This window comes from Pinus tabuliformis, chromosome J, assembly GCF_031772625.1.
Source record: "Pinus tabuliformis cultivar Carrire ecotype Pingquan chromosome J, CPIR1, whole genome shotgun sequence".
Taxonomy (NCBI): Eukaryota; Viridiplantae; Streptophyta; class Pinopsida; order Pinales; family Pinaceae; genus Pinus; species Pinus tabuliformis.
Window position 1 is genome coordinate 1544431573 of NC_142295.1, and position 72089 is coordinate 1544503661.

Sequence of the window (72089 nt, forward strand, 5' to 3'; positions counted from 1 at the left end):
TTGGAGTTAACTTTATGTACCTTTTCAGACTCTCTAAAAATGAAAAGGACCGAGTTATCCTTGTCGTTAGACTCGTTAAAATCATTAAATAGCGACAAACTTGTCTTTAGACGAGAACGAGTTTCACTATCGCTAGGCTCGTTAAAACATAGCAATGGGCTTGCCCAAAGGGCAGGTTATAGAACAAGCATATGTTATCCTCCTCAAGCTTGACAAACATAAAGAGGTACTAGTCAGCAATGACTGGGGAAAAATTGGGAGAAACTAAAGAAAACTTTGACGGTAGCAAGTCGCTCTTGAACATGACACTTTTCCTCCGTACCACATTCGGGTTGGGTTGTTTCATTCACCGGTCACATCCATGGTCTCGCCATACCATCCATTTATGGGGTAATGCTACCGATCCATCGTATCAGTGTCGCCATATGTTCAAGAGAAGTCGTTCAGAAAAAGTCAACCGTGTCCCATCCACTGCCATACATTATCCTTCATCCGTTCATGACCGCCACCCTGAATCATATATCACAGATCGTTTTCACCTCCATTAAAATCATTAGCTCCGTTCCGTGTCACTGATGTGGGATTCATTAAGGCCCTCCTTTGACGGATCGCTTCTTGTCGACATCAGCTCATTATCCAAGAAGTTGATCTAGGAACAACCCCTTCAGTACTTTGAAGCTTGCATGCCACAATGGCAAGTTTCTCACTTCCGGCGACAGGTATACATCAATGACCTTCGACCGAAAGATTTTGCGTGGTGTTCGACGCCAAGTCCTTTATTCACACCACGTGAATTGTACTGCAGTACCTTGAGGGTCATTATCATTATCGGTGATTCCTCTCGCGCTTGTTCACGGTTTACATCATTGACCGGTAATCAAGCGATGTCTTTCCATGTTCGACTTCAGAACAATTCTCACATGGATCGACTTGTACTTAGAGTGAAGATCAAACGAGTTTGAAGACCCCGGATCTAGTTTCATCCATCCTAGTTGCGATATATATTAAGGAAAGATAAAGACATTGACATGTACATCATTGCAGCAGATAATCATCCTACTCAAAGGATGATAATTTCATCAAAATTATCAGTCTATCATCAGACGATTGTCTGTTCTATGTACAGAAAAATGAATTTATAAAGCTGAGCATGGGAATGCCCACCTCAGCTAGATCATGAAAGCAATATGAAAAATAATGTATTGTATTGTATTGTATTACAGGTCTCCTCCCAGCATTGGATGAACTTCGGATCCCCCTGATAAAGCATTTCGCCCGATAAACAGCCTCATACTTTAGGGGCCAACTGTTATAGACATTTTTGTGCCTTACAGCATTGAGCATGAAATGTCCATAATCTAAGGGATCCAAAGTCCCTAAACATGTTGTTCCTACCCCTAGAGGAACAAGGCTAACAAACCATAGCAATTCACAGAAGTTCTCCACCTGAAACTGCTCAAAACAAGTCAATTCAGGATCATTTCAGTGGCTACACTAACTGTTTGCGCTGAATGTCAAAGCCAACACTGGCTACCTGCGTTGAATGTCAACTGGAACAAAGGCTACCTGCGCTGAACGAGAATGGACAAGTGGCAGGCTCATTTCTCAAGGTGTCAAAACCCAGGAAGCTTCCAAAATGACACTTGCCTCAGGGAATTCGACTGGTGATGAGTAAGAGGTTCCAAATCTCCAAGTGGAAGCAAGAACCTCCAAGTGGACTCAAGAACTAACAGAGGGAGAGGACACTAGTCAGATCTCAAGCTGAATCATCCTCTCTCCAAACATCTATATATGGATCTCTCCTCCATGAGATCTAGAGGCTGGAATTTTGTTATTGCAAAGAATTGCTGTTGGTTTGAGACTGGAATCATTGGGTGCTTAATGCTTTGAAGGGGCTGAAGATAGGAATTCCATTTGTTGGGAAGGAGATGCTGGATTGGAGCCCTTTGGGTTGTATCTCTTCCTGAACCTTGTTATTCATCAATAAAGCTATCTTGGTTCCTCCTATATTCTGATGTATTCTTGATGTATGAATGTATTAGTGTATTTGGTTTATTTCTAATCCTAAACTAGTTATGAATGTGAATATCTGTCTTTGTGTAGTGTTCTTCTCTTGTCTCAAGTAGCTGTTCTCTTGTGATCTTGCAGGAAGTTGAAGGTGGATAAGCAAGAAGGCAAGTAGCTGTGAACACCCAAAGAATAGAGAGACCGGATCGAGGGACAAACGAAAGACACCGGTAAGTCTATTGATCTCTCTTCTTTCACATTTCATAAAGGAAGAAACCAGAATAGCTGTACTTGTTTGTTGCTAAGGCACTGTCACACCTTAGGTGGATAGGATCGTCCTGCATAGGCATTTTTCCCCACAACATATTCCTACAATGTTTTCTGGTACACCATCTGTTCCAGCTGTTTATCAATCACTAGCTGGAGTCCACTTAGGGGCTGCTTCGGCACCATGGTTTGATCCTATTTATTCATTCGGAGTCCCATTTGGTCCTTCTTATGTTGAAGCTTAGAAATTTGATCTTGCATGCCAGTATCAATTTTGGAAAACAAATTTTCAAAAACTGATATATCCTTTAAACACTAGACTGCCGCCATATGGAGAGCAGTATGCCTTTTCACTGTTTCATTCTGGGAAACAACCATATGAGAGTTTCCAACAATATTCAGGTCAAACTGGAATTACATCTAGTGGTTGGATACCAATACTGCCAGAAAAACCAAGGGTTATATATCCAACGCAACCGATTTGACCTGTCTCGAATATTCCCACTACACCTGCTATTACGACTGTGTCGCAAACACAAGCACAGCCTGTTGTGTCTCAACCTTAACTTGCTCCTTCTTCCTCCCAACCTCAAGTTTCTAGGTAGAAGACTCAAGTCTCTCAGGGTGTGATACAATAGCCACTTGTCTCTACGGCTCAACTGCAAGCTCAGGTTAGTGCTTCTTTATATGGAATGACTCAGGCACCAACGTGTATTGTCAATCCACAACTTCGTCAATCCTACGGTATTGGGCAACTGCAAATGGTCCAACAACCGTGGCTGACACAATACCAACAACTGCAATTCCAATAATCCCAACCTCAGTTTGGACTTGGTTTACAAGATTAGACTGGTTTTGGTCAATATGAAGCCTACCTAGGACCTAAGCAACAAGGCTTTGTAGGTTATGGATAGCTGCATTTTCAAATCGGTTATCAACAACCACACTATACTGGTTATGTCCAACAACCTTATCAAAGTTACCAGCAACAGATGCATTATGCTGGTATGCAAAGACCTACTGCTCAGGCGATTCCATCTTATCCTGGGTATGCTCCACCCAACTTGAATCAGCAATTTCCTTTTATAGCAACACTAGAATTACCAGATTTGAACCAGCTGATGAATGATCCAATTGCATATGCCCCTTGGTGGCCAGTGATTCCTCATAAACTCCCCTATGATATTCCTAAGTTCAATGGAAATTCAGGTGAAGATCCATCGAATCATGTAATGAATTTCATTTTTGGTGCTCATCTAACACTCTGAATGATGATTCGATAAGACTTCATCTTTTTCAGAGAAAGCTCACTGGTCCAACACCGAAATGGTATATTGAATTTCCTAGAGCTTCATTTGATAACTTCACCATCCTTACCACTACTTTTATAACCCATTTTCAGTTACCCATTAGGTACGAAACTAGAACAGAACTCCTTACCAATTTTAAACGAACCACATCCAATCACATATATGATCATATTCATGAGTGGCGGCGTCATTGTCGAATGGTAAAGACATACGTTCCTGATCAATTGTTATCTGAGTGGTTTATTAAGTCCTTATTGCCATCTATCACTGAGGATGTGGTGGAAGGAGGGGTTGTCACTGAAGAGAAAGTCATTGCTCTTGCCCGATATTTAGATTTGATTTATGCTCAGTTTGGCACACTATACGACAAAATTCCTGATGCTCCTAGACTAGCTTTTCCATTCCACCTCCTCCTAAATCGAGTAGTAGGGACTCTCATGCTGATGACGGTGTGATCACTGCCTCAAGTACACAAACCGCAAGAGGTCCATCTGGTCAAGCTCTTGCTGTTTCTAGTCAAAATGCAAATGAAAATTCTCATGCCTCGGAAATTAATGCCGTGTCATTTGACAAAGGAAAAAATAAAAAGAAACCAGGGGCAAGAAGAAAGGGAAAAATAATAAGAAGAAATAGGAGAATTCCACTCCTGAAAAATCATCTGAAAACCTGACTGCGGCAAGGAAACCTCCTCGTTATCCATGTTTGATATGTAACGAGGAGAATTTTACAAGAGATTGTCCACATCGGTCTGTGGTTTCAAAACTTTTGAAGGCTTAAAATACCCTAGCAATGTTGATTGATCCATTTTCAAACCCATAAACTAATCTAGTTGCTATCGATAATGCTTCTGCATCCCAAGTGCTTATGCTATCCATCGCAAACAAGAAAAATGATGTTTTGATATCGACAAGGAATAAAGATTATGGGAATCCATCGTCGTCGAACAACTAGGCTCCTGATCAACCTAGTGGTTCGACAATGACTTTGGCAGAAGTAGTTCCACCCATCATTCCTGAATTAACTATAAAGCCACCAAAGGGAGTCGTAAATAAATCAACATTTAATCCTCATGCTCGAGCTGCTCAAAATTATAATATAGTGGAGGATCTGGCTCAATTGCCATCTGCTATGTCGACACTTGAAGTATTGAAAAATTATCCCTCCCGAAAGCAGGCTTTGTTATCAGCAATAGGTGGGATTGATCCAATGGATTCCAATCTTGTGGCCTTTAATCATAAAGAGTATACACCTTAGTTACCGGCCCAATTCGCTTTCCTTATATAGGTAAAATCCCTCAATAAAAATTTTCATCGATCCATCATTGGTGAGGGGGCATCTACTTGTATTATGTCGATGTGTTGCTGGAAAACTCTTGGTTCACCACCCTTGTCACGATTACCAACAACATTAAAAGCATTCAATGGAAGAAAATACACTCCGTATAGGATTTTAAGTAGCTTGCAAGTTGAACTGGGGGCAAGATAGTAGACATTGAAGTTGAGGTCATTGATGGACTCCTTGACTACAATATTTTACTAGGAAGGCCATGGTTTTATGCTATGGCTACCGTTGTGTCTACATATTTTAGAAAGATTGCATTTCCCTTCCAAGGTGGAATCACAATCATTGACAAACTAGCCTATTTTGCTAATAATTCACAAGCTACTAGAAGCATTCCATTGATCCATGGAAGTTCACAATCTCTTCAAAGCGTTGGAGTAGGTCTCCTAAAAGACCCTTCCTTAATGGGTACGTTTTCCCTCCCATCTCCATCTAGTTTCGCAGAAGTGGCCATAGTGGAAACCTGACATATGATCTCTTCTACATCGTCTAAGTTTAAGAAGAGTTCCAACTATTTTGATAGTGAGGATAATCATGAGGAGTTGCCACCAAGCCCCATCGAATCTTTGTAGCAATCAATTTTCTGGGCTTGGGTGGCAAACCCGAATCAACACTCGACGAGTGTTTGGCTAGATAGGTCTTTAGGATATGGCACCTCTTTTGATCCTTGGTCTCACATGCATTCTACAGACGAAGGAATCATCCAATCAATGATGTTAGGAGAGACGCCATGGGAAGATTACCATCATCGTTCCCACCTTCGAGATGACAATGAAGATTATTCAAACGACCTCAATCACCCCTCAATTGTTGATTTTTTATTAAATTCTGTAAATACGGTAGATTCCAAGTGAAATATGTCCAACATTGAATAAACTATCGCTATTAATATTTTGATCAAACCTAATATTGTAGAGAATATTCACATCGATAAATCTTGTTCTCCATCAGAACTAGATAACTACTGTGCTCTTTTTCACAAATTCAGAGATGTCTTTGCATGGTCATATGAAGAAATGCCAGGCATTGACTAGAGAATTGTTGAATATGAAATCAAGATGTATCCAGATGCCAAACCAGTATGACAATGGCTTCTATCTGTTCATTCGAAGAAAGCCACTGCCATTAAAGCAAAGGTTGAAAAACTTTTGCTTGCTGGCTTCATTTACCCTGTACCTCTCACTGATTGGGTATCGAATATTATTCCTGTGATGAAAAAACAAGGAACGATAAGAGTGTGCATCGACTATAGGGATGTAAATCAAGCATGTCCGAAGGACAAGTATCCTACACCCTTTATCGACTAGATTATTGATGAATGTGTTGGATGAAAAATATTTTCATTCATTGATGGATTTTTTGGATATAATCAAATCAATATTCGCTCACAGGACCAATCAAAAACTGCATTTATATGTCTGTGGGGCACATTTGCGTATCGTAAATTACCTTTTGTTTTTAAGAACGCATGGGAAACTTTTCAGGGGGCAATGAATTACACCTTCCATGACACCAAACACATTGTTCAACCATATCTCAATGATCTGCCTGCTCATTCACGAAAAACAGACTGATCATCTACAACATTTGAGAGCCATATTTTTACGTTGCCAACACTACAAGATATGACTCAATCCACACAAATGTGTGTTTTGTGCTGGTTTTGGTCGACTGCTTGGTTTTATAGTTTCTAAGGACGAAATTCAACTCAACCCATTTAAGGTTCAGGGAATTCTTGACATGCCTCCACCTTCAAATTTACTTCAAATTCAGAGACTCCAAGGCAAATATAACTTTCTGAGGAGGCTTATTCCACATTATGCTGAGACCGTTAAAGGTTATACACATCTTTTGAGAAAGGGGGTACCCTTCCACTGGGATCAGTTTGTGCAAGACTCCTTTAATGCTTTAAAAGATTCCCTAATAAAAGCATCATTAATGTATGCTCCTGACTATCAAAAAGACTTCAACCTATATCTCGCCATTGCAGATACAACCATCGCTATGGTTTTAGTGCAACAACATGACGGAATTGAAAATACTATATATTATCTAAGTAGTTGTTGTGGGGAAAAATGCCTATGCAGGACGATCCTATCCACCTAAGGTGTGATAGTGCCTTAGCAACAAACAGAGACAGCTATTCTAGTATTCTTCCTTTATGAATTAAGAATGAAGAGAGAGATGGATGGACTAACCGGTGTCTTCCATTTGTCCCTCGATCCGGCTTCTCTTCTCTTGGAGAGTTCCCAGCTACTTGCCTTCTCGCTCGCCCAGCTTCAAGAGGTTTCTGCAAGATCACAAGAAGAGAACACTACACAAGACATGGATTCATATTCATAACTAGTTTAGGATTAGAAATAAACTAAACATACCAATGCAATCATACATAAAAAATATGTTATCACTGAAAATAGTGTAGTCAAAAAATTTTAGCCTGGCTCAAAGAGTGGGTGTTTTCGCAGCGCCAGAATTATTTTTAGCAGTTTCGCAGCGCCAGGATTCTTTTTAGCAGTTTCGCAGCGCTACCTGTTTGAGTGGTTTCGTAGTGTGCTACGAAACTGGGGATTTGTTCGAGTTTTCAGTAGAGGCCCGAATCATAGCATGCCTATTGTACACTGATTACAACTGCTGCAGATGAGGTTGATCTGCTTAAAAGGTTTGATGTCAGATTTTTCAGATGAGATTGAAGATATCAAGGTTTACTAGGTTGTTCGTGTATTATGCACAATGGCTACACCTTCAATCATCAATATGTAAAACCTAATCCTTATAAGGTGGAAAAAAGCAACATGAATGCTGATGGTTTTCAGCTGTTTTGGTCAACAATTATGTCTTTTCTTTGTAGCATTCCAGCTTAGAATAGCCCCTGTGTATATGGCCTTTTTGCGCCTTATGGGTAATGATAATGAAGGAAAATTTGGCGTGCGGGCAAATGGACAAAAGCTGTAGTCAGAGAAATGGATAAGATTGCTGGGATGCTTACACCAGAGCAGGACTAGTCAGTAAGGATCGCTGCTATGCAAAAAGTTGAAGGTCTTGTTTTTGGAGGTACTCCTAATTATGGATGCTTTCCAGCACTGTTGAAGCAGCTTGTGGGACCTTTGACTGTTCAGTTATCTGATCGTCGATCTAGTATGGTGAAACAGGCATGCCATTTATTGAGCTTGTTGTCGAAAGAGCTATTAGGCGATTTTGAGGCCTATGCTGAATTGTTTATACCAGTTCTCTTTAAACTTGTAGTCATAACAGTCCTTGTGATTGTTGGATTAGCAGATAATTGTATAAAGACGATGTTATGTAATTGTTAAGTTGCTCGCATTCTTCCTAGCATCGTGGATTGTGCCAAGAATGATCGTAATGCAATTCTCTGTGCCAAGTGTTGTGATTATGCATTGCTCGTGTTAGAATATTGAGCTGGTGCTCCTGAAATACAACGTTCAGCTGACCGATTATGAAGACTTTATAAAGTGTTGCGTGGCGTCGTGGAGATGCTACGAGTGAGGTTCTTCCTATGGCAAGAACATGTTATCGCATGTTTGTAAAAAACCTGGCCAGAGCGCTCACAACGCATATTTTCAAGTTTTGATGTTGTAATACGGAGGCTTATAAATAAGGAGGTAGGAGATATTTATAAGAGATTTGTTTCTCCATCAAATCGTGATAGAGGTACACAGCCCTTGAGGAATCCGGCATTGAGAAAGCCTTTTAGACAAGCTCCTGAAAGAAGCCATGAAAGTGTTCTTCAAACCGGCAAACAGCAAGTTAGTGTCTTTGAAAGTATGCTGAGAGGCTTAGACTCTTCGAAGAAAGGGAGTGTTTTATAGTTTCACGGCCTGTTAGCAGGGATCCGGGAAATGAAGTTGGAGGAAGTTGTCAAAGAACACAATCTTCTGTGTTTCTTGCCCGTGCCGGTGTTGATTCCCCATCTGCACATGATCCACCCTTTCCGGCATATGTTTCTGGAATAAGTCAGATTCCTGTGCGCCCTTCTCTTGATGCTAATGTATATAAAATTGGCATGCGCAGTGGTACTTTAAGTGCCGATCTTCCTGTTATGGCGTCTTTGGAGAATGCGCATTAACTGTATGACAATATCAGTATTCGAATTTTCTCTTATGCAATGCAGTGATAAAATGCCAAATGTAAAGCGGTTTTTATAAAGGTTTTGATTGCCATAGGGTTGCCATGATTAATGACACCGGGATAGATATGTGGCAAACGAAGATATTAGCTGTTCGTTCATTTGCTCTGCCACCGATGAAAGACAGAGACACCTGGTTGATATTTGTTATTCTTTGCCGGAAAAGGGGTAGTCGAGTTGTTTTTTTTTTATATGCTACAAGGCCGCCATTATTAGTGGCATAAGAGCTGGCGTCGTTAAAAGGGGTAATCGTGTTGGTTACATGCTCCAGCTGTTGGATTTGGAGGAGAGATAGAATGGCGCTTTTATAATTTGCAAGGATTAGTTCTGGGTTTTCTAGAATCCGTCTTTCGGGCAAACTGTTAATATTGATGAATATTTGATAGATAAAAGAGTATCATAAAATCGCTGCTGTCGTAGTGTTGCTCAGGTGCGCGCTATACATTTCATTCTATGGAAGATAATCAGATCAGAGGATTTTTGTTAAGATCCTTCGATCTTGTGAAACACATATGATTAGAGTTCTTTCAGATATGGTAAAATAAAGCTCGTTTTTGGGGGTTTCAATTGTGGATTGAATCGTGCAGAAGTTGTGAATTTTGATCTTGTAGATTGGCTACCACATGGTGGGTTTGCAGTGGAAATGTTTCTGATATTTACAATAAAGATTTGGATCGTTGGTCAGTAAGCAGGAACCCAAACGCTTCCAAGGGAACAGAAGGCTAGAGTTTGCATGGTTAAATTGTTGAAGCCGTGAAGCCACATTTAATTGGAATGACAGGTCTCTGGGAAATCCATTGCCGTTGTATCATTCCCCTACTTCTGCATTGAGCTGCCATATTCACTGGTATGCTTGGGAATAAGTTGGGAAGCACTGTCATGGAATGTTGCTTTCTATCCTGGGATGGGATTCAAATCGTGCTGTTAAGAAATCTCGTTTTTCAGAGGATGAAGCACGTTTATATATTGCAGAGATTGTGGATGTCCTTGAATACCTTCACAAAGTAGGACTGATACACCGAGATGTAAAGAGAATATACTTCTTCAAACCAATGGAAAACACCTCAATTTCAATTATTCCGACTACTTCAAACGAGAAGACCTGCACATTTGTTGGTACAGCTGCCTGCGTTCCGCCAGAGGTCCTTAAGCATGCACCTCCAACAATTGGAAATGATCTATGGGCACTGGGTTGCGCGTTGTATCAGATGCTGTCTGACATATTACCTTTTAAAGATGGCAGTGAGTGGCTCACATTCCAAAGGATCATGGATAGAGATTTCAAATTTCCTGAATATTTTTCTTCTGAAGCTTGGCACCTTATTGATTGTTTGCTGGATATGGACTCATCTAAAAGATTGGCTTCTGACCCTGAAGGGTATGCTTCTCTCTAGAGTCATCCTTTCTTCAAGGGAGTTGACTGGGATAATGTTAGGAGTATGCTGGCTCCAAAGTTAGCCCCACCATTAACTGTGACTCTAAATGGGAGAAATTTCTAGATCCAGGGGAGTTCATTGTGATGGTTTCATTAGTTAAGAAAATTCGGAAACTTTACAGCAAAAAGATGCAGCTGATTCTGACAGACAAGCCGAAGTTGATATAGGTAGACCCAGTCAAATTGGTACAGCAGGGTGAGATAGTTTGGTTTGATAATCCTAAGGAGCTTAATGTCCAAGTGTTGAATTCTTCCAACTTTAAGATCTGTACTTTGAAAAAGACCACCTCATTTGAAGATTTGAAGGCAGCAAGGAATACTACAGTGACTCTATGTTCCAGTTGGAATTTATGAAGCTTTTTATTGGTTTGATGCTAATCTAGTTGGCTGTGATATGTAATGACAGAAGCAAGCTTTATCTTCTTAAAACTATTTAGGTTCCTAATAGCTGTACAAATGTCTGAAGAGATCATGAATCTAAGCAGAAAACGCTTCAAAGATACATAGGTTCTGTTTTGACATCTACAGCAGTTTCGTAGCGCGCTACGAAACTGCTGTAGAATGCTGTTTTGTGGAAAAACAATGAATTTTGATGATGAGGTCAGTTAATGGTAAAAGAAGGTCTCAAACTCAGGCAGGGAGATCATACATGGGTTTTATAACAACTCAAACAGTGACAGGTGTAGCTCTTGAAGAAAAAATAAAATATTTTGTTTATTTTCATAAAGTTTTCTCAAAGGCAATTTATGACCGAGCTACTAGCGTATTGGTGGGGTTACCAGAATCTTCGGTTGATACACCTGTTGGTCCTTGAAGTATCCAGATCATATAACATATGGTGGTTATGCGTTGATTAATTGAAGGTTTAAAAAACTCGGAGTGTGGTTTTTAAATGATGAAGAGGAATGGAAGACAGGGGATCGTGGATGTAGGGTGATTAATTTTATCAATTAATAAGCTGCCTTACAGCTAGCATCCGAGACCAGCTTGCTCGGTGATTGTTCCCTTAACATATCTTAGCCATAATGAAAATCATACAGCTGTCCAGCATCCAAGAAAGCATCAAGTCTGCGAGGAGAATGAAATTAGTATTTTAGTTGGATTAGGATTGTGTGTAATTTTAGTTCAACATGTTTGTAATTAATGCAGTAGTTAAGAGCATGTAGGAAGAGTTAATAGCCACCTTCGAGGCTCCCCTCATGCTGGAGGAGGAAGCTCGAGGTGTTTGAGTTTGCTTGCCTATATATGGGCCAAGTTAGGATGTAAAAAGGGTTGGACTGTATGTACAAAAACAGAGTTTTATAGAGCTTATGAAAAGACTGTTACAGTAATAGCAAACAGAGTTTTTTCTTCCCAAGATTCTCAATGCATCTCTTTGTTCAAATGTGATGGTGGTTTTAGTTTCTTAATGTTCTTTTTACAGCCTTGTTATGGTACAATCCCTCAGAATTCATATTATATGCTCTGACTTCCTGTGTGCTTGACAGGCTGTGGGTTTTGGTGAAGCATGTTTGAACATCACTCAGAATTCATTTTTTAATGCTCTGACTTCCTGTATGTTCAGCAGGCTTTGATTTAGGTAAATTATGTTTGAACCTTTGATGATGCAAAGAGCCTTGGCTTCTATGAGATGACTGTGATTTGGTTTATTAACTGTGAGAGACTCCATAGCCCAATGAAGACTAATTTGATGTATGTCCAGCCAGCTATATTTTTATAAAGGTGTGAAGAGTTAGCCCTCTAGTGTTTGAAGGATTTTGTCAAGAGTCATGAGAGAGCCCTCTCTGATTAGGAAGGCTAATTCCTAATCTAAAGTATGGTCTGAAACAGTTACATGAGACCTTGCTTGGTTGCAGTCCCTAGTACTGGTTTTGTGATAACAAAATACATCAATATATAGGAGAAACCAAGATAGCTTTATTGATGAATAACAAGGTTCAGGAAGAGATACAACCCAGAGGGCTCCAATCTAGCATCTCCTTCCCAGCAAATGGAATTCCTATCTTCACCCCCTTCAAAGCATTAAGCACCCAATGATTCCAATCTCAAACCAACAGCAATTCTTTGCAATAACAAAATTCCAGCCTTCAGATCTCATGGAGGAGAGATCCATATATAGATGTTTGGAGAGAGGATGAGTCAGCTTGAGATCTGACTAGTGTCCTCTCCCTCTGTCAGTTCTTGATTCCACTTGGAGGTTCTTGCTTCCACTTGGAGATTTGGAACCTCTTACTCATCACCAGTCGAATTCCTTGAGGCAAGTGTCATTTTGGAAGCTTCATGGGTTTTGACACCTTGAGAAATGAGCCTGCCACATGTCCACTCTCGTTCAGCGCAGGTAGCCAGTGTTCCAGTTGAAATTCAACGTAGGTAGCCAGTGTTGGCTTTGACATTCAGCGCAAACAGCTAGTGTAGCCACTGAAATGATCCTGAATTGGCTTGTTTTTGAGCAGTTTCTGGTGGAGAACTTCTGTGAATTGCTGTGGTTTATTAGCCTTGTTCCTCTAGGGGTAGGAACAACATGTTTAGGGACTTTGGATCCCTTAGATTATGGACATTTCATGCTCAATGTTGTAAGGCACAAAAATGTCTATAACAGTTGCCCCCTAAAGTATGAGGCTGTTTATCGGGCGAAATGCTTTATCAGGGGGATCCGAAGTTCATCCAATGCTGGGAGGAGACCTGTAACAAGATACAATACAATACATTATCTTTCATACTGCTTTCATGATCTAGCTGAGGCGGGCATTCCCATGCTCAACTTTATAAATTCATTTTTCTGTACATAGAACAGACAATCGTCTGATGGTAGACTGATAATTTTGGTGAAATTATCATCCTTTGAGTAGGATGATTATCTGCTGCAATGATGTACATGTCAATGTCTTTATCTTTCCTGAATATATATCATAGCCCGGATGGATGAAACTAGATCCGGGGTCTTCAAACTCGTTCGATCTTCACTCTAAGTACAAGTCGATCCATGTGAGAATTGATCTGAAGTCGAACATGGAAAGACATCGCTTGATTACCGGTCGAAGATGTAAACCGTTAACAAGCGCGAGAGGAATCACCGATAATGATAATGACCCTCAAGGTACTGCAGTACAATTCACGCGGTGTGAATAAAGGACTTGGCGTCGAACACCATGCAAAATCTTTCGGTCGAAGGCCATTGATGTATACCTGTCACCGGAAGTGAGAAACTTGTCATTGAGGCATGCAAGCTTCAAAGTACTGAAGGGTTTGTTTCTAGATCAACTTCTTGGATAATGAGCTGATGTCGACAAGAAGCGATCCATCAAAGGAGGGCCTTGATGAATCCCACATCAGTGACACGAAACGGAGCTAATGATTTTAATGGAGGTGAAAACGATCTGAGACATATTATTCAGGGTGGCGGTCATGAAAGGATGAAGGATAATGTATGGCAGTGGATGGGACATGGTTGACTTTTCTGAACGACTTCTCTTGAACATGTGGCGACACTGATGCAATGGATCGGTAGCATTACCCCAAATATGGATGGTATGGCGAGACCATGGATGTGACCGGTGAATGAAACAACCCAACCCGATTGTGGTACGGAGGAAAAGTGTCATGTTCAAGAGCGACTTGCTACCATCAAAGTTTTCTTTAGTTTCTCCAAATTTTTCCCCAGTCATTGCTGACCAGTACCTCTTTATTTTTGTCAATCTTGAGGAGGATAACATATTCTTGTTCTATAACCTGCCCGTCGGGCAAGCCCATCGCTATGTTTTAACGAGCCTAGCGATAGTGAAACTCGTTCTCGTCTAAAGACAAGTTTGTCGCTATTTAGTGATTTTAACGAGTCTAACGACAAGGATAACTCGGTCCTTTTCATTTTTAGAGAGCCTGAAAAGGTACATAAAGTTAACTCCGAAAGTCCTTTTTCGTCATCTAATCCCTTAAGTCCGAAAAAGTATAAAACAATACAGAAGGGATGATTTTTCGATAGTTTTAACGAGCCGAATAAAACAAGCGCTCGATCGTTTTGTGCAATAATCCCTCAGGTCCAAAAATATTAAAATCTAGAGGATGGATAGCACTTCCTGTCCCTTTAACGAGCCGGAAGGCCAAGGACTCGGCAATCTTTTCATATTTTACGAGTCAGATGAAAAGAGCTTAAAGAAGACTCGTCCTTTGAGGAACGAGTGATAAACAGGGTTAGCAGCTGATTCCAGGTATAGGTTGGAATTTTCCAATCACGGCAGTGTCACAAGGATGGCTAGGTGAAATCCCTCTTCGCAGCTGTTCCTCAAAATGGGTAAACAATCATATGGAGGTGAACGATCGGCCAAATGAAAAGTGGAGGTGACGGTGCAAACACGACCAAGGCTTTAATGGCTGATGATATTACATTCACAGTGGTTATTTACCGGGATAGTTCATTTTTTAACGAGCTTAAACGTGGGTGGAAACATTTGCTCGATTTTACGTTTATTTTTTAACGAGCATGAATTATGTGCTAAAACTGCTCGGATCTTGCGTTTATTTTTTAACGAGCATGAACTTTGTGCTAAAACTGCTCGAAAACCCAGTCATATGATAAGAATGTCTCATTGAAGATGCTATTTTTTATGGAGCTTCATCTTACAAAGCTATGCCCCGTATCCTTTCGTTATGCGAGTTCGGAAACGACTAATCCTACAAGTTTAAAGGGTTAGACCTACAGGTTTAAAGGGAGGACCTAAAAATTTAAAAAATAAATAGCTGCCCCTTGCTTGCACTCCAAAAGGTTTGCATGCCCCCAGGCATAAAATATGATTTCAAGGTTACCCTTACTTTGTCCGCCAAAACATTTGTTTAAGCAGGAAAGGCCTACCTCTTTCAGGCTACCCAAAGATTGTCTCGTTAATCTTTCAAACAAAACACTTCTTCGGCGATATCTATCGAGATAGACAAAGGTGAATGACCTTAGTGCCAAACACGTAGCTTTGACAAGAGAATCTTATTCTAGAATAACCCCTCTCCAGCAAGGGCGGGGTATAGACTAGTCATATTCTCCCGCGGAAACCTACTCTATACCCAAAGTTTTCCTGCCGAAGCAGACCAGGATGCATGCCCCCTGGGTTCCAGTCATATCCTCCCGGATTACTCGCGCTCATCAGGAGGACGGACCGTGGGTTGAGACACTTCTTGCGTGAAGAGACCATTTAGGGATGGTATCTGACTATTTGCGATGTGTGATCCGGGAAATGAAAGTTGGTCCACGAGCTTGACCACTCTTCCTTCATGCGGGAAATACATTACTCTAAAGAGTGAGGAGACGAGGGCCCCCATGCAATATATATAGTCTCGTCCAAGGAGTAGGTTATAATCCAAGGGTCCTTGAACGACCATCACGTTCACTTGAACGGTCTTCCCTTTCAATGTTATGGGCACATTGGGGAGGATCCCTAAAGGTCGACTGGTTCCTTTATCAAAGCCTGATAGATTTCTCATTTCAGGCAAAAGCGCTGGCGAACCAAGCGCTTTCCAAGAAGTAGAGGAAAGGATACTCACAGATGCCCCTTCATCAATGATAGTGCCAGCCATTACCATTCTGTATATTTGAACGATAATTCTGAATGGTATGCTTGCTGGCAACCGGGGTCTTCCTAGTTGGTTCCAGTCGAAGGACACAACCAGGTTGCTTGGTGGTGGCACTGAATAGACGGCCGGATATCGCCCTGACGAACTTCCTTCCTGTGATAAAGGAATGGGGGCATTGCCCCCTTGTTCATCAGAGTCTGTGTTGATGAAGAGAATTTGGACGGTGTCGTCTTTATTCTCCTCTGTGATGGTATCATTCGAAGATAGAGCCTCTGAAGGCAAAACTGGGTCAACTGCCGTCTCAACCTTTTGACTTTCGTCAGGCATGGATCCAGACAGTTCATCTTCAATGATAGATGCTTCGGCTGACCACCTGGGTGGGCCGGCCGGGCTCTCAACTAGTGAAGGAATTGGCAGGAGTTTTTGATATCCAGGAGGAAGTTGCGCTCGTAAAATTGGGCGATCTTCCAGAACTATTTTAGCCTCGTCTAAGAAGGGACAATGGTGGATGGCATGGTTGCCTTCACACAGTTTGCAGGGAAATCTAGCTTTCCCTCTCTGTCCTGTGGTTTCACTTTCACTAGTTGACGGTGAGCAGTCAACATGGCTATCAGAGGTTGATGCTACCGAATTGTGCAAACGGGGAGACCAGTCCCTTAGTATCCGAGGGATGCAGGGAAAATCTCTATGGAAGTGGTCTCCCTTGCATATGACGCATGGAAATTTAGGCCTTGTCAGTGCTGCGTGTGGATTTTTGTCAGACGACACTTGTTTGCCCCCAGTCGCTTTTGGCTCCTTCTTCTTCTTCTCTTTCTTCTTCTTTTCCTTCTTATCCTTAGGAACTTGGTTTTTTGTTTTACCAGTTCCATCAAGCGAAGAGGAAGGAAGAGAGGAAGAGTTAGATGAAGTAGAAGGCTGGTTGGCAACCGTAGTTTGGTATAACTGTTGACTCGACTATTCAGGAATAGTGGTGGTTTGAACGACATTGGTTGAAAAGAGCCAGACCGGCAGGCCAATTGTCAGTCCTGGAAGCGACAATGTGGCCATATGGGGCACACCAACATCTCCCCAAGAGGAGAAGGAACTAGGATTTCCACCAAGGTGAACTCCTTGGTTGGTGTGCTCCATTTTTTCAACCTAAAGATCAACGCAAGAATAAGGGGTGATTGTTCTGTTTAAAATAAATTTTAACGACGCTTTAGACACAACTTGCTTTTTCACTTTTAAAGAGTCGAGAAAAAGCTAAAGATGACTCTAGTCTCCTTCGATGTTTTAACGAGCCCGAACTGACAAATGCTCGGATGGACTTTTTCTGTTATAGAGTCTGAAAAAGGCCAAAAGAAACTACTCTGGAGTTCTAGGCAGAAGGTGTGCCAAACTTTTCGCAAAACCGCAGAATACTTTTTAGGGTACGGTCGGTCAATCTTCCTAAATGCTGTGTTCAGTGCATTGCGATCAGTAGGGCGGCCGACACGACTTCCTAAGGATAAAGGTTTTATGCCTATAGGGGTCTCCCAATATATACGCGACAATACGTGGGAGCACAATCCGTACTGGCGCTATCGTCCCTCAGGAGGAATCACCCACCATCCACGAGATCGACAGTCACCAGGCTTAACGACGCCGGAACACGTCTCTAGCCTAGACCTCTATGTTGTGCGTTATGTTGTAAAGCGTTGTTAAGTTCATTCAATTTATTTTAGGTTGATCTTTTTAAAGTTTTCCTTTCAAGGTTCACCACGAGATGTATGATACAGATTCCTAAATGCAGTCTAAAGATGATAAGCAAGCTTTATATCTTTTCAACTTTGAAAATCATAGCTATTAAAGGAAAAGAAAGACACCATCTTTTCTCAAAGAGCAATCAGCACACTCTAATGCACTTTTCCTAAATCAAGCATGCAAACTATCAAAATGCAAATGCACAATGCAGGTGTTTGTTTTTTCCGCTTTCTTAGTATTGATGCCTACAAAAGAAAGCTTTTTGCACAACTTTGAATTTGCTTTTAAATGACCAATACAAACAAGTTTACTTTTTCGAAAGCAGAGAGGGTAGAAGAGATTACAACACTTAACGATTTTCGAAATGAATACTTGTTTTGACACTTAAAAGAGACAAACTCAAACCAATAAGCAAAAGCAAATGTATAATCAACTGCAAACAGCCAATGAACTCTCTCCTAAGATCACAATCAATAGATCTAAATCAAGGGCTACAGGATGATTATTTCACTCATGCAAAGGAAAACTGTAAATGATGCCACAAACACATAAAAACATTCATAGTCTTTTTGTACAAAAGGAGGCGGAATCTAAGCAGAGAAAAGGAGTTATCAAACTGGTACCTATGCTGGTTACAGGCTGCAAAAATCAGAGATCAAAACAAGGCAAAACAGAGCAGAGAACCCCAGCTGCACTAGGACAAACTGGTTCAGCGCAACCTCAACACAGGGGTTTTGACATTCAGTGCAGGTAGCCTTCACGGGACCTGCGTTAAAATGCAGAATCCCTTCACTGGGTCTGCGCTGAAGGAGAAACTCTCGTTTCCCACAGGTTCTGGGTCACAGATTGCTATTTAATCAACTGTTTCAGGCCAAATAAAAGCAACAAGCAAGGTTTCCCACGAAGAAAGAAGGCTCGGGGGATGCTTTGAGGGAGTACTAAGATCTATCACAAAGGATCATCAAATCATTTGTGAGTCCATTGTTCAGATCATAGACAAGTCCAGTGATTGGATCAAGGCAACAACTGTCTACTTTGCATCCGGGAAAAGCAGATGCAGTTCGATTGTTGCTGTCAAGCCTATGAAATAAACAATGATAGAAACACAAATAAAATGACTAAACAAATCTCCCCAGCAGAGTCGCCAATTTGTTGTGGGGAAAAATGCCTATGCAGGACGATCCTATCCACCTAAGGTGTGACAGTGCCTTAGCAACAAACAGAGACAGCTATTCTAGTATTCTTCCTTTATGAATTAAGAATGAAGAGAGAGATGGATGGACTAACCGGTGTCTTCCGTTTGTCCCTCGATCCGGCTTCTCCTCTCTTGGAGAGTTCCCAGCTACTGGCCTTCTCGCTCGCCCAACTTCAAGAGGTTTCTGCAAGATCACAAGAAGAGAACACTACACAAGACATGGATTCATATTCATAACTAGTTTAGGATTAGAAATAAACTAAACATACCAATGCAATCATACATCAAAAATACATCAATATATAGGAGAAACCAAGATAGCTTTATTGATGAATAACAAGGTTCAGGAAGAGATACAACCCAGAGGGCTCCAATCCAGCATCTCCTTCCCAGCAAATGGAATTCCTATCTTCACCCCCTTCAAAGCATTAAGCACCCAATGATTCCAATCTCAAACCAACAACAATTCTTTGCAATAACAAAATTCCAGCCTTCAGATCTCATGGAGGAGAGATCCATATATAGATGTTTGGAGAGAGGATGAGTCAGCTTGAGATCTGACTAGTGTCCTCTCCCTCTGTCAGTTCTTGATTCCACTTGGAGGTTCTTGCTTCCACTTGGAGATTTGGAACCTCTTACTCATCACCAGTCGAATTCCCTGAGGCAAGTGTCATTTTGGAAGCTTCCTGGGTTTTGACACCTTGAGAAATGAGCCTGCCACATGTCCACTATCGTTCAGCGCAGGTAGCCAGTGTTCCAGTTGACATTCAACGCAGGTAGCCAGTGTTGGCTTTGACATTCAGCGCAAACAGCTAGTGTAGCCATTGAAATGATCCTGAATTGGCTTGTTTTTGAGCAGTTTCTGGTGGAGAACTTCTGTGAATTGCTGTGGTTTGTTAGCCTTGTTCCTGTAGGGGTAGGAACAACATGTTTAGGGACTTTGGATCCCTTAGATTATGGACATTTCATGCTCAATGTTGTAAGGCACAAAAATGTCTATAATAGTAGTTATCTTAATGATACAAAAAGCAAGTACTCTTATGTTGAAAAGTTGGCTTTAGCAGTCGTTCAAGCAGTATAGAGATTTCGACACTATGTACTCTTTCACAAAACTACCATTGTGTCAGATTGCAACCCTATGACATACATTTTATCACGTCAAGTGCTGGGTGGAAAATATTCCAAATGGATAGCCATTTTGCAAGAGTTTGATTTGGAATTCACCAAATCCAAATCCAAGAATTCTCTCGTCTTTGCAGAGTTACTTTGCAACCTTCCCTCGTCCTCCAATGATTTAACATCAAAAGCATCAATTATGGATGAGACTCTGTTTCTGATATTGTCAAGCGATCCATGGTATGGGGATATACTGGTCTATCTCCAGACCCAAACTTTTAGTCCTAACACCTCTCACTTTGAATAGTGCGTACTTGATACCAAGCCAAAGACTATCTGATTGTTGGTGATACACTTTACCATCATGGTATTGATACGGTTTTACGAAGGTGTCTCATGCATGAGGAGGCCGAAAAAGTTTTGAATGATTATCATTCAGGTGCTTGTGGGGGGCATCTATCTGTTTACGTTACTACACAAAAGATCTTACGAGTTGGTTACTTCTGGCCCACCATATTCAAAGATTGCATAATTGTAGTTGGAATTTGCTATGCTTGTCAGATTTTTGATCGCAAAACCAGATTACCACCTGCACCACTGCATCCAGTCGTTGCTTTTGGCCCATTCTCTAAATGGGGCATTGATTCCATGACATGTAACCCCACCTCTGTCGGGGGGCATGGGTATATTATAGTCACTATCAACTATTTTACAAAATGGGCGGAGGCGATGCCTACATTGAACAACAGCGGCAAAACGACTGCTCTTTTCTTTTTCAATCATGTAGTTTCTAGATTTGGTGTAGCACAAGCTATAGTCACAGATCATGGGTCACATTTTCGCAATCACATGATGATCGAATTAACTACCAAATTAGGACTGTCCCATGATATTTCTACTCCATATTATCCGCAGGCTAACAGACAAGTTGAGGAAATCAACAAGGTCCTTAAAAGCATGCTGTAGAGAATGATTGGAGTCCATAAACGGAATTGGCATTTAATCCTGTACTCAACTCTATGGGCATATAGGACTTCGGTGAGAAATGTGACCAGATTTACACCCTTTCAGTTGGTGTATGGTCTGGAAGCAGTCTTACCAATTCAGTGCGAAATCTCATCCCTCAAGCTTGCAATCGATCTGCTTCTCGAAACTTTTAAAGAAGAGGCTTGTTTCTTGAAATTAATCCATTTGGATGAGACTCGTTGTGATGCCGCATTGGCTAACGAAGCACATAAGAAATGCATCAAGGCATAATATGAAAAAAATGTTAAGCCTCGTGTCTTCTCAGAAGGTGACCTGGTCATACTTTACGATCAGGATTCTGACAAATTAGGACTAGGTAAATTTGAACCATTATGGATGGGCCCTTACATTGCTAAATGTGTATTGACAAAAGGAGCCTACGAGCTAGTCAATTATGATGGGATTCCACTGTCATAGCCCTGAAATGAGTTGTATCTTAAACGTTACTATGCTTGATTAAGTGTAGTAAACTCATTGTACATATGCTTTTATTGCATTTTGAGTGTTTTCTTTTAGAGTTGTCATTTTGGTTAGGTAATCCACTTCAAATTTGTTGCAGATGTCAAATTTTTTGGAACCATTTGTTGGGTATGCTGACGGAGCTAGTCGTAGTATGCAGAACTTATCTTTTGTGGCCTGGGCCATCTTCGCTCAAGCAACAAATTAGTGAGTTTCAGGGGGATATGTATTGGTCGATCAATGAACAACATCGCTAAGTATAGTGTGTTGATTGAACTTCTCTCTGATTCCATTTCACATGGCATACATCGACTCATTGTCAGGCTAGATTCACAACTTGTCATTCTACAACTCACTGGCATTTATTCCATTCAAAACCCATCTATTTATTGCATGTTCCTAAGAGTTAGGATTTTGGAAAGACATTTTGATTCCATTCAATATCAACACATTTCAAAAAACTTAAACACATTGACTGATTCATTAGCAAACTATGTGTTAAATAGACATTTGGAGCATTTGTAAAGAAAGCATTTCACATCAGCATTTGCATTAGGATTTCATCACTTAGCCAAAATAAAACTCCAAAAATCAAAAGTAGATAGCTATTTATAGTTTTCACAAAATGTTCTGTATCCAAGACAAAATCGGTCATCTGACAAAGAAACTGAAAATGAATGTAGAAAAACATCCTAGACTAGTGATGTTGGTGATAACATGTCACCGCCTATGCTATCATGCGTAGGAGCCTAGTCCAATGACTAAGTACACCAGTAGTATGGCATTGTAACCTGAAAGGTAACTCATCGGTCCTGACATCCTGAATGCCCAGAGTGAGGCCCTCAATCTGATCCTGCAACATTGCCAGGGTCTCTGATATGTCTAGATCCTGAAGGACGGCCCTCCCGATAGCCTTTCCTGCTGGAGCATCGTTTGCCTCCCGTGGGCATGCCACTGGTCACGCTAGTCCAATATCTGCACACACATATGAGTTTGTTTAGTCTTGGTAACATAAAAAATGCAAAAAATTATAAAACTGAAAAACAAAGATGTGGTCGAATCATTTTACCTATAGCACTCCACTGCTCACCAGCTGGTAAAGACAAATCTGGATCACCTCAAAAATCCATCCCGACATATGGATACTCTACAAATACCATCTCCTGGCAGTCAAACCACTCAAAAAAGGCATCTGAAAAGGATATTTGTGACTGGCCGGCATGTCTAGCCATAAGGTCCACCCATCTCTGCATCCATGGCTCCCTCAGTGCAGGCAGTCCCAATGAAATGTTTTGAGGTTGCATCAGGGGAATTCTTTCCAAAGCGAAAGTAGGCAATATGGATCCATAACCAAAGTTTTTGGTTCTTCCATTCTTTAGTTTGGACAGTTGTTCTTTTATGACAGGAAGTATCACCTCACACCAATTGAACACCTTTGGTTCTAGGCATTCTAGGGCATACTGCATGTAAGATATGTTTGCTAAATGTAAGGCTATGTTGCCAGCCAATCTAACAAAGGTAAATAAAATGGTCCTCAAAGGTCAATCAATGACATCCCAAATATTAATCTTGCCATCTCTACTGTGTTGAGATCCATCCCTACAGAATTGAAGAATGTAATCTTTCACAGATTTTCCCCCACAAGCAAATCCTGATAGTGAAAGAGGGGCACCATGCCTCAACAAACTCGTCAGAAAATAAATATCCTTGACCGTAAAAGGAATAGATTTACCTCTAATCTAGAGTACCTAGTTAATAAGATCCCAAGCATTGAGAATATACTGCAACAAACTAATCTATTGTCTCATGCTGGATATGCGAAAAATCTTCAGTAAACCACAGTTTCTTAATGCATCCACTGTGCCATGGTCATGTAAAGCAATCATATCCTCCTCTTCATGTTCTCGTTCATGCCATGTGACAACCATCTTGATCCAACAAATATCTAAAATGTAAACAATAGATGAGTTAGGATCCAATTTTGAGCAAAAAAAGGTAAAATTTTGATGAAAAAACATTATATAAAGTTGCCTTTTTGCGCCCATCGCACCCTGCCTTTGAGTAAGGTGAGATGCATACTGACTCGCCTGTTGGTAGCTCAGTATGAATCACACCTTTCGATACAGGCTAGGTGCGATGATTAGGGAGTGAAATCTTTAAAACACAGGGGCCCGTAAAAGTGAAAAATCTTGCTCAAAATCAAGAAAAGATGAAATGAAAATGAAGAGCTTGAGGACAACTCCTACCTAGTGCTGACGGCACAAAGGATGGTCCATAGGATCTCCTGAAATCAACTTCAAAATGAAATGTTAGTTTAGTCTATTTTTCATCCATATATATGTACCTCTAATCAATTTGATGGAGTTTTGAGCAGGTTGAATGACTGATGAAAGAATCTGATGTGCTAAACAGTGTGTTATAGATCTAACCCAGAAATACTATAGATCTAATATGAAAATATAAGATAATGCAAATAAACCCAGAAATAATATGAAATGATTCTTTATTAATCAAACCCTTAAGATAGGGCAACACCATACATTCACTCCTTAAGGTAGGAGAACACTCCATAAGCCATATGCCTGTTCATACAATATTCCTTGACATTTCCTTGACGTGGAGTCTCTAGTCTCTATATAGGCCTCATACATACAATACCATGGGTCATTACCATGGTTCCCTCATACCATCAACTAATACCATGGGCCCATTACATTATTACTAACTACTTGTGGTCCCTTACATGATATGGGTTAACCACCTTATTTATTACTATGGCCCATCCCATTATTACATTATTACCTTGGGTACCTCCCTTGGTACCCCATATTATCCCCCCTAGATATATAATATTCCACCCCCCTTAGCATGTTTCTTCCTTGAAACATGGGAAGAACACAAATAATAAGATCTACTCAAAAGAGTAGTCCACTGGTACCATGCACGTGCATCTAGCCATCCAAGAGAGAGGTGAACCCTCGATCTCGCTGGTGCCTCGCTCGCTTGAGATGGAAGTTGACCGTGGTAGCTCTTCTGTGTTGATGTGTAGTAGGTGGATCTTTGCTCCTCTCTATCTATCCTGTGGGGGTTGTTGTCCGTGTGGCTAATTGGTTGCCATCTTGATGGTTGTCTTGCGGGGTGATGTGGGTGATGATATGTTGAAGTTTTAACCCACGGTGTCTTTTGATTTAATTCACCCTGTTGTGGTGCCTGTTGTGGTGTCTTCTTTTCCAATATGACTTCAACCACTGAGCCCTCATCTGATGTGCATGTAACCTTTTCTGCTTTAGCCTCTGTTTGTGTTTGATTGTCTATCATCACTGGCTCATCCTCTAATATGTCAGACCCTGGAACATATTCTGCTTCAACATTCGTGGACTCTACCTGTTTATTGATGGAAATATTCTGTAATGTAATTTTCTTCTTTTTATACCAGAGCTTCAGAAATTTCTTCTACACATTAATATTGATAGTACCCATAGATTCCATCCAAGGATATCCCAAAACAACATCCATATTATCCATCTCTGAAGTATAAAAATCAGCATGTAACACATACTTATCCATAGAAAGCTTCAAATCCTTATAAATTTGAACATCCTCATCATCAACCTGTGTATTTTCAATTTGTTTTGCTAGAACTTGCATTTTTTTTGCCAAATTAACATTGATGAAATTATGCTTGCAACTAGGATTTATAGAAACAATGATCTTCTCTTTCTAAATCAATCCATGAACCTACAATAAGGAGATACCAGCAGGTTCCTTGGTTTCCTTCTTTTCTGTAAAAATAAAATCTTTGCTAGACTGTGTGTCTGTTTGTGTGAGCTTATCCACAAGATTAGTTTTACGATCAAAGTGCTCCATAATAGCTTTTGTGAATATGTCCCAAGTCAAGGGCCTTTGATAACAATGTTGATGCCATTACCACCATTGTCGTCTTTCATTGTCCAAGTATATGTTTCCCATACGCAGCTGAGTCTCATCATCCCTGATGTAATGCAATCTAAAAAATTTCTCCATTTGTGCTAGCCATTTGGCTGGATGAGAGCCATCAAAATTATACAAGTCCCTCAAATTCGGACCTAGGCCCGCCATCACCAAAAGAGAAAAAAAAATGGGTGAAAATTTGAAATGGTCACAATTCCGTCAATATTGCTCAGAATCCCTATTATGACCTGTTTTTTGAAATGGAACAATCATTCTGCATCTACCCATGTGATAGAAATCTTGATCCAGGCACTGGAATTCCAGATCTGTGCTGCAACTCTCCCGCCGTCACCAAAATTTCTGCAAAAAGAGTTGATTTTAAATCAGCGATATCTCCCTCATCCGGACTCCGATTTGACCGATTTTTTTTTCTTGAAATCGGCTATCTTTTCACATAGAATCTAGATCTACAACTATATTTTACAGAGCTTGCACCAAGACATCCAGATCTACGCCGCAAACTCGCTGCCCTGAAAAATTGTCTGCAACCCCACTGATTTTTAGATCAGCGATATCTCCTTCATCCAGACTCTGATTCAACCGATTTTTTTTTTTTGAAATCGACTATTTTTTCACAAAAAATCCAGATCTACAATTATATTTTGTAGATCTTTCACCAAAACATATAGATCTGATCTGCAAACTCGCCGCCCCTGAAATCCTGCAAAAAAAAAAAATTCTCCACTTTTGCCCAAGAAAGTGCTCTGATACCACTTGTTATAGATCTAACCCAGAAATACTATAGATTTGATATGAAAATATAAGATAATGAAAATAAACCCAGAAATAATATGAAATGATTCTTTATTAATCAAACCCTTAAGGTAGGGCAACACCATACATTCACTCCTTAAGGAAGGAGAACACTCCACAAGCCATATGCCTGTTCATACAATATTCCTTGACATTTCCTTAACGTGGAGTCTCTAGCCTCTATATAGGCCTCATACATACAATACCATAGGTCATTACTATGGTTCCCTCATACCATCAACTAATACCATGGGCCCATTACATTATTACTAACTACTTATGGTCCCTTACATGATATGGGTTAACCACCTTATTTATTACCATGGCCCATCCCATTATTACATTATTACCTTAGGTACCTTCCTTGGTACCCCATATTATCCCCCCTAGATATATAACACAGTGAATTGAACATCTTCAACCACTAAGCAAACTTTTTGTCTTATTTTTGAGCTTTGATTCAAAAAATGAAAAGAAAACTATAGAGTCCTCTTTAAACCCTTTTCAGACTTATTAAATATGAAAAGACTGTCTAGCACTTGTCCTTTCCAGCTCATTAAAGTATTGGAAATGTCATCCCTCATGTATTATTTTATCCTTTTTCAGACCTGAGGGATTACTTTACGAAAAATAACTTATGGAGTTTTATTTTCGTCCCTTTTCAAACTCTCTAAACATGAAAAGGACTGAGTTATCCTTGTCTTTAAACTCATTAAAACAATAGCGACAAACTTGTCCGTCTAGACAAGACCAAGTTTCATTGTCGCTAGACTCGTTAAAACACCAAATAGCGACAGGTTTGCCTAAAGGGCGAATTATAGAACAAGCATATGTTATCCTCCTCAAGCTTGACAAAAATAGAGAGGTATTGGTCAACAATGACTGGGGAAAAAGGGAAGAAACTTGAAGAATTTATGGTAGAAAGTCACTCTTGAACATGACACTTTCAATTCATCACCATTATTGAGTTGGGTTGGGTTATTTCGTTCATTGGTCATCTTACCATTGGTTTTTCATACCATCCATCTTTTGGGGTTAACACTACCAATTCATCTCAGTGTCACCATCATGTTCAAGAGAAGTCATTCAGTTGAGAAATCACCATCTAGTTAATGTCTCATACACTGCAATACTTCCAACCTTCATTTTTTCATGACTGCCATTCTTGAACCTTGTGTCATCAATTCATTTTCACCTCCAGAAATCATTTGCTTTATTTCGTATCGTAGATGTGGTATACATTAAGGCCCTCCTACGACAAGTCGCTTCTTGTTGACATCAGCTCATTATCCAAGAAGTTGACTTAGAAACAACCCTTTTAGTGCTTTGAAGCTTGCATACATCAATGGCAAAGTTTCTCACTTCTGGCAACAGGTTGACATCAATAACCTTCGATCGAAATATTTTGTGTGGTGTTAGACATCGAATCATGTATTCACACCACGTGAATTGTACTGTAGTACCTTGAGGGTCATTATCATTATTTGTGATTCATCTCGCATCTATTAACAACTCACATCATTAGATGGTAATCAGGTGATGTCTTTCCATGTTTGACTTCAAAACATCTCTTCACATGGATTGACTTGTACATCGAGCAAAGATTCAACGAGTTTGAAGACCCTAGATCTAGTTTCATCCATCTGGGTTTCGCTATATTCAGGGATATAAAAACATCAAATGTAAAAAGGTTCTGCACAAACGGTCATCCTAACCATGGATGATGACTCTATATCTGAAGAATCACCAGTCTATATCTGTAGATGACTATCTGATATATGTACATGAAATGAAATTTATAAAGCTGAGCATGGGAATGCCTCCCTCAGCTAGGTCATGAAAATCATATTATGATAATGTATTGTATTGTAACTGATGCAAGTTACCTTCCATTTCGAAACTTCGGATCTTCGTGATAAAGCATTTCACTCCCAATGAATATTTATGACCTCATGCTTTAGGGGGCAACTGTTATAGAAATATTTGGGCACATCAACCCCAAACTCATATGTCATTGTATTAGGGCTCATCAACCCCTAAAAGAGTTGTTTCATACCCTAAAGGAACATAATCATCAGAACACATCACTCCTTCAATAGTTCCATCTGAGAAACCATCCAAAAATTGCCTAAAATAGACCATACTGACTGCTCCACTGGCAAAGTGCAATGCATACTGAATGGTACACTGGCAGGTTGCGATGCATACTATTTAGGCCTTCTATACAGTGTGATGGGCAAGGATGGACAAATTTCTGAGACAGCTTTCTAGGTGGTTGCTCATGGAATCTTTTAGAAACTTCTCCTGTGCCACTTGCCTCTCTGAATTCGCCTAAGGATGAATAAGGGATCTAAGAAATATCCAATCCCTTCTCTTGTGGAACCAATTGTAACAAGTGAAATGAAACTAATCAAACCCCATGGATGACTCACACCCTTACACGCGTCTATAAATGGATCCCTCATCCAAGAGTTCTAGAGGCTGGAATATTGTGAATTGCGAGGAAGTGCTGATAGTTTGTAATTGAGGAAAGAGAATTGTATTGTTGGTGTGATCTTGCTATTTCATGAAGTGAAGAAGGATTGAAGTTGGGACGATGATGCTGGATCAAACAACTGGGTTGTAATTCTCCATTCTATTAATAAAGTTACTCAAGTTTCCTTCCATATTATTGTGCACTTGTGAATGTTATCATTTGTGAATGCTATCATTTGTTCATTATATATCTGATTCTGTAATGTTTATGTTGTAATAGATCACGATGATTTGATGGTTCTTTGTTGTTGTACTTGTGCAGGTACTCTCCAAGCGTGTTAAGTACGGGGAGGAGTTGCAAGATCTGTCAAAGGAGAGAGAGATCAAGCAAGGGATTAAGCAGAAGTTCCAGGTTGGTTCCATTATCTTTCTCTTATCTGTTACACATAGAAGAAATCATTGAATTGCTTTAAACTATTGTTTCTAGGGTAGCAACCAAACCTAGAGGGCTAGCATTCCTTAGGAATACTAGTTTTCCTAGAAACATCGCTAGATCCAGCCGAAGGAGCATGATACAATGAACCAGTGCACGCCGATGATAGTGATGACGATCTCGATTGTATTTACAAGATAACTACGCGAGAACAAGATTGGGTGAATCTGACTATAGATGGAAGAATTTCATGGGAGCGCAAAAGCTCTTGCACTTTAGATTCAAATGAAGAAGTAGAGCAATGGCAGAATCGGTTGCATGAAGTAACAACGCTGAAATGCAACATGATGATCATATCATTGCGTTGCATGACAACAAAGGCAAGGGAGCTGCCGACATATGATGGATTGTCAACAGTGGATCAATTCCTGAGCAAATTTGAAAGCGCAGTGCTAGAATAACAGTGATTTGATGCACTGAAGTGGGCACTACATGCCACACCCGCATGATGGTGGGGTACGCATCAAGGGAATTTTGAATATTGGTGCGGATGCAAAAGGATGATGCGCATATGTTTTGGAAAACCCCAACTCTAAACGAAAGCCAATCAGCAGGGGAAAAACAACTTGCGCGCCCATTTCCCGATGGGTACAAACATATGCTATATAGTTCGCACAAGCACACACCACCCCCAGAATACATAATTAGAACAAACCACAGTAGCAGGAAAGGCGATGCGCGCTACTAATCCTCCACAACGAAGCCTTCAATAGCATGTGTGGAGTACTGAACAAGGTTCACCAGGCGAAACAAACTGATTAGGACCTCCACATGCCAGTGGTTCAATGGACCTATAGGACCATGTGAAAAACCCTGAACATAGAGATGATTCTAAAGGTGTGGAACAGAGAAGAAACGATAATTCGAAAGAGAATACAAAAGGGAATCCGCACGTAATGGCTCCTACAATTGTGATAATGCGCGATGACTAGGAGGAAGAAATCACACATCTACACAAGGTCGAACATATAAGGATTTAGGAAGCCATTCAGCGAGGGAACCTCAAACTTCGCGAACTCAAAAATGACTAGGTATTATTGAGGAAGAAAAGCTTTTGGATGGACAGAGAAATCAAGAGGCTGGAAAACAAGATCACGCAAGCATGTCTCATCGATAAACCAAGGATGACAAAGCAAGATATGGATGATCATATCATTGCATTAGAAGATTATTGCTGAGAGTTTATAACTCTACTGCCATGGCTACGAGCACACCTCACCAAATGTAGTAACCAGGGGAGCGCATTAATATAGTAGAACACGTGGCGGTGGCGGTCTTGTAGGCATTTGAGGAGTTCCCGCGGACTATACTGGAAGGTGAGTTGAAGTCTCGCACAGGTGGTGCGACCACCTGACTAGCCATAGGGAGCACAGTCTCAGCACTCTAGGCAGTTGAAAGAGAGCGCAGGACTATAAAAGAGTTTGTTTGGGAGTTGCGCGATGAGGGAGGTGCGCACAGAATCAGCATGACACAAGGTTCGTGCCTGCACACGGGGGGATGCACTGCTACGCGGGTAGGCTGGGAAGTGACCGTTGGTGTCACTATTCATGACAAGATGTCCGATTTAAGGCAAAAGGGAGTGGGTGACAAGCATTTAAGACATGAATTAAGGGCAAGATTTGGGACAATCTACCGCCAAGAAAGCATTGATGGCTCAGAATTGGGGGGAACGGTCGAATTTGAATTCAAAAGGCGCTATAAAACTCCAGGGGCTAACCATAGGACAACACTCATTCATTTGATATTTGAGCAGTTGATTAGAGCATAGAGTGTTGATCATTGAGCAAGATTTGAGCCGCGAAGTTCAAATAGGATGACGACTACCTAGAGAGGTTTGGGTTTTGTAGAAGGAACCACCGACGAGGCCGCGCAGAACCTCACGGTACATGATGTTCCTGAAGACACTGGGGTCACGGCGGAAATCCCAAAATTGTCCCTGACGCTGAGGCCCAAGAAGGATAAGCAAGCAGCGGGACCAGTTCACATGGTCTTGAGGAATCCGCGGTTCAGTAAACTTTCAATGGAAGAAAAGGGCAAGGCTGTCACCATTGAGACAGATGATGAGGAGGAGGACCTACAGGCTCTCGTCGATGAGATAGAGGCAGTAGAAGACATGGAAGAGGACATCTAGACAGTGCACTCTACAGTGAAATTTCCCGAGTACGTCCCTCCACGGAAAGGGAAAACTAAGTTACCCAAGGACCTGGATGCCATTAAGAGCACACTATAGACCCCACTCCTCCCCGATGGAATTGTGTTTGAAGGCTCGCACCTGGGGTGCATGCCTAAAATTAAGTTCAAAGATTGGGACCTCGCGGACAACAAAAAGTTCCCACACTTAGAGACAAAGAGCCTCATGAAGGAGAGCACACAGGGGTTAGTCACAACACTAGAGCCACGAAAATAGTTGCGCAGTGTGGAGAAGGCTAGATTACTTCATCTGCTATGGATTCCACACTTTCAACATGCACCTATCACTATTTTCATCATCAGGAAACTATTTTGCCTGGTGCACGATGGGTACCTATGGCTGGAGGAGGCTATTCCCATCACAGCAAATATCATCCATAGGATTTCTTGGCTCCCTTGTAACAGAAAGGACCCCACGGTGATAGCAAGAAAAAGCGGAGATTTGGCGCTCGCAGAGGCCATGATGAAAAAATACAAACTAGAGAAGAAAAATAGGGGTTACGCCATCAACATCATTAAAGATAAAGGGGTGCGCATAGCCACCCAACTCTTGGCCAAGAAGGTAATGAGAAAATGTCGCGGAGATGATGTACCAGTGCTGGCAGTTGCACTAGAAGAACAATGCATGGAAGGGGTCCAATTCAACTGGGTCGAGTTCCTCTATGAGGAGTTCCTAACTAAATGCAAGGAAGCCCAGGAACAGGGCAAGACCTTCCACTACGTGTGGTTGCTCTTGTCTATTTTATTGGTAACAAGGGAACTACCAGAGGATAGTCAGTTCCCTAGTATTGAACAGGACTTACCAAAGGCCGCAAAGTATGCGTCAATCTTAGCCACTAAGGACATAAAGTGGATTCACGAAACAAATATCTTCTAGGTGCTCATGGAGGTGAGTATCCGGATCTGGAACAATAGACGATCGTTCCTGTCCCCCACAGTGTACAATAGTCTACGGAGCTTTGCAAACTTCAAGGCAGACATGCATAATGTGTACATAAAGGTGCATAAGGATCTGGTGCATCAATGGACCAAGCTCCCCTTCATCTCCATTGATGATGCGATATTTTCAATGCTACAACCATGGCCTCCCAAGTGGCACACCACAGATCTGGCGGAGCTGGATAGAACAACAGCACATAAGCAAAAGGATGAAACCAAGATATGGGTCATGAAGTTGGCTTAGGAAAGGCGCAATGAACAAGCAACCATAGAGGTAAGGGCTTTCTAAAAGGTGGCAAGGGTAGTTACATAGCAGGCAAAGGCCGCCAAAGAAGTAGCAGTAGCACAGGCAACAAGGGCCACCACAATGCATGACGAAGAGGGCCAGGACTTGTCTACAGGATAAGGCACAGAAGACACAGAAGAAGGCGTGGACCCAGGCACGAATTCCACCCAGCTAAAATGGACTTGTGCCACAGAGAGATCAGGTCCACACAAAAAGTTCAAGGCTTCCAAATTGGCCATCAACCCGATCACTTTAACAGAAGGTGGCCTCTACAACATCGGCAACATGGTTTGCGAGGTCACAAAGGAAGCACTCTAGGAAGCCATGTCAGAGCAGCAAATTGTGATGGGGGCCCTAGGAGCGTAGCTACAGGAACTACAGGTGCGGCCCCCACAGGAAGGAACAGTAGCCACCTACGGCACCACAGGTACATCATCAGTGGAATAGCTACTACGCGCAAAGATGGCCAATACCGTAGTGCTACCAGAAGGAGCGCTAACAACAGAGAAAGAGGAAGATAGAGCCGTAGTGGGTAGGATCAATGGACTTGGCCTTAATTTGGCTGCCCTTCTGTGACACACATTATACTAGCTGCAGGATGGCATAACAGCATAGCTCCACACCAAGGAGGGCCACACGATCTAGGTAATGAGTGAGCAAAAGATCAACATTGAATAGCTCAGCCTACAGCTTGATGAACTGGTGTCACAGAACCAGTAGATCATGAATACAGTTGATGAATCATGCCGGTGAGTCCCAGAGTTGTCCATTGCCGCAAATCTACCAACAGAAATGCGGATCCACTGTCTGGAAAGTCGAGTCTGAAGCGCAAGCAAGGAAACAATGTGAATGCAGATGGAGTTGAACCTCCAGATTGCTGAGCTGTAGCTGAAGGCGCAACCTTCCACTCCTTTGGATGTTAGAGAGTAGTGCATTAGCATGATTCAAATAAGACTGGAAGAAATTGGATGGGCAGTGCAGGAATGTATTGGTATGTTGGACCAAGCTTTTGACGTCCTCACATCCTTGCAGGAGGACCCCAACATACAGTGCCAGGAAACAGAGGTGTGTGAACTGTAGGAGCAGTATGATAATGTAAGGGGAACTATGCAGACAATCATCCTCACCCAATGGTTAGCCAAGATGTAGCAAGAAAGGGTGCTAAAAGAGCAAGTGGATGCTTCCAGATAGAAAGAGGCACTTCTCAAGGCGCATGTCCAACCATGGATTGATAAGGCCTTCACCATTACGGCCAATATTGAGGGAAAGCTCACACAAATGTAGGGACTCTATGCACTAAGGCAGATAGCAGATCCTCACAAAGAAGCATCATAAGAGCACATGCAGTAGGTCCAGCAAACTACAGAACAGTGCATCGTGGACCTCCGAGAAGTACAACACCAGTTCGAGGGGCTCCTCGCCAGCAAGAGTGACTTGGGACGAGTCACAATGATTTTTTTGGAGGCCTGTTGGACATGGAATCCCCCCACAACATGTTTTCGGGTTTAAAGCCCAATTTTTGGTCAAAGGTTTTGTAAAACTCCGCGAATTGCGGGCGCGGAGCGCAAAGTATAGGTTCAGTCATAGGGCTGTCCACCCTAAAGTATTGTAATATAATATAAAGTCATGTCGGCCTAACCATGGTCCACTCACCATGGGATTGCATAAATGGAGTGAGGCTTTAAGTTGTAAAGATACCTAGTGAAGGAGAGAGAAGAATATTGTTATAGATATTTTTGTGCACTGTAACCCCAAGGATAAAATGTCCATAAACCAAGGGCTCCTAAGTCCCTAAAAGTGTTGTTCTAACCCCTAAAGGAACAAGGTCAACTGATTACAGCTTCTCCCAGAAGTTCTCCATGAAAAACTGCTCAGAACTGGTCAAAACAGGATCATTTCACCTGCTCCATAGGCAAAGTGCATTGCATCTCACCTAAGTACACTCTATGGGTGCGTTGCATTTCAAAAAGCCCTTCTATGGGGTGCGATGGGTGAGAAGTGACAAATGGCAGTGTCAATCCGCGAGGTGGAAAGGCATGGAATCTTCCAGAAACTTCTCCTATGACACTTGCCTTTCTGAATTCGACCAAGGATGAGTAAGAGATCATCAATCTCCAAGTGGAAGCAAGAACTATAAGAGGGAAGACACTAATCAAATAACAAGCTGACTCATCCCCCTTACAGATATCTATATATGGATCCCTCATCCCAGAGATCCAGAGGCTGGAATTTTGCATCTTGTAAGGAATTGTTGTTGGCTTCTTGAGACAACATCATTGTGTTGGGTGATCTAAGCTTTGTATGAGGTGAAGAAGGGCTTACTTGCTGAGAGGATGATGCTGAGTCAGAACAACTGGTTGTAACTCCCTTGGCTCTTTCTTGATTATCAATAAAAGCTATTCAAGTTTTCCTCCATACTCTTGTGTCATTTACGTTTTATGCAATTGTATGGTCAATTTACATCTGATCCTAGATTTTTTATGATTATAGATCCATGTTCTTGTATAGTGTTATGCTACTCTAATTCTACAGGTACTCTGTGAAGCTGGGCGTACCAGGAAGCAAGTAGCAAAGGACTATGAGAAGAGAGAGGAATCGAACTAGGAGTCAAGCGCAAGACATAGGTTGGTCTTCTTTGTTCTTCTCTCATCTATATTTCATAAAGGAAAAACGAAGGTAGATTTACTTTGTTTGTTTCTAAGGTAGCTACCACACCTTAGTGGGATAAGAAGTTATGTATAGACACTTTTCCCTGTAACAAAATGGCAACTCCACTAGGGAGAGACTAGGTTGTTTGTTTATCTTCCTTGTTGTTTATTTTATAAACTTACAGACGGAGCCTGAAGTAGAGCCAGGCAGCTTTCGAACTGCATTTGCTATGCAAATGCAAAGTAGATAAATGTCGCTTCAGTCAATCTTTGGGTTTTGTTTATGAATTAAACAACTGATTTACAAACTCTCTAATTGCCCTTGTGGTGGCTCTAGTAACCTCCTTAGATCTACCCCTGTTGTTGATTTACTGATTACCACTTGCTCGGCCAAAATCCTAAACTGAACTGCAAACTATGACCCAGAACCCAAGCAAAGTCTCGTCTCTGGCCCAGCGCAGTCTTTGTTCTATGAATCTGAACTTCAGCGCACTTCCCGAGTGTAGTAGGTGCGCTACATTTCAAATTCACTGTGTTACAGGTGCGCTGATCAGACTAGACATTGTTCCTGAATGTTGGTTTCTGTTCATTCTTTTTAGTTCTATTCATGAGTTTTTCTGCCTGTGATCAGTATACTTCTGTTTGAAACCCTTTTCCTTAGTGTTATTCTGCCTCCATTGTGCAAAGAACTGTAAATGTTTTTGTGTATTTGTTGAGTCATTTTCAGTTCTCCTTTGCAAAAAAATAACGTAGTTGTACTGTCGTTTCTTGATTTGAAAGTGTCGCAAGTGTCGTTTTCAGTCGTAGAAGAGAGTCCGATTGCTCTTGATAGTCGATTACCCTGTTGCTATTGTATTTGATCTAGATTTGTAGTTTTTCTAGTATCGAAAGAAAGTATTCATTTCCAAATCGTAAATTGGTGTCATTATCCTCATTTTGATTTTGAATAGAAACTTGTTAGTAATTGTCGCTTGAAAAGTAATTCAGATTTGCGCATTAGCTTTCTTTTTATAATTCACATATTAAGAAAGTCGAAAAAAAATACATGCATGTGCATTTTCATTTAGACTGTTTGATTGGTTTGATTTAGGACAATGCATATAGAGTGTGCTCTTTGCTCTTTGTGAAAGAATATTGTCTCTCTTTCCTTAGTAGCTAGTATTTTCATTGCACAAAGAAAATAAAAGACTGTTTATCATCTTAGATTGCATTTTAGGAATTGTACATCTACATCACGCGGTGAACCTGAAAGGAAAATTTCTTAAGAAAGATCAACTATAAAATAAATTTAATGAATCTAACAACGCTTTGGAACCTAACGCATAACATCTAGAAGTCTAGGCTAGAGACGTATTCTGACATCGTAAAGCCTGGTAACTGTTGTTCTCACTGTTGGTTGGGTGAATTCTCCACTCTGAGATGATAAGTGCCAGTACGGACTTGTGCTCCCACGTACCGTCGAGTATATTTTGGGAGACCACAATAGGCTTAATCCTTTATCCATAGGAAGCCGTGTCTACCGCCCTATCGATCGCAATGCACTGAACACAACATTCGGGAAGATTGATTGCCGTACCGTAAAAAGTATTCTACAGTTTTGTGATTGGTTTGGTAATCCCTCTACCTAGATTTCTAGAGCAGTCCCTTTCGTTCCTTTTCAAACTCCTTAACGGAAAAGTTCCATCTGAGCACTTGTCACTTCAGGCTCATTAAAAATCGAAGGCGACTAGAGTCATCTTTTGTTTTTTCCCAACTCTTTAAAATTGAAAAAACAAGTTGTGTCAAAGCATCTAAAATTTATTTTAAACGGAATAATCATCACCTTTTCCTACGTTGATCTTAGGTTGAGAAAATGGAATCCATCAACCAAGGAATTCCCCTTGGAGGAAATCCTAGTCCCTTCTCCTCTTGGGGATATGTTGGTGCACCCCATATGGCCACATTGTCGCTTCCAGGACTGACAATCGCCTTACCCGTATGGCTCTTCTCAACCTCTTTCGTTTAGAACAACGCAATTCCTGAACAATCAAGCAGCAACTAGACGATTCTAGAGTTACCCACCAACCTTCTACTTCCTCCAATTCTTCCTCTCCTCCTTCCTCTTCGCTTGATGGGGCTGGTAAAGCCAAAAATCAAGTACTTGAGAAGAAGAAGGAAAAGAAGAAGAAAGAGAATAAGAAGAAGGAGCCAAAAGTGAAAGGGGGCAACTAAGCGTCGTCTAGCAAAAATCCACACACTGCACCGATCAGGCCTAAATCGCCATGTGTCATCTGAAAAGGAGACCACTATCATGGAGATTGTCCCTGCATCCCTCGGATCTTAAGGGACTGGTCTCCTTGTTTGCGCAACCCGGTGTGATCAACCTCTGATGATCATGTTGAAAACACACCGTAGACTAGTGAAAGTGAAGCCCCAGGACAAAAGGGAAAATATAGATTTCCTTGTAAACTGTGCGAAGGCGATCATGCCGTCCACCGTTGTCCCTTCTTAGACGAGGCTAAAAGAGTTTTGGAAGATCATCCGGTTTCACCGTTACGACTTCCTCCTGGATATAAAAAACTCTTGCCGAGTCCGTCACTAGTTGAAAATCCGGCTGACCCGCCCAGGTGGTCGACCGAAGTGTCTATAATTGAAGACAAACCATCTGAACCCATACCAGACGAAAGTCAAAAGGTCGAGGCGACATTTGACCCGGTCTTGCCTTTAGAGGTTCCACCTTCAGATGATACAGTCACATAAGAGAATAAGGATGACACCGTCCAAATTCTTTCCGTAAGCACAGACTCCGATGAACATGGGCGCAATTTACCCATTCCTTTACCGCAGGAAGGAAGTTCGTCAGAGTCGTACCCAACCGTCTATTAGGTCCCACCTCCAAGAAACCTAGTTGTTTCCTTCGACTAGAATCAACTAGGCAGACCCCGCTTACCGACTAGTGTACCATTCTGAATTATTGCTCAAATATATAGAATGGTTATGGCTGGTACCATCATAGATGAAGGGGCTTCTGTGAGTATCCTTTCCTTGACTGCTTGGAAAGCGCTTGGTTCGCCATCGCTCTTGCATGAGATGAGAAATCTAACAGGCTTTGACAAAGGAACTAGTCGACCGTTAGGGATCCTTCCCAATGTGCCCATAACATTGAGAGGGAAAACTATTCACATGAACGTAATGGTAGTCCAAGGACCCCTGGACTATAATCTACTCCTTGGACGAGACTATATTTATTGCATGGGAGCCATTGTCTCATCACTCTTTAGAGTAATGTGTTTTCCGCACGAAGGAAGAGTGGTCAAGCTCGTAGACCAGCTTTCATTTCCCGGTTCACACATAGAAAATAGTCATTTACCATCCCTGAATGGTCTTTTCACACAAGGAATGTCTCATCAACCCCCAGTCCATCCACCTGATGAGCGCGAGTGATTCAGGGGACATGACTGAAACCCAGGGGGCATGCACCCTGGTCTGCTTCGGCAGGAAAACTTCGGGTAAAGGATAGGTTTCCGCGAGAGATATATGACTAGTCTGTACTCCCATCCGTGATTGGAAAGGGGGTTAGACTGGAATAAGATTCCCTCGTCAAAGTTATGTGAGTGGAGTCGTCTCCACCACTCGCCTTTGTCTATTTCGGTAGACATCGCCGAAGAAATGTTTTGTTTGCACTGTGAATAGAACAATCTTTGGTAACCTGAAAGAGGTAGACCTTTCCTGATAAAACAAATGTTTTGTCAGTAGAAAAAAAGGTAACCTTGAAACTTTATTTTATACCTGGGGGCATGCAAGCAAAGAGAGACTATTTATTTTTTTAAATTTGTAGGTCCTCTAACCCTTTAAACTCGTAGGATTGGTCATTTCCTAACTTGCATAAAGAAAGGATGTGGGGCAAAACTCTAAAAATTGTCGTTTTCATATATGAGACATTCTTATTATACGACTGGATTAATCGAGTAGTTTTAGCACATAGTTCAAGCTCGTTAAAAAATAAACATAAGTCATGAGCAAATGTTTCTCCCCACGTTTAAGCTCATTAAAAAATGAACTATATCCAGGTAAATGACCATCATGAATGTAGTACTTTAGCCTTTAAAGCCTTGGTCATGTTCTCATCATCACCTCCACTCTGTATTGGCTGATCATTCACCTCCATTTGATTGTTTACCCCTTTTTGAGGAACAGCTGCGAAGAGTGATCCCACTATCCATCCTTGTAACACTGCCGTGATTGGAAAATTCCAAACCTTACCTGGAATCAGCTGCTACCCAATTTTATCACTCGTTCCTCAAAAGACGAGTCTCCTTTAGGCTCTTTTCAATTGACTCGTAAAATATGAAAAGATTGCCGAGCCATTAGCCTCTCCAGCTCGTTAAAGGGACCAGAAGTGCTATCCCTCCTTTTGATTTTAATCTTTTTGGACCCGAGGGATTATTACACAAAAAGATCGAGCGCTTGTTTTGTTTAGCTCGTTAAAAAGTATCGAAAATTCATCCCTTCTGTATTGTTTTATACTTTTTTGGACTTAAGGGATTAGATGATGAAAAAGGAATTTTGGAGTTTCCTTTACGTCCCTTTTCAGACTCTCTAAAATTGAAAAGGATCGAGTTATCTTTTTCGTTAAACTCGTAAAAACCTAATAGCGACAAACTTGTCCATAGCAGACAAGAACGAGTTTCACTCTCGCTAGGATCGTTAAAACATAGCGATGGGTTTGCCCGAAGGGAAAATTATAGAACAATCATATGTTATCCTCCTCAAGCTTGACAAAAATAAAGAGGTACTGGTCAGCAATGACTGGGGAAAAATTGGGAAGAAAACTTGAAGAAACTTTGTTGGTAGCAAGTCGCTCTTGAACATGACACTTTCACTCCGCATCCGAGTCGGGTTGGGTTGTTTCATTCACCGGTCACATCGCCATGGTCCCATCACACCATCCACATTCGGGGTTAATGCTACCAATCCATCACATTAGTGTTGCCGATCTGTTCAAGAGAAGTCATTCAGATAATTCACCTGCGTCTCACCCGCTACAATACATTTATGCTCCGTTCTTTCATGACCGCCACCCTGAAGCTTATATCACCAGATTGTTTTCACCTCCATTAAAATCATTTGCTCCATTCTGTGTCATTGATGTGGGATTAATTAAGGCCCTCCTATGATGGATCGCTTCTTGTCGACATCAGCTCATTATCCGAGAAGTCGATCTAGGAACACCCCGATCAGTACTTTGAAGCTTGCATGCCTCAATGGCAAGTTTCTCACTTCCGGCGACAGGTTTACATCAATGGCCTTCGACTGAAAGATTTTGCGTGGTGTTCGACACCAAGTCCTTTATTAACACCACGTGAATTGTACTGCAGTACCTTGAGGGTCAATATCATTATCGATGATTCCTCTCGCGCCTGTTAACAGCTTACATCATTGGCTGGTAATCAGGCGATGTCTTTCCATGTTCGACTCCAGAACATCTCTCACATGGATAGACTTGTACTTCGAGTGAAGATCGAATGAGATTGAAGACCCCGGATCTAGTTTCATCCATTTGGGCTGCGATATATATTCAGGGAAATAAAGACATCAAATGTACATCATTGCTGCATAGATAATCATCCAATCAAAGGGATGATGGCTCTACCAGAATCATCAGTCTACACTCAGACAATTGTCTGTCCTATGTACATGAAAATGAATTTATGAAGTTGAGCATGGGAATGCCCACCTCAGCTAGATCATGAAAAAATTATGAAGATAATGTATTGTATTGTATCTTATTACAGGTCTCCTCCTAGCTTGAAAGAACTTCGGATCCTCATAATAAATCATTTCACCCAACATCAAAAAAAGATTAATGACCTCATGCTTTAGGGGGCAACTGTTATAGATACTTTTGGGCACTGCAACCCCAAGCATAAAATTTCCATAAACCAAGGGCTCCTAAGTCCCTAAAAGTGTTTTTCTAACCACTAAAGGAACAAGGTCAACCGATTACAGCTTCTCCCAGAAGCTCTCCATGAAAAACTGCTCAGAACGGGTCAAAAAAGGATCATTTCACCTGCTCCATAGGCAAAGTGCATTGCATCTCACCTAAGTACACTCTGTGGGTGCGTTGCATTTCAAAAATCCCTTCTATGGGGTGCAATGGGCGAGAAGTGACAAATGGCAGTGTCAATCCGCGAGGTGGAAAGGCATGGAATCTTCCAGAAACTCTCCTGTGACACTTGCCTCTCTAAATTCGACCAAGGATGAGTAAGAGATCATCAATCTCCAAGTGGAAGCAAGAACTATCAGAGGGAAGGCACTAATCAAATCACAAGCTGACTCATCCCCCTTACAGATATCTATCTATGGATCCCTCATCCCAGAGATCCAGAGGCTGGAATTTTGCATCTTGTAAGGAATTGTTGTTGGTTTCTTGAGACAACATCATTGTGTTGGTTGATCTAAGATTTGTATGAGGTGAAGAAGGGCTTACTTGCTGAGAGGATGATGCTGGGTCAGAACAACTGGTTGTAACTCCCTTGGCTCTTTCTTGATTATCAATAAAAGCTATTCAAGTTTTCCTCCATACTCTTGTGTCATTTATGTTTTATGCATTTGTATGGTCAATTTACATCTGATCCTAGATTGTTTAGGATTATAGATCCATGTTATTGTATAGTGTTATGCTACTTTGATTCTACAGGTACTCTGTGAAGCTGGGCGTACCAGGAAGCAAGTAGCAAAGGACTATCAAGAGAGAGAGGAATCGAACTAGGAGTCAAGTGCAAGACAGAGGTTGGTCTCCTTTGTTCTTCTCTCATCTATATTTCATAAAGGAAAAATGAAAGTAGCTTTACTTTGTTTGTTTCTAAGGTAGCTACCACACCTTAGTGGGATAAGAAGTTCTATATAGACACTTTTCCCTATAACAAATATGAATGATTCGAGCATAGGGTAGGAGTCTAAGTGTATTGGGTCATAGTAGTAGGAAGAGGCTCTGCGACTGAGTGCACATAGGCCTAGTAGAGTCCACAACTAAGTGCACGAACCCCTGCAGCTGAGTGCATACGTTGTCGAGTCTGTAATCTGGATCGAAGAATAATAAAGAGAAGTTGATTCCTATTTCTGTGTATCTGATGCACATTGCTTTCTTTACGTTTATAGTATTTTATTTATCACGCGCACTAATATGATTGCTGAATATGCTATAATCATTAGTATTACATAAAAAAGTTAAGTAATTGGATAATAATAGATTAAATAGCAAGGGAATTGGATATTATATGGGTTGCGCCTCAAGTAGGGCTACGCGGATGTAGCCTCGCAGGTTGCCAAGGGATAGCAAGTGTGCGTAGCAATGTGTGTGAAGGGTCAAACTGTGGACCTCCAGAAGCTCATCAGACATCCTCAGCGTGTGGAAGCCTGGTTCTAGCACCCCTCCCATACTACTTCGGGTGAGACCTCAGTCCACGGTCTGCGTACTGTTTCCAAATGGCCAGTAGTACCGAGATTTGCTTGGCTAAATCACCTCTGAACCTGGGTCATGCCCATACAATCCAACACAAAGTTTCCCATTATGGGATGGAAATATATTGTTTGAAAGCCACTTCCCATTCACATGTATCATAATGTCATTTTGGAATCCAATTTTCAACCACATTTTCTCAAGATATTCCTTGGAGTTATGCTCCCTATTTACAAGCAGCTTTATAATCAAGACAACCCCAAGTTTTCCCAAGAAGCTAAAGTTGATATCCTTCGAGTGGCTAGATGGTTCGGGGAGGAAAATTTTACACATATCAAAGTTTTTGGCAGCATCACTTCCCCCCACATCCTCCCATACTGTGTTCCAGATAAATTGATGGCTAGGGAGATAGCCTACTAGACAACTAGTGATGGCGGAATGAGCCATACACTGAAAGAGTCAAAGAAGGCCATTTGGCTTGCATTCCCTATACAGTGTGGAGCATTTGCACTACATGACCTGGGACACGTGTTCAAAGAAGCATAGAACATGCTATCTCTGCAATTACCCAAATTCCCTAGATGGAAGTATGACTTGTTTGGCACAGTCAAGAATTTCACCACTATGGTGAAAATAAAAGTATTCACTAATGAGGAGGATCCTTTTGATGATATATTTTTGTTGAAAAACACCTTTGCAGAGGTGAAACATATGGCACAACTACTTTTTGACCAAGAATATCTGGAAAATTTTTACAATTACAGAGAAAGGAGGCTGCCAAGTTTCCCATTGGACCAATTGTTAATTAAACCAATAAGGTATTGTACTCCCAGTATGACTATAGAAGGTGACTCCAAAGAAAACTCCAAATCTGATTCTAGAGCAGAGACTCAAGAAAAATCTATCGAGGAATCATGACAGTCATCACAGAATAGCAAAAGCAAGAGCATCGAGGATACATCCCAATATACACAAAAGATAGCTAAAGAAGCTTCAACTAGCAAGAAAGTTGAAATCCCTACTACCTCTGCACAACCAATAAAACCCATGGTAATTGACTTAGAGGAAGAGTGGGATAAGTTTAATATAATTCTCAATATAGAGGAATAGGTGCCAGAGCTACAAATGCTACAACATAAGACAGCTCTGGAAATTACAGTGAAAGAAACTGTAAATGAACCAGAAGTAGAGCATATCCCTGTTACCCCCACCTCCGAGATAATTATGAAGATTAAAGAAATTCCCCCTATGGATGTATTCTATAGCCCATAGCATAATTCCGTTGTGAAAAGGCAAAGAAAGAAAAGAAAATTGGACTCTATATCTGCTACTACCCCTGAAAATGAATTAATGGATGTTCTATGGAAGGACTCGCCTGTCGATCCATCCACCAACTTAAGTAGACTCTCACAGTTTGTAGGCACCTACGCTACAACGAACATAGAGAAACCAAAAAAATTCCAAATGTTTCTTATAGAAAAGGAAAATAAAATAACATCGCTTGAGCAACAACTACAACAAGTCAAATCTGACCAGTACGCAAAGATACAATTGGCCAAGCTTGAACAGGAATTTGAACAGATGCAAATAGAACATCAAATCATCTTAGCCAAGAAGGAAGCATAGGTGAAGGAAATAACTGATCTTCATAAATATGATCAAAAGATGGATCAATTTATTACCGAAGCACTTGGACTTAATTCCCAGTTGACGCATCAGAAAGAATTATTGTGCCAGAAGATTTCACACTGGAAATATTATTGCAAAACAAGTGATAAATTGACGAGTTAAGTTGTAGAAATGCAATTTTAATATGATGGGATATTTAAAAATGTCTCTGATCACATCACCTGGAAAAATACAGAGGAGGGGAGAAAGGATGACCTGCCCAATCTAGAAGAATCACATAAGGAAATTATGTTTGCAAGCTAGGATTGTTGGCTTAAAGAAGCAGAAAAGGAAACAAAGTGCATGACGATAGTAGCAAACATTATCATAGAAAATATCAATGATAATTTTCATGGTGCCAATGTAGTTGCAGAGTCCATTCAAGGGTTCCTTCCAAATGCGAAACAACTCAAACAACAATTGAAACAGGCAGCGGAGGAAAAAGTAGAAGTGATAAAGAAAACAACCATGTTAGACTGGGAGGTATATTGGCAACATTTGGTCAAGCCTCATAGCCAATGGATGAGCCTACGATGCCTAACCACTTCTGCTGTGGAAATGTCGCCAGCACTAACCGATGCCATATTCGATGGACAGTTGAAAGCTGAAGTCGGCCGGCCTACACAACTGAAGCCTATGGTGGATATCTGCCATCTGAAGGATTGAATGCAACATAGTTAGTCATCCTGTTTACTTTAATTTTGATTTTAATTTTGCATAAATTGAGGCAAGTCGTTTAAACCTCCTCAACTATTTTTGTAATAATCTATTTTTAGTTTTATAGTTTTAGTATTTAAATCCCTCTCATGCATATAGAGAGGGGTCTAGAATTTTATCAGAAACTCTCTTCAAAACATGCACTTCTGTCCCATTGAGGAAGTTCTGGTGAAATAGATGGAACATGATTTATTTTATCTAACTTAGCATATTCTACTGAAATTGCACTTTTGTAATCTTAGATGATGTTGAATGGATTTAAGATAGATCAATATTGCTGAAACACATGAGCAGGACGTATTATAAATGGTACTTTTATCTCGTAATCCTTCGTACTTGTGTATTAAGCAATCATTTCTTTCCGAATTATTTATGTATGAAAGTTTGAATTTCAATTTTCATTATTACACTTCTGTATGATGATGATCTTTATTTATGTTGAATATATGAATAACTCTTTATGCGATATATTTCTCACAATCGTTTCGACTAACTTTTTATATGAAATGATTATTGTTAAAACGGATTCACTTCTAAGCGTAATTGAATGATCTTTATTACAAATTGCTTTTAGAAATTATTGTAGATCGCATAGATCAATTTTATCCCAGGTATATGGTGATTAGATAGCTTCTAGAAATTAGAAGTTAAATGCATTTCTTATTGATTAGTTTAGACTAGATTACCGTTAGCTTAAACATTACTCTAAAACATCACACATCACTCCATTTAGCATAAGCATTAAACAGATTGGTAAATTGGTCCCATTATCCCCAGTCGGAGCCACTACTCCAAACAGAAAAGGAGCTGCCAATCAAGGTCCAGACCGGGTGGTTTTCCCCCATGTTGAGGCAACAATTTTCGAGGCCTCAACATGTTCTTGTTGGACTGTTTCCCATATGAGACATTGAATTCTACAATAATTAACCCCTATTCAACTCAGAGACAAGTAAGTTTAGCTCATCCCCTTAGGATTGACAAAAGCTAGAAATTTAAATAGTTACGTAGATTATAAAAGGTAAGCTTGTGTCCAAGGACCTAGAATGTAGACTGTAAAATAGGTTTTGGACGTAGTATGTCAGTGTGTGATAGCATCTCTACTGCAAAAGTGGAAAAAAAAAAGGAAAAAAAAGAGGAAAGGCTATGCATCAAAGTCAACAAATGGAAGGTCTCTCCTATGGACTCAATGTTGGTAAAAGGCTATAGCAATATAGATGCAAAATTATAATAGTACAAGGACAAATTCATATTAGTATATCTTTGGTTAAATATTTATTTGTCTAGATAAAACATTTATGAATATGAATGAATTATTTGATAACAATTTGTTTAACTATTTACATTCATTTATATTTAAAATTCATGCCAACAGATTTTTTTTCTCATTTTTTTATAGCCTTTGAATCTCTTTATGCAATTCTATGCAATACCTTAATCTACTATAAAAATTTTGGAGATTGAGAATCTCAATAATAGGTATATATATATATATATATATATATATATATATATATATATATATATATATATATATATATATATATTTGTATATATATATACACACTGAAACCATGAAATGGCAAGGTCAATGTTTAGGCCCCACTATGGTGGTCTTAACATAATCATAATAATTTTCTTTGTTGGTGTGTAGGTCTTAGTGGATTCTTTTCCGATTTTGAGATAGGTCAACCAATCAATTGTTATAGTGGAAATAATGGACCCATGTTTTTTTAGGAATTAGATATATGTCTAAAAAAAAATCTCATATATATATATATATATATATATATATATATATATATATATAATCTCCACATAGATCTATATAAGTGTGCATTGTTTAATTTTCAACAAATGCTTGTAGTATATACATAACACAATTGAAAATTATGAAGGTGTAAAAATGGATGTGTTTGGGTTTACACAAACCAAACCAGGAACTTTTTCAATCTGAACCTAAAATCAAAGTTTCCACCTTGTCCACCATGTCGCTGGAAAAAGGTGATCCCACCAAATGTTTTTGAATTTAGAACCACTTGTACATTAAAATAAAATGCATTTGTTTCAATAATGTGCATGTTCTTTAATAATGCAAACATGTTAATATAATGAACATGTTAGAAATACTAAGGAGGGGGGTGAATCAAAATTTCAGTCAATTGTTATATTATGTCAGTTCATATTTTTATCACAAGTAAAACCAGAACATAAGAAATGAAACAAAAAAATAATCTGGTTGATGAATATAATGAGGACTCCAATACTCCTTTTATAGAAATCAAACTCCAACTTGTACAAAAAAATCTCTGACCTTTTCAAGGCTCCAACCTTGAACAAATCCAAGCACCAACTTCATCAAACTGAGGACTCTAATCCTCTCAACAAATATAAGCTCCAACTTGGTCAAAATGAGGACTCCAATCCTCTCAAAAATTCATTGTTGGGCATGGAATCCCCCCCACAGCATGTTTTGGGGCTCCGAGCCCAAGGTTTGAGTACTATTGTTGTAAAGACTCTGCGAATTGCAAGTGCGAAGTGCAAATTGTATGATAGAGTCATAGGGTTGTCTACCCTAAGCTCTGAATGTAGTGTCAACCTACCTGTGGACGATGGGATTATATAAATAGAGAAAAGTTCTAAGTTGTAAAGTATCAAAGAAGCAAGTAGCCAAAGAATGGAGTCTACAAGATAGCGAGCATAGAGTAAAGGTCTAAGTGCTTTGGGTCGTAGTAGTAGGAAGAGGCTCTATAGCTGAGTGCGCGGAGGCCTAGTATAGTCTGCAACTGAGTGCATAGGGTGGAGTCGAGTTTGTAACGAAGGAAGAAGAATAATAAAGAGAAGTTTGATTCCAAATCTTGTGTATCTTTTCTTGTGCTATTTCTTGTTTAATTATATTGTTTTCTGTATCACACGCACTTATATGAATACTAAACACTGTTAAATATAACTAGACAGATATAGATAAGCTAAGTGATTGAGTAACATAGGGTTAATAGTAAAGAATTGGGTAATAACACGGATCGAGCCCCGAGTAGGGCTGCGTGAAGGCAGCATTGTAGTGTTGGGCATGGAATACCCCCACAACATGTTTTGGGGCTTAAAGCCCAAGTTTCAGTCAAAGGTTTTGTAAAACTCCGTGAATTGCAGGCACGGAGCGCAAAGTATAGGTTAATTCATAGGGTTGTCTGCCCTAAAGTACTATAATATAACGTAAAGTCATGTCGGCATACCCATGGTCCACGGACCGTGGGATCGTATAAATAAAGCGACGCTCTAAGTTGTAAAGATAGCTAGTGAAGAAGAGAGAAGAATATGAATGATTCGAGCATAGGGTAGGAGTCTAAGTGTATTCAGTCATAGTAGTAGGAAGAGGCTCTGCAGCTGAGTGCACAAAGGCCTAGTAGAGTTCGCAGCTGAGTGCGTGGACCCTTGCAGCTGAGTACGCAGGGCGGTGTCGAGTCTATAATCTGGATCGAGGAATAATAAAGAGAAGTTGATTCCTATTTATGTGTATATGTTGTGCATTGCTTTCTTTATGTTTATACTATTTTATTTATTGTGCGCACTGATATGATTGTTGAATATGTTGTAATAATCATTAGTCTTACATAAACAAGTTAAGTAATCGGATAATAATAGATTGAATAGCGAGGGACTTGGGTATTATATGGGTTTCGCATTGAGTAGGGCTACGCGGAAGCAGCCTTGCAGGTTGTAAAGGGATAGCAAGTGTGTGTAGAGACATGTGTGAAGGGTCAAACCGTGGTCCTCCAGAAGCTCATCAGACATCCCCACGGTGCAAAAACCTGGTTCTAGCACCCTCCCATACTACTTCGGGTGAGACCTCAGTCCGCGCTCCATAGACTATTACTGAAAGGGCCAGTAGTACCGGGAGTTGCTTGGCTAAATCACCTGTGAACCTAGGTCAGGCCCATACAAGCCAATAAATGGTTCCATCGCTGGGACCGGGATCTGCATAAGGGATGTTTGATGTTGTGCCACTGGAATCAAACAAATAAAGAAATTGAAGAGTGGTTGGAAAAGAAGATTCACGAGTTCGTGGCACAGGAAAATAGAAATCCATGAGTATCTAAGGAACAGTGGTTAGAGCGCTACTTATATATGGAAATCCACAAAATTTTCTTTGCATCCTTTCCTTCTGAACTATATGAGTGGATTGCAAAGTTAGCAGACAGCTAGGGAAAGTGTATTCTTGACAAACCAATAGTGTGGACTCCAAAATTAGTGTGTAGACTAGAAGCATCAGGAGATAAGATAACACAAGCTATGGACCATCGACTCGACTGAATAATAAGATGATTTATCACTGATTTTGTGATAGACATGACCACCAGCTATAGTGAGGTGGAGTGACATTTTCTCAAGGGACCGTGAGGTATGTATATTAAATCTTTGAACACTTAGAATAAGATGCTATTGTGTGAAAAGCGGGTTATGCGAATAAATTAATGTTTGGGACTATGCGGAATGGGAAGATCTACAGAAGTAGAAGTAGTGAAGAGGTGGAAAACAATCCCTTAATTCCACCTTCACGGGAAAGCGAGGAAGAGCTCACGAAAGTTTCTCCGAGAAGCACGGTCAGTTTCATAAGGCGGCATATTCTGCATTTACCACCTCCACCCACACCGCCACCCATCTCACCCTCCTCACCTCCATCTCCACCAAAACCACCTCTGCCACCACCACAGTTATGTATGGTGAGTGCGATCAAACTACCGGTATTCAGAGGAGTGGGAAATGAAGATCTAGACCAATTCTGGTTTGTGGTAAGAGCCGTATGGGAAGCACAAGGCGTCGTGGATGACAATATTAAAAAGGCTACACTGGTAAGCACACTGCAAGATCATGCATTAACATGGTATATAAAGCATTCTAATGACCACCCAAACGTAGGAATCATAGAGATCCAGGCTGCACTGAATAGGGAATTTAGCAGGCCAAAATCAGAAACACAATCAATCATTAGGTTTAAGGAGATCACTATGCTCCCGGGTGAGACCCCCTGGGATCTGGACCAAAGGTTGAAGAGTATGATTCCCGAAGCCAATATGATGTTGACAGATGGACAACATCGCACATGGTTTATGGCCTCACTTATGCCACACTTAGGGACAACACTATCACAGCAAAATCTCTCTACCTAGGCCGAAACATTGGAGATGGCAATGAGATTACATGAGACCCCTATACAATACCCTAGGTTCGGATTCCAAAAAATCTGCGCGCAACTACAGAATTTGTGTCTAGAAATGCAAAGTTTGAAATAGGATAGGACACCTCGCTCGGAGGTGCGCGAGGAAGTATGGTGCATAAAATGCAAAGGCCAAGGGCACGACAAAGACCACTATCTAGTGTTCGCAAACTACTTGGTAGGAGTAGGGTCGATGCCGTTAAGACTGAAGGCACAGACAAGGCCAAGCGCGACTTCTACACTATGGTGCATGATCTGTCAGATAGGTGGAAAACACACCATGGATAATTGTCATCTGTTGCAAAATATATGCAGACACCCTAACAATTGTTTTGTAATCTCTGTAGGTCAGTAGGTGATGATCAACACACCTACCAAAGCTACGAACTAATGATGGATCAGACTCCTGCCTATAGGGTGCAGATTGAAACATGAGCCCTTGACCCAAATGCAAGGATGGTGTGTAAAGGATTTTAGGGGCACAGTCGAGGTCGAGGCGAAATGGGACCAGGAAGGGGTCGCAAACAGCTAATTTGTTACAATTGCAGAGGGCCAGGGCACTATGCCTGCGATTGTACAAACCCGACAAGGACATCATGTTGGTATTGTACTCAGTTTGATCATGAGGCAGAATACTGCCCTTGGATGATAGAAAGGATGCAGAAAAGGGGGTACTCCAGCCCCTCCAACTCAGAATTTACAGATGATGAAATCTGAGCCACGCAAAGAAGACCCGAATATAAACATGATGCTCAGGAGCGGTATGAACATGGTAAATTATAAAGGGAAGAAACCAGAAGAAAGTGCGTGGGTTCGAAAGGCTCCTATAAAGGAACCCAAATTTGATTTAAAATGCACGAAGGAGACATTCATGGAAGCTAAGAAGAGCTTCACGGATGTCTCAACTTCAAGTAGTAAGGATCAAATAGATCCAGGGATGGATCCTTCAATGCTCACTACCTTTCTGGAGACATGCATCCAACTGCTACATGACAACAAGGCAGTCAAAGGACTACAAGAACTTATCACTAGGTGTGCGGGCTCAGGAGAACTACGTGTGGTTCGGAAACTTGGAAAGCATGCATTGCACACAGGAAGGGGAATGAGGTTGATTGCGCAAATTGGCGAGTATGAAATGGATCAAGTAATCCTAGATCTCGGTTCAGACACAAATGTACTACCAAAGAAAACATGGGAATGAATAGGCATACTCGCGTTACAATGTTCCACTATTCAGTTATGAATGGCAAACCAATAGAACATTTTTACCATGGGAAGATTTCAAGGGGTAACAGTTGATATTGAAGGTGCAAGCACGCAGGCGGATTATGAAGTGATAGAGATTGTCAATGATCGTAACCCCTATCCTGCACTACTAGGAATAGGCTGGGCCACTGACATGAACGGAGTCATAAATCTAAAGAAGTGCAAAATGATATTTGAGAAAAATTCACTACGCTTGGTAGTACCGCTAGATCCAGCCGAAGGAGCATGATACACTGAACCAGTGCACGACGATGATAGTGATGATGATCTTGATTGTATTTACAAGATAACTATGCGAGAAAAGGATTGGGTGAAGCTGACTGTAGATGGAAGAATTTCGTGGGAGTGCAAAAGCTCTTGCACTTCAAATTCAGATGAAGAAGTAGAGAAATGGCAGAATCAGCTGCACAAAGTAACAATGCTGAACTACAACATGATGATCAGATCATTGTATTGCATGAAAATAGAGGCAAGGAAGATGCCAGAATACGATGGATTGTAAGTGGTGGATGAATTCCTAAGCAAATTTGAAAGCACAGTGCTAGAACATCAATGATTTGATGCGTTGAAGTGGGCACTGAGTGCCACACTTGCACGATGCTGGGTTATGTATCAAGGGAATTTCGAAGATTGATACAGATGCAAAAGGATGATGTGCCTATGTTTTGGAAAACCCCAGCTCCCGATGACAGCCAATCAACAAGGACAAAACAACTTGTGTGCCCACCTTTCCTGATGGGTACAGACATATGGTGTACAGTCCACACAAGTGCACACCACCCCCAGAATATAGAATCAGAACAAATCGCAGCAGTAGGAAAGGCGATGCGTGCTACCAATCCTCCATGACGAAGCCTTTGATAGGGTGTGTGGAGTGCTGAACAAGGTTCACCAGGTGAAACAAATTGATTGGGACATGCACGTGCCAACGGTTCAATCCTATAGGACCATGTGAAAAACTGTGAATGCGAGGATGATTCCAAATGTGCATAATAGAGTAGAGACCATAATTTTTGAAGAGAATACAAAAAGGAATCCATGCTTAATGGCTCCCACAGTTGTGACAGTGCACGATGACCAGGAGGAAGAAATCACACATCTACATGAGGTCAAACATATAAGGATTCAGGAAGCCATATGGCGAGGGAACCTTAGACTTTGCGAACTCGAAGAGGACTGGGTACGATTTTGGAAGAAAAGCAGTTTTATGGATGATGAAATCAAGAGGCTGGAAAACAAGATCACACAATCATGTCTCGTCGATAAACCAAGGATGACAAAACAAGATACAGATGATCATACCACTGCATTAGAAGATTGTCACTGAGATTTTATGACTCTACTTCCATGGCTATGACCGCACCTCACCAAACATAGTAACTAGGGGAGCGCATTACATACAGTAGAATGCGCAGTGGTGGCAGTCGCACAGGCAATTGAGGAGTTTTCACTGAATATACTGGGAGGTGAGTTGAAGTCTCACACGGGTGGTGCGACCACCTAAATAATTCTAGGGAGCATAGTCTCAGCACTCTAGATAGTTGAAAGAGAGCACGAGACTATAAAATATTATTTTTAGGAGCTGTGCGATGAGGGAGGTTCACACAAAATAAGTAGGTCAAAATAGTCGTGCCCACAGACAGGGGGCTACGCTACCGCGCAGGTAGGCTGGGAAGTCACCATTGGTGTCATTATTCATGACAAGATGTCCAATTTTAAGGAAAATGGGAGAGGCAAATAGGAATTTAAGACATGAATTAAGGATAAGATTTGGGGCAATCTTCCACCAAGAAAGAATTGATGGCTTAGAATTGGGGGGAACGGTCAAATTTGAATTCAGAAGGCGCTATAAAACTCCAGGGGCTAACCACGAGACAACACTCGTTCACTTGAGATTTGAGCAGTTGATTAGAGCACAGAGTGTTGAGCGCTGAGCAAGATGTGAGCCTCAAAGTTCGCAAACGACCATAGATAGCTCAAACAGGATGATGACTACCTGAAGAGGTTTGGGCTCTGTAGAAGGAACCACCGACGAGGCCGCGCAGAATCCCACAGTACATGATGTTCCCGAAGACACTAGGGTTGTGCCAGAAATCGTGGAATCGCCTTGGATGCTGAGGCCCAAGAAGGATAAGCAGGCTGTGGGACCAGTTTGCATGTCCCCAAGGAATCCGTGTTAGAAAATTATACATTACGGAGCAATGGAACACATAAAATATTGCAGAAATATAAACACAGAAAACACATAAAACAAGAGAGACACAGATATACGTGGTTCACCCAATTTGGGCTACGTCCACCCCGAACAGCTAGTCCTTCCTTTCTATTATCCAGCAAAATGAAGAGACACAACCTACAACAAATCCGTTGTAATATCCTCTATTTTCTCTTACAGTCTCACCTCTTTGTTTCTCGCTCAGAGAATACACATCTATATCACGGCCTCAAATACAATGCCCTGATACAATGAGAGGGGTTGCCTTCTAGGGAAAAAACCCTAAACTAAACGTAAGTTCTACAGTCAGATCATCCGCCTAATGAACGACCCAGATTGACTAGAAATTACTATACTTTTACAAGGAAAATTTACATCTATTTTTGGCTTCAGGGGGCTGCCCCCAAACCCCCGCTGGCCCCCGAACCCCCCAGCTGGGGGAAATTAGCCCCCCCAGACCCCCACGGGGGGGCAAGTCCCCCCCACATGGAGGGGTGTAAAAACTTCCTGGGGTATACATCCGACTGAAACAAAAGACCTCTGAACAATCATGCTCCACACACAACAATCTCCCACTTGGAGAATAATTGTAGCAACTCCACCGCTGCTTCATTTCCTGGACAATGACTCCTCTTTGGACCTGGCTATTTCTCATCTTCATCATCATCCCTAAATACCTATTGAAACTAAGCATGTTCTCAGTTTCTCCCTGGTTACAACTTTGGTTAGCATGTCTGCAGGATTCTGGCTAGTGTGTATCTTTTCCAGCTTCAACTCTCCATCTTCCAACACTGATCGTATGAAATGGTACTTGAGCTGTATGTGTTTAGTCCTAGAATGAAATGCTAAGTTCTTTGCAAGATGAATGGCACTTTGGCTATCACTGTATAATGTGCCCATATCATGCTCCTTACCTAATTCACCCATAAACCTTTGTAACCAAATCATTTCTTTACTAGCCTCTGTAGTAGCAACATACTCTGCTTCTGTTGTTGAAAGCGCAACAACACTTTGGATTTTTGAAACCCAACTGACATCCATTCCACCAACAGTAAATACATATCCTGTAGTGCTCCTCCTGTTATCTTTGTCACCTGCCATATCTACATCAACATATCCCTGTATAGAAATGTTTGAACCACCAAAGCATAATGCGTGGTACCTTTCAAATATTTGAGAATCCATTTCACTGCCATCCAATGTTCCTTTCCTGGATTTTTCATGTACCTGCTTAAAACTCCCACTGCATGTGCAATATCAGTCCTTGTGCAGACCATTACATACATTAAGCTTCCAACTACTAATGCATATGGAACTTTAGACATATAATCCATGTCTTCTTGGGTTTTTGGGCACATTTCCTTACTAAGTTTGAAATGGCTAGCAAAAGGTGTACCAACTAGTTTTTCATTGTGCATATTAAATCTTTTCAACACCTTTTGTATGTACTCATTCTGAGACAATGTTAATTTGTGATTTTTCCTGTCTCTAGTGATTCTCATACCAAGGATTTGTTTTGTAGCTCCCAAATCCTTCATTGCAAATGAATTTTCCAATTTTATTTTGACCACATTTATTTCCTGCATGTTAGACCCTGCAACAAGCATGTCATCTACATATAATAACAATATAATATAGCTGCCATCATTTTGCTTTTTCAAATAAACACAATGATCAAAGCGACATCTAGTATAACCTTGTTTAGACATAAACTTGTCAAATTTTAGATACCACTGCCTTGGAGCCTATTTTAAGCCATACAAGCTCTTCTTCAACCTGCACACTAGTTTCTCCTTCCCTTTCACCTCATGTCCTTGTGGCTGCTACATATATATCTCTTCCTCCAAATCCCCATGGAGAAAGGTTGTCTTTACATCTAACTGCTCAAGATGCAAATCTTCAGCTGCTACTAGACTTGAAATAGTTTTGATTGAAGTCATTTTAACAACAGGAGAAAATATTTCATCAAAATCAATACCTTTCTTCTGTGCAAACCCCTTCGCCACAAGTCTAGCTTTGTACCTCTGTTTTCCTCCATCTTCTTCCTTCAGCCTGTAAACCCATTTATTCTTCAATGTAGTTTTTCTTGCAGGCAACCTGACTAAGTCCCAAGTCTGGTTATGCATTAAGGAGTCCATCTCTTCTTCCATGGCTACCTCCCACTTCTTCTTGCTTTCAACCTGCATTGCTTCTTCATAACATTTTGGTTCACCATAATCAGTCAAAAATAAATATAATAATGAAGGAGAGTATCGTTCAGGAGGTCTACTTATCCTGGTAGATCTTCTAACACCATTTTCAGGTGTTTGGGGTGCCTGTTGCTGTTGTGGTGGTTGCTGTTGTTGTGGTTGTTGATTATTATTATTTTCAGGCACCTTTACTTTTTCAGTGATTTCGTCAAGGACTGCATATTCCTTGTTTTCTTTTTCTTGCTTCTTTTCCTGCAACTAATTCTTATACAAGACCTTTTCATTGAATATTACATCTCTACTCCTAATGATTGTGTGATTTTCGTAATCATATAAGCGATAACCAAAATCATTAACACCATATCCAATAAAGGTACATTTCTTTGAATTTGCCTCAAGCTTTATTCTATTTTCTTTATCAATATGGACAAAGGCCTCACAACCAAAAGGCTTTAGAAAGGAGTAGTTTACCTTTTTACCTATCCATGCTTCCTTTGGAACACCACCATCCAAGGAACTTGAAGGCCCTCTATTTATTATATAAATAGTAGTATCTACAACATCTGCCCAAAACTGTAAAGGCAATCCTACATGCAATCTCATGCACCTTGCACGCTCCATGATTGTTTTGTTCATCCTTTCTGACACACCATTTTCTTGTGGTGTTCTTGGAACTGTCTTCTCTCTGCGAATTCCATGCTCTGAATAGTACCTATCAAACTCTTTGCTGCAATATTCACCTCCATTGTCTGATCTAAGACACTTCAATTTCTTTCCTGTCTCAATCTCAACCAAAGCTTTCCATTTCTTGAAAGTATCAAATACATCTGATTTATTATTAATACAATAAATCCAAGTTTTTCTAGTTGCATCATCAATAAATGTAACATAATAATGAGAGCCATCGAGAGATGATACCTGAGTAGGTCCCCATACATCTGTATGCACAAGCTCTAATTTTTTGCTCTTCTTTTCTTTCCCAACTCTGAGAAATCTGACTCTCTTCTGTTTTCCATAAACACAATTCTCACAGAAGTCCAAATCAACATTCTTCAAACCCGGCAACAAATTCCTTGAGTGAGGCATCTTCATCCCCTTTTCACTCATGTGTCTGAGCCTATGATGCCATAATTTTGCATCTGCTCCTTTGGAAGTTAAAGCATTAACAGAGTTAGAAATACCATTGCATAAATACAATGTACCAACATTTTTGCCTTTTGCTATTACCAGGGCTCCTTTGGTGACCTTCCAAGCTTTATCTGTCAAAGTTGTCACACAACCTTCACCACCTAACTGCCCTGTTGAAATCAGATTTTTCTTTAGATCTGGAACATGCCTTACCTCCTTTGGTAGCCATTGGTTTCCATTCTGCTATTTTACAAGAACCTTACCCATTCCAACAATTTTATGGGTTCACCATCACCCAAATGAACTTGTCCAAAATCTCCTTGAACATAGTCATGAAACTATTTCTTATCAGGTGTGGCATGGAATGAGGCCCTTGAATCTCTCACCTAGGAATCAGTAATACTTTTGAAAGAAAGAATCAAAGCGTCTTGTAACACGTCACCTGTCACATTTGCTTCACGATTGTTTTCTTGTTGTGCATCTCCTTCTTTTCCCTTCCGAGATCTACAGTCTTTCTTTAGGTGTCCTTTCTTTTCGCATTTCCACCACACTATCCCTGATCTGGACTTGGATCTACCTTTCCTTGATTTACTGTGATATCCTGAGCTCTTTCGTTTTTCCATTTTTCTTCCCCTAGACTCTGCACTCAAAGCATTACCCGATGTCTCACTGGAGCTTTTCTGTCGCATTTCCTCACTAAGGATAGCACTGAAAACATAATCAAACTTTAAAGTACTAGATCCAAAGACAGAGTTACTAATGGCCATTACTAAACCATTCCAACTTTCTAGAAATGAGCAGAAGAATAACAAAGATCTAACTTCATCTTCAAAGTTTACCCCTACAGAACTTAATTGACTTGTAACATTATTAAAATCATTTAAATGATCTGCAATAGATCCACCTTCCGACATCTTCATATTAAATAACCGTTTCATAAGAAATACCTTGTTTGAGGCCGAGGGTTTTTCATATAGTTTCGACAACACCTAAATCAAACCCTCTGTCGTTGTTTCCTTCGAAATGTTGAAGGCGATTGACACAGCGAGGCACAACCGTATTGTTCCAAGTGCCTTTCTATCGAGAAGGTTCCATTCTTCATCTGTCATAGCCATCGGCTTCTTTGTTTTTCCGCTTAATGGTAAGTAAAGATATTACAAATAATCTTCCATCTGCATCTTCCATAGCGAGAAGTTTTGGTCGTTAAATTTCTCGACCCTAAACTTACCATCTTTTGCCATTGCTCCCACTCGAATGAGGAACACTTCTTTCCTGTGAGTTTATTAGCCAAATGGACCTTCAGCTCTCAGACCAGTTGTTGGAAAGTTATATATTATGGAGCAATGGAACACATAAAATATTGCAAAAATATAAACACAGAAAATGCATAAAACAAGAGAGACACAGATATACATGGTTCACCTAGTTTGGGCTACGTCCACCCGGAACAACCAGTCCTTCCTTTCTATTATCTAGCAAAATGAAGAGACACAACCTACATCAAATCTACTGAAATATCCTCTGTTTTCTCTCACAGTCTCACCTCTCTGTTTCTCGCTCAGAGAATACACATCTATATCACAGCCTCAAATACAATGCCCTCATACAAAGAGAGGAGTTTCCTTCTAGGGAAAAAAACCCTAAACTAAACATAAGTTCTACCATCAGATCATTTGCCTAATGAACAGCCTAGATTGACTAGAAATTACTATACTTTTACAAGGAAAACTTACATCTATTTTTGGCTTTGGGGGCGCTACCCCCGAACCCCCGCCGGGGGACCACTGGCCCCCAGACCCCCCAACTGGGGGGGATCGGCCCTCGCGAAGCCCCCAACGTCGAGGGGTGTACAAAATTCCTGGAGTATACATCTGACTGAAATAAAAGACCTCTGAACAATCATGCTCCACACACAACAATCCGTAGTTCGGTAAACTTTCAATGGAAGAAAAGGGCAAGGCTGTCACCATTGAGACAGATGATGAGGAGGAGGACCTACAGGCTCTCGTCGATGAGATAGAGGTAGAAGAAGACATGGAATAGGTCATCCAGCCGATGTGCTTTGCAGCAAAATTTCCCAAGTATGTCCCTTCGTGGAAAGGGAAAAATAAGATACCCAAGGACCTGGATGCCACTAAGCGCGTACTCCAGACCCCGCTCCTCCCCGATGGAATTCTATTTGAAGGCTCACACCTGGGGTGTGTACCCATAATGAAGTTCGAAGATTGGGACCTCATGGACAGTGAAAAGTTCCCACACTTAGAGATGGAGAGCCTCATGAAGCAGAGCACGAAGGGGTCAGTCACAACACTAGAGCTGCGAAAATGACTGTGCGGTGTGGAGAAGGATGGATTACTACATCTGCTGTGGATTCCACACTTTCACCATGCATCTATCACTATTTTCGTCATCACGTAGTTGCTTTGCCTAGTGCATGATGGGTTATTATGGCTGGAGGAGGCTATTCCCATCACAACGGATCTCATCCATAGGATTTCTCGGCTACCCTGTAAGGGAAAGGACCCCGTGACAATAGTAGGAAAAAGTGGATATTTGGTGCATAGAGGCCATGAAGAAAAAATACAAACTAGAGAAGCAAAAGAGGGGTTACACAATTAGAAACATTAAAGATAAAGGGGTGTAAATATCCACCCAACTCGTGGCCGGGAAGGTAATGAGAAAATGATGTGGAGATGAGGTACCAGTGCTGGTAGTTGCGCTGGAAAAACAATGCGCAGAGGGGGTCCAATTTAACTGGGCCGAGTTCCTCTACGAAGAGTTCCTAACTAACTGCAAGGAAGCCCAGTAGCAGGGCAAGACCTTCCACTACGCATGGTTGCTCTTGTCTATTTTACTGGTAACAAGGGAACTGCCTGAGGATAGTCAATTCCATAGTATTGAACAGGACTTACGAGAGGCCACAAAGTACGTGTTGTGCTAGGCCACCAAGGACATAAAGTAGATTCATGAAACAAATATCTTCTGGGTGCTCATGGAGGTGAGTATCCATATGTGGATCAACAGATGGCCGTGCCTGTCCCCCATAGTGTACAATAGTCTACGGAGCTTTGTAGACTTCAAGGCATACATGCATAATGTGTACATAAAGGAGCGTAAGGACCCGGCACAACAATGGACCAAGCTACCCTTCATCGCCATTAATGATGTGATCTTTTTAGTGCTAGAATCATGGCCTCTCGAGTGGTGCACCCCGGATCTGGCAGAGCTGGATAAAATAGCAGCACAGAAGCAAAAGGATGAATCCAAGCTATGGGTCACAAAGTTGGAACAGAAAAGGTGCAATGAACAGGTGGCCACAAAGGTAAGGGTTTTCCACGAGGCAGCAAGGGCAACCGTAGAGAAGGCAAAGGCTGCCAAAGAAGTAGCAGCAACATAGGCAATGGGGGCCACCACAAAGCAGGATGAAGAGGGCTAGGACTTGCCTACAAGACAGGGAGCAGAGGACACAGAAGAAGGCATGGAACCGGGCACGACTTCCACCCAGCTAAAATGGTTGCATGCCATAAAGAGATCGGGTCCACGAAAAAAGGTCAAGGCATCCAAATTTTCCATCGACCTGATCACTTTAATAGAAGGCTACCTCTACGACATCAGCGACATGGTTCGCGGGGTCACCAAGGAAGCACTCTAGGAAGCCATGTCAGAGCAGCAGATTGTGTTGGGGGCCCTAAGGGCGCAGTTGTAGGAACTACAGGTGTGCCCCACATAAGAAGGAACAATAGCCGCCTATGGCACCGCAGGTACATCATTAGCAAAATAGCTACCACCTGCAAAGATGACCAATACCGTAGTGCTACCGGAAGGAATGTTAACAACAGAGGAAGAGGACGACAAAACCACGTTAGGTAGGATCAAGGGACTTGGCCTTAATTTGGCTTCTTTTCCATGAGACATGTTGTACCATCTACACGATGGCATAACAGTAGAGCTCTGTGCCAGGGAGGGCCATGCGATCTAGGTAATGAGTGAGAAAAAGATCAACATTGAATAGCTCAGCCGATAGCGTGATGAACTGGTGTCACAGAACTAGCAAATTGTGAAGACAATAGATGAAGCATGCCGACGAGTCCCAGATTTTTCAATCACTGCAGACCTACCAATAGAAATGTGGATCCACTGTCTATAAATTGGATTCTGAAGCACATGCGAGGAAACAATGCGAGTGCAGTTGGAGCTGAACCTCCATATTGTTGAGTTGTGGCTGAAGGCGTAGCCTTCCACTCCTCCAGAAGTTAGAGAGTAGCACATTAGCACAATTCAAATGGGACTGAAAGAAATTGGACGGGTAGTGCAGGGATGTACTGATATGTTGGACCAAGCTTTTGACGTCCTTAGATCCTTCAGGAGGATCCCAACATATAGCGCCCCGAAATAGAGGCGCGCGAATTGCAGGAGCAGTATGATAATGTAAGGGGAACTGTGTAGACAGTTTTCCTCACCCAATGGTTGGCCAAGATGTAGAAAGCAAGGGTGCTAAAAGAGTAGGTGGATTCCACCAGACAGAAAGGGGCACTTCTTAAGGCGTGCGTCCAGCCATGGCTTGATGAGGCCTTCACCATTATGACTGATATTAAGGGAAAACTCTCCTAGTGTTATAGACATTTTTGGGCACTGCAACCCCAATCATATATGTCCATAAACCAAGGGCTCCTACATCCCTAAAAGTGTTGTTTCACACCCTAAAGGAACAAGGTCAACTGATTACATCATCTCCCAGAAGTTCTCCACAGAAAACTGCTCAGAACTAGTCAAATTTGGACCATACAGACTGCCCATTGCAGAAGGTGCGATGCATCCCACCTGCCCAGAGTAAAAGGTGCGATGCATACTGGATAGCTATTCTGCAGGGTGCGATGAGAGAGAGCGGACAAATGGCAGAGACAGTTTGCAAGGTGGTTCGACATGGAATCTTCTAGAAACTTCTCCTATGACACTTGCCTCTCTAAATTCGCCTAGGGATGAGTAAGAGATCATCAATCTCCAAGTGGAATCAAGAACTATCAGAGAGAATACACTAATAAAATCTCAGAAGCTGACTCACCTCCCTGCAATCATCTATATATGGATCCCTCATCCCAGAGATCCAAAGGTTGGAATTTTGTATCTTGTAAGGAAGTGTTGCTGGTTTCTTGGTGTAACATCATAGTGCTGGGTGATCTAAGATTTTCATGAGGTGAAGAAGGGCATTCTTGCTAAGAGGATGACGTTGGGTCAGAACAATTGGTTGTAATCGTCTTTGCTATTCTTGATATTAGTAAAGCTATTCAAGTTTTCCTCCATATTCTTGTATCATTGATGATATATGCATTTGTGTGGTCAATATATATCTGGTCCTATATTGTTTGTGATAGTAGATATCTGTTCTTAGATAGTGTTATGCTGCTTTGATTCCATAGGTTCTCTTTGAAGCTGGGTAGACGAGGAAGAAAGTGGCAAAGATCTATCAGAAGGGAGAGGAATCAAGCAAGGAACCAAGTGCAAGACAGAGGTTGGTCTCCATTGTTCCCCTCTTATCTACTTCTCATAAAGGAAAACGAAAGTAGTTTTAGTTTGTTTGTTTCTAAGATAGCTGCCAGTCTTACTGGGACTAGCAGCTCTGCATAAACACTAGATTTCCCGATAAAAAAATGGCGACTCCACTGGGGATCAAATAACTTGTTTTCTTTTCTATACTTGTTTGTTTTATAAACTTACAGACGGAACCTGAAGTCAAGCCAGCTAGCCTTCGAACTGCATTTTCTATGCAAGTGCAAAGTAGATCAATGTTACTTCAGTCTATCTCCAGGTTTTGTTTATAAACTGAACAATCAATTTTCAAACATCCTAATTGCCCTTGTGGTGGCTCTAGTAACCTCCTTAGATCTACCCCTGTGATTTATTTACTGATTATCACTTGCTCGGCCTAAATCCCTGAACTGTGTTGCAAACTGTGATCAAGAACTGGATCAAAAGTCTCGCACTGTACCATCGCACCTTCTCTTCAAGGATATCAGTATGCATCGCACTTCCTGTGCACAGTAGGTGGGATGCATACTGGAATCCTTGTGTGGCAGGTGCAATGGTCAGAGAAGGCTAATTTTGCCTCCAGACTTTGGTTTTTCTTCACTCTTTTCAGCTCTATTCAGGAGTTTTGCTATCTGTAGAAAGTATACCTCTGTGGAAACCCCTTTCCTTGCCATTATTCTGCCTCCATTGTGCAAAGAACTGTAAATGTTTTTATGTATTGTGAGCCATTTTCAGTTATCTTTTACAAAGAAGTAGCATAATTGAACTGTCATTTCTTGATTTGGAAGTGTCACAAGTGTCGTTTTCAGTCATAGAAGAGAATCCGATTATTCTTGATAGTCAATTACACTGTTACTCTTGTATTTGATTTGAATTAATAGTTTTTAAAGTGTTGAAAGAAAGCTTTCAATTTCAAATCGCAAAGTGTCGTCATTGTCTTCATTTTGTCTTGAAAAGAAACTTGTTAGTAATGTCGCTTTGAAAAAATAATTCAGATTTGCGCTTAGCTTTCTTTTATCATTCACACATTAAGAAGGTTGAAAATAAATAAATGCATGTGCATTTGCATTTAGACTGTTTGTTGGTTTTATTTAGGACAGTGCATATAGTGTGTGCTCTCTGCTCTATGTTGAGAGAAAATCATCTCTCTTTCTTTAGTAGCTAGGATTTTCATTGCAAAACGAAGATTAAACGATTGTTTATCATCTTAGATTGCATTTTAGTAATTGTATATCTACATCACGCGGTGAACCTAAAAGGAAAATTTCTTAAACAAGATCAACTGTAAAATAAATTTAATGAATCTAAAAATGCTTTGGAACCTAACGCACAACATTTAGAAGTCTAGGCTAGAGACGTATTCTGGCGTCGTAAAGCCTGGTAACTGTTGTTTTCATTGCTGGTTGGGTGATTCCTCCACTTTGAGACAACAAGTGCCAGTACGGACTTGTGCTCCCAAGTACCGTCGAGTATATATTGGGAGACCACAATAGGCTATATCCTTTATCCATAGGAATCCGTGTCTGCCGCCCTATCGATCGCAATGCACTGAACATAGCATTCGGGAAGATTGACTGTCGTACCGTAAAAAGTATTTTGCAGTTTTGCGATTGGTTTGGTAATCCCTCTATATAGACTTCCAGAGTAGTCTCTTTCATTCCTTTCCAGACTCCTTAAAGGAAAATGTCCATCTGAGCACTTGTCACTTCAAGCTCATTAAAAATTGAAAGCGACTAGAGTCATCTTTTGTTTTTTCTCAACTCTTAAAAATTGAAAAAACAAGTTGTGTCAAAGCATCTAAAATTCATTTAATTCAGAAACATATTTCCCCTTGATTTTTAGTTGATCGAGTAATCCACAATCGTGGAAGAAATTCAATTGAAACCCTGTCATTCGTAGAGGCTTACGAGTCAACCGTCTTTATCTCCAGAATCAAAACTGTTATGGATGAAGCGAACTCGTTTAACCGGTTCAAAATCCCCTGGTAAAGTTGGAACAAGTGTTCCAACACCATCGAAGACTCTGGTTACTCCAAACATTTCTAGTATCCATGCCTTTACAGAAGAAGTTCCGCAGCCACCAAAGGACAATAGAGTTGATCCTAGTGTGAAAGTAAACACTTGTATTACTGAACAAGCTCCATCTACAACTGATTCGGAAGGTGTTATTCCCCAAACATCTGTCACTGCAGAATCTATACCTTCTTTGACACCAGAAATATTTTACGGACCTAACGGTCTACCTCTTCCACCTGGTCTGATTACTATAGAAGAGATTGTGGAGGATCCTCCATCTAGTACTCCATCGCAATTTGGAGTCAAGATCACCCTATATCATTCTTCATTAAAAATTTGTCTACCGTTATCGGAAGCTCCTATAGAATCACTAGGAAATCTTTTGGATAGACTAGAAATGTCTGAACAACCATCGACATCTAGGACTGTGTCATCTGACACAGTGACGACAAAACTTCCTGCTGTCACTCCAACAATGTTCGCCGGCATACCATCTGTCCCAACTAGCTCTCAATCGCTAGATGGGGCCCACTCAGGGGTTATTTCGACAGTATGGTCCGTTCCCGTTTGTTCATCCGGAATAATATCCAGGAGCTCTTATGTTGAGTCTCAGCAAATTGATCCTTCACGGTGTCAATTTGGGCAGTCCGGTTGTCACACGGAATGAGTCGATCTTGCGGACAAGATAGACCTTCCTAGAATCCAAAGAATACCTAGTGACAAGCAAGCCAATCACAAACTATCTTTCCATAAATATGGATTTATAAACAAAGGCAAACAAGTGTTTTAGGCCTACCTTGGGTCCAACGCAAGTTTGTGGAAACCTCACTTCTTCAATCCAAATGAGCTTCCTTGTCGCGAATCTGCAAGCACAAACAAGCAAACAAATTAAATAGCACCTGAAAAGCCAATATCATAAAACATATTTAACATGAAAGTCAAGGAATTCATGAAACAAATGATGTAAGACAATTTGTTGAGAAAAATGAATCTGATTGTATTAATTCAAATCAAAGAAGAACTTTACAACCTGTGCCTTGATGCTGTACAAGCTCCCCCCAGGGTCCAGCAAGAAGTCTCCTCTACTTTGACAAGTTTCACTCTCTTCCCAATGAAGCCAAAAAGGTATGTGATCTCTCCTCTCAAGCTCAAATAGGAAGTCTTAATTTCACCAGCATTTACCCTAAAAAATGTTCAGCTTCCAACCTCCTTAGCAACCAGCCCAATGCCTTAATTTATAGTGCAATGGAGGGAGGTTACTAGGTCCTCCTTGAAAGGGATATCTCCTCTCATCAAGGGATTAGCTCCTTCTCTTTTGGGATGCATGAACCACCTAAGAGCGGCCAATCCACATCAAAATTCCTTCTAGAATCATCTAGAATTAACCCAAAGTGAGTTTTTTAGAATAAACTTGCGCCTTTTTGACTTTCACAGGGGTCGGCACCCACTCCTTTAGGGACAGAGCGGGCAGGTCTGCAGTTTTTGTAAACAGGAGGTGCGAGACCGCAGGCAACAGTGAGAGAAAGTGCAGAACCAGAGATTTGTTGATTTTCAATGTCTTTCTCTCATTTTCAAAGCTTGACTTGAAGAGCTGAGGTCTGAGACTTGCTTAGGAGGACAGTACAAGTGATGATAGACCCATACTGACTGCAAATAATCATGGTGACGATATTTTTGTGTAACAGATTGCCCCTAAAGTGTGAAGTCTGTAGTAGATGAGGATTTCATTTGTCATTTAGGAAGAGTGAAGTACTTTATCATTTCGAGGATCATCTTGTGGAGAGCCCGGTCAGAACCTGTAAAAACATTCAATGCAGGATATATATATGAGATCATATCATCGCTGAGGTAGGCATTCCCATACTCAGATCAAAACTGACTTAGAAAACTAACTACTGCTCTGATACAGGAATGATCTTGTAACACATCACAAACATAGACTCATGTGGACACAGTATGGACGCAGCCATCTGTTTATGAATAGTCCATCATATAATGAATACAAAATTCCTCGCAGCCTGGATTGTGGAAACTAGATCCTGGGTCTTCATTTCTATTTCCTGAAACAGTACGATTCTATCCATGCGAATGAATGTGTTGAAGTCGAACATGGTAGAAACCACTTGATTACCAGTCAATGATGTAAATTGTTAACAAGTGTGAGAGAAACCACCAGTGATGTCAATGGCTCTCAAAGTACCCAGTACAATCCATGAGATGTGAATAAATGTGTTGATGTCGAAGATGTCACGGAATCCTTTGATCGAAGGTCAATGATGCAACCTGTCATCAAAGGCGAGAAACCTGCCATTGAGGCATGTAGATCCCAAGGAATTGACGATTTCTATATCATCTTTCTAGATAATGAGCTGAAGTCGATAGAAAGCGATCCGTCGCAGGCAATCCCACAACACGAAATCATAGATCAAGTTGAAGAAATTTAGTTGCAAGGACTAACTCAGGGATGGTCAAGATGGATGACAGATATTTTGTAGATGAATGGCTTATTGGCAGTGACCTCTTGAACACATAACAACACAACAGATGGCTTGGTGACAATTGACCCAAAGTTAATACCCAGAAACCGGCTGAAGACTTTCAATGTGGTTTGATCAACTGTTAGGCAAAGGATTTCCCAACCCAAGTGAATAAAAGTGTCATGCTCAATAGTGGTTACAAAGTATGACAAATAGGCTCATTTTCCTCTCTTTTCCCCCACCATTTCTGGCAAGTACCTCTTTATTTTTGACAAGCTTGATGAGGATAACATTTGCTTGATTAAAAGCTCATCCTTCGGATGAGTCCAACTTAGTTTAAATTCGAACCCTAAGAAGGAGTGGTTCATTCCTGTTTGTAATTGAACAGGTCCTTTACTGTGAAATTTTAACGAGTCCAGTATAGGAGAAACTTGGCGTTTTTCAATTTTAGAGAGTCTGAAAAAACTTAAGAAGACTCCAGGGTTGACCTTTTTCATAAATTTGTGCCTCCCAAGCCCAAAAAAGTATAAAATAATACTTGAGAGAACTGCTTGATCTTTACGACCAAGGAGTACTTTTCATAATTAGTGCCCTTGATCCGAAAAAGTAAAAAAGTGATCAACGACACGTCGTTTTATAACCAATATCGAATTTGAAACGACAAAAATCCGGCAATCTTTTCATGTTTTTACGGTCAGAAAAGAGGTGTAAGTGGACCGTCTTTTAGTTTCGTTTTAATGAGTTTAAAAGAAAAACTCAACGATCTTTTCATGTTTTAGGAGTCAGAAAAGAGCTTAAAGGTGACTCTAATTGTTTTTTCGTTGAAAATGATAGATTTCACCTGAATAATCCATTATCCTGAACAAAAAGCAAACATTACTCATACCTGTTTGAAATGGATAAAAATGCTGCAAAAATTACCTTTCCAAAGTGAAACATAAACAAATTTGCAATTTATTTACTCAAAAAACTTATAAAAAGGGCTTTCGTCAATTCATTTTTACCATTTGAGATTTGGGTGAGAAAATAGTGCTTTTGTCCAGAAACTTCCCGTGAATATTGCGGAAAATCCAACTGTCGGAATCGAACGCCGTCTTCTCCAGGTAATCCACATCATCCTACTCTTCATTTTTAACTGTTTCATTTTTTGTTTTAGGCTTTCATTTCATTTTTTGGAGGGTTTTTAGGCTAAAAACCCGCGGGGGGGGGGGGGGGGGCGCAGGCATAACACTGGCAGCCCGCGAACCCCGACTTTTTCTCAATGGGGAAAAAGTAAGGGGTCCGCACCTTCCATGTAGGCAAGGTGTAGACCCATGCACTGTCTCTAACCCAGAGGGTGCAATCCTTGCAGCAAGGGTTTTTAACCCAAAAATTCTCAAATTTGGCCTAAACAAATTAATTGCTAGCATTCTAATTTGTCTTTTTATTGGATGCAGAGAGTGCATCATGCTAGATTGGCATGAACGAGAGCATGAGGATGTGGATCTAGCCGTGTTGAATCACCAGCCTTCGATTAATGCTTTGAAGGCATGTGTATTGTACAAATTCTGGGCCATACCTGGCATGAGGGCCCAGGTGGATTTCTTACAGTGGCTGGTTGACAGATGGAGCATACAGGACCAGTGCTTCTTCATTGGTGGCCACCAGCTTGAAATCGAGCTGGCAAACATATATTTTTTGACCGGTTTGCCTAAGAGAGGCGAAGACTTGACTCTATTCGGGACTAGGCCAGGTGCCCCGTCTGTCGATAGCCTCCGGCTAGAGTTCTGCAATAGCCAGGCTAAAGACAAAGGGATAGATATTAAAACCATATCCCTTCCTGAACTCATGGTGATTGTGTTTACTGTCACCAGACTTTGCGGGAGTGCCACATTACATATTGCCACCAGATCCTAGATGCGGATGGCAGTTGACTGCTTTCGAGGCACCATCTTCAACTGGTGCGATGCTATGTTGGCCAATGTGAAAGGCGAACTGACCAGAGCCAAGAATGGACAACTAAAGACCTTTGGTTATGGGGCTTTGCTTGTGAGCTTTGGTCCAGAGAGGGTTCCCATGTTGATCTCGCAGCACCTTACTATTGGAGCTGGGCTTCCTCGAGAGCCCAAACTGATGCGATGGGTTGTAATTATGGCCCTGTAATCCGGACGGGGGGACAGAGGTTGTTCGATTCAAACCTGAGTATTTCCAATGGTTGGAAAACCAAATTTTTTCTATTCAGGACTTCCCTTACGCTGTGGTAGATTTTCATGGTGACCCAGACATGGCTCTTCCACCAGGAGAGCAATGGGATGACTCAGGTAAAATCACTTTCAACATTTTCCTATTTTAGTTTTTATTATTTTTCTATCATCCCAAAACTGATAGTAAAAGTTTCAAATGCAGATGTGGGCCCACAGTGACCAGCCGCTCTCTAACCTTACGAGAGGAAACAACCAGTTGCAGCGATGCCAGCCCCGTAGGACGAATCAGCAGAGGTTTTGTCCGAGTTGGAGATTCATCTAGAGCGCTTGACAGGAGATATTCCGGAGACCACCATAGATGATATTCCTCGTCGAGTTCAGCGCTATATGATTGGGGTCACAGGACCTTTTAGGAGGTTCCTTTGCAAGGTGGCTCATGTAGTGGTTTCTTATCGAGATCATCACCAGTGATAGGATGATCACTTATTGTAGGCACATATGAAATTTTTGCTTTTTGTACTTATCATTTTTGCCGATCATAAGGTGTTTTTCAACCTATGATGGAGGACGATGTATTTTTTGACACACTGTTAAAATTGGCAACCAAGGAAAAACTTCATGTGGGTCATCTTATTCATGGCTGATAATATTTTTATTAGATTCCTCTCTTCGAGAGGTGTAGGATTGATATAAAGTTCATCCGATTCCGATAAGTATTCATGGAGATATGAATTTATTTTGATTATGGAATTATTATCAAGCCAACCTACAACTCATGTAGGCTCAGAAGCCCAACAGTCGCATCTATTCACCCACCAATGTCGTGTATAAATATAAGAGAACGTTTCCTCATTTGGACTCACTCATCTCATCACATCTCTCTCTCTCTACTGCACTGAAATGGGTCTCTCTCTCTCACACATGTGAAGCGGGAAGCTGTTGAATTTGAAACAGCAACTCCAGAAGTAAAGATTGAATTGCGTGGCCTATAAGATCTCCTCTTTGGAACTGTGTTGTAGGTTCATCTGAACCTCCTTTGAAAGCCACAACTTTCGGTGGTGGAATGAAGTCAATCCGATGAACAGTTTGCAAGATATCGACTGCCCTAGTTTGAAGCCGGAAACTGCTGAAACTGAAGCAGCTACTGCAGAAGTAAAGATTGACTTGCGTGGCCTAGAAGATCTCCTCATCTAAACTGCGTTGTAGGTTCATCTGAACCTCCTTTGTAAGCCGCAACGATTTGCAAGATATCAACTGCCCTAGTTTGAAGCCGGAAACTGCTGAAACTGAAGCTGCAACTGTATAAGTAAAGATTGACTTGCGTGGCCTAGAAGATCTCCTCATCTGAACTATGCTGTAGGTTCATATGAACCTCCTCTGGAAGCTGAAACGTTTGGTGGTGGAATGAAGTCAATCTGACTGTCAGTTTGTGAGATATGGTCTGCCCTAGTTTGATAATGAAGCCGCTAATGCTGATGCTACTGATCTAGGGTTTGCTACTACTGATATGAATCATATTTATTGTACTATTTCTCTCTGCTGAATTATTGAAGATAAAAGAAGATTTGATCAAAGGGTTTCCCCACACATTGTGGGGTTTGTCCCTGGCTAGCCGCCACATATTGTGTCTCTTGTCTTGGCTTGTTTTCTGTCGATCGTTTAATGTTCTATCTGCACTTTACTTTATGTACATGTGATTGCTAATCGGTGGAATATAATAAGAAAAAGAAGTAAACTGTTATAAGCATAGAACATACCATAACTTAACATGGTATCAGAGCTAAGGTGAAGACAAAGCCTGAGCAAGAGCAAGAGCAATCATTGAAGAGAAGATTGGTAAGGCTATCCTAAAAGAACTATGGGGTCCTCAACACTCTTTCCTGCCGAAGACAAGCTCCGTGAGAAAGCTGACTATCATGGATGGAAGATGTCTATCGATCTAACCCTTGAAGATCAAGGAGTGCTAGACCTTGTATGAAGCAATATTGTTGAGCCTTCATCAAATGCATCTGTTGCTGCCTGGAACAAATGGAAAAATGGAGAAGTCAAAACAAAGAAGATCATCCAGGACTCTATCGACAAGCGCTTGGTGGCCTACATCTCTGATCTAGACACCTCCAAGGAAATATACGAAAGACTGGTGAGTTTATTTAAAGTTAATGATGCAAATCAAGTTTTGTTTCTTAGAAATAAGCTGAGGGAAATCAAGAAGGGTAAAGATGAAAGTATGCAAGCATACTTCTTAAGAATCACCGAGATCAAGAACGATCTCCTATCTAAAGGGGAAACTATTACTGACAGAGAAATGGCACTCACAACTCTTGAAGGATTACCATCTGAATGGTATGTGTTCAGGACTACTCTTCTGAACTATAATGTAATTCCTGGTTTCGAGGAATTAATGGCTAGATGCATTCAAGAAGAAACAAGGGAAGAAGTGTAAGAAATGCCCATGCCTAAAGGTCCTCCTGTTGCCTTTTCTTTTCATGCAAAGAAAAGAAATAATTTCGGGACTAAATCAAAAGGAAAGGCTGGACCTAAGGCTAGAAGAAAATGACGATGTTACATTTGCGATAAAGCAAGTCACTATGTATGAGATCATGAGCATCATGATGAATGAGATCATGGACATAAAGGGCAACATGAAATCATGAACATATAGGATAGCATGATGAGGATGCACACTAGTTTGAGCAGCAT

The 72089-nt window shown here is 41.0% G+C and overlaps 1 pseudogene; it reads left to right on the forward strand.

Moving 5' to 3' along the window:
* Positions 1-9953: 9953 nt before the first annotated feature.
* Positions 9954-60585, forward strand: LOC149233394 (3-phosphoinositide-dependent protein kinase 2 pseudogene; annotated as a pseudogene).
* Positions 60586-72089: the final 11504 nt, after the last annotated feature.